At 51.1% G+C, this 67104-nt stretch overlaps 21 protein-coding genes across 21 annotated transcripts; 10 read left to right on the top strand and 11 right to left on the bottom strand.

Moving 5' to 3' along the window:
- Nucleotides 1–4750: 4750 nt before the first annotated feature.
- dtxS3-1 (Aldo-keto reductase dtxS3) lies at nt 4751–6010 on the top strand (the record flags this gene model as incomplete). Its single annotated transcript, XM_036632016.1, has 4 exons — nt 4751–4915; nt 4972–5149; nt 5206–5616; nt 5679–6010. The coding sequence occupies 4 exons, from the start codon at nt 4751–4753 to the stop codon at nt 6008–6010; spliced, it is 1086 nt and encodes a 361-aa protein (XP_036501228.1).
- A 1070-nt stretch (nt 6011–7080) lies between these two features.
- Nucleotides 7081–8945, top strand: CGCS363_v000168 (putative secreted lipase; the record flags this gene model as incomplete). Its single annotated transcript, XM_036632017.1, has 3 exons — nt 7081–7784; nt 7842–8103; nt 8160–8945. The coding sequence occupies 3 exons, from the start codon at nt 7081–7083 to the stop codon at nt 8943–8945; spliced, it is 1752 nt and encodes a 583-aa protein (XP_036501225.1).
- A 603-nt stretch (nt 8946–9548) lies between these two features.
- On the bottom strand, nt 9549–10784 carry JLP1-2 (Alpha-ketoglutarate-dependent sulfonate dioxygenase; the record flags this gene model as incomplete). The annotated part of the gene is made up of 4 exons (XM_036632018.1): nt 9549–10071; nt 10121–10195; nt 10253–10641; nt 10698–10784. 4 exons carry the CDS (start codon nt 10782–10784, stop codon nt 9549–9551), a joined length of 1074 nt encoding a protein of 357 aa, XP_036501224.1.
- A 567-nt stretch (nt 10785–11351) lies between these two features.
- liz1-9 (Pantothenate transporter liz1) lies at nt 11352–13299 on the top strand (the record flags this gene model as incomplete). Its single annotated transcript, XM_036632019.1, has 8 exons — nt 11352–11560; nt 11611–11881; nt 11932–12163; nt 12212–12300; nt 12354–12576; nt 12668–12970; nt 13029–13149; nt 13206–13299. The coding sequence occupies 8 exons, from the start codon at nt 11352–11354 to the stop codon at nt 13297–13299; spliced, it is 1542 nt and encodes a 513-aa protein (XP_036502272.1).
- Nucleotides 13300–13804: 505 nt separating this feature from the next.
- CGCS363_v000171 (uncharacterized protein) lies at nt 13805–14161 on the top strand (the record flags this gene model as incomplete). Its single annotated transcript, XM_036632020.1, has 2 exons — nt 13805–13843; nt 13958–14161. The coding sequence occupies 2 exons, from the start codon at nt 13805–13807 to the stop codon at nt 14159–14161; spliced, it is 243 nt and encodes an 80-aa protein (XP_036502273.1).
- A 1145-nt stretch (nt 14162–15306) lies between these two features.
- On the top strand, nt 15307–15549 carry CGCS363_v000172 (uncharacterized protein; the record flags this gene model as incomplete). Its single annotated transcript, XM_036632021.1, has 1 exon — nt 15307–15549. One exon carries the CDS (start codon nt 15307–15309, stop codon nt 15547–15549), a length of 243 nt encoding a protein of 80 aa, XP_036502270.1.
- Nucleotides 15550–16860: 1311 nt separating this feature from the next.
- On the bottom strand, nt 16861–17539 carry CGCS363_v000173 (uncharacterized protein; the record flags this gene model as incomplete). The annotated part of the gene is made up of 2 exons (XM_036632022.1): nt 16861–17043; nt 17192–17539. 2 exons carry the CDS (start codon nt 17537–17539, stop codon nt 16861–16863), a joined length of 531 nt encoding a protein of 176 aa, XP_036502271.1.
- A 1189-nt stretch (nt 17540–18728) lies between these two features.
- On the bottom strand, nt 18729–21273 carry CGCS363_v000174 (uncharacterized protein; the record flags this gene model as incomplete). The annotated part of the gene is made up of 2 exons (XM_036632023.1): nt 18729–20302; nt 20352–21273. 2 exons carry the CDS (start codon nt 21271–21273, stop codon nt 18729–18731), a joined length of 2496 nt encoding a protein of 831 aa, XP_036502276.1.
- A 449-nt stretch (nt 21274–21722) lies between these two features.
- CGCS363_v000175 (General alpha-glucoside permease) lies at nt 21723–23455 on the bottom strand (the record flags this gene model as incomplete). The annotated part of the gene is made up of 2 exons (XM_036632024.1): nt 21723–22811; nt 22871–23455. 2 exons carry the CDS (start codon nt 23453–23455, stop codon nt 21723–21725), a joined length of 1674 nt encoding a protein of 557 aa, XP_036502277.1.
- A 3397-nt stretch (nt 23456–26852) lies between these two features.
- On the top strand, nt 26853–28181 carry ERG6-0 (Sterol 24-C-methyltransferase; the record flags this gene model as incomplete). Its single annotated transcript, XM_036632025.1, has 4 exons — nt 26853–27062; nt 27120–27154; nt 27215–27536; nt 27597–28181. 4 exons carry the CDS (start codon nt 26853–26855, stop codon nt 28179–28181), a joined length of 1152 nt encoding a protein of 383 aa, XP_036502274.1.
- Nucleotides 28182–31180: 2999 nt separating this feature from the next.
- CGCS363_v000177 (uncharacterized protein) lies at nt 31181–32587 on the bottom strand (the record flags this gene model as incomplete). Its single annotated transcript, XM_036632026.1, has 1 exon — nt 31181–32587. The coding sequence occupies one exon, from the start codon at nt 32585–32587 to the stop codon at nt 31181–31183; it is 1407 nt and encodes a 468-aa protein (XP_036502275.1).
- A 1260-nt stretch (nt 32588–33847) lies between these two features.
- On the bottom strand, nt 33848–35365 carry CGCS363_v000178 (uncharacterized protein; the record flags this gene model as incomplete). The annotated part of the gene is made up of 1 exon (XM_036632027.1): nt 33848–35365. One exon carries the CDS (start codon nt 35363–35365, stop codon nt 33848–33850), a length of 1518 nt encoding a protein of 505 aa, XP_036502268.1.
- A 1669-nt stretch (nt 35366–37034) lies between these two features.
- On the top strand, nt 37035–38171 carry OCH1-1 (Initiation-specific alpha-1,6-mannosyltransferase; the record flags this gene model as incomplete). Its single annotated transcript, XM_036632028.1, has 1 exon — nt 37035–38171. The coding sequence occupies one exon, from the start codon at nt 37035–37037 to the stop codon at nt 38169–38171; it is 1137 nt and encodes a 378-aa protein (XP_036502269.1).
- A 776-nt stretch (nt 38172–38947) lies between these two features.
- Nucleotides 38948–40211, bottom strand: plyA (putative pectate lyase A; the record flags this gene model as incomplete). The annotated part of the gene is made up of 6 exons (XM_036632029.1): nt 38948–39215; nt 39270–39446; nt 39496–39614; nt 39673–39779; nt 39829–40004; nt 40057–40211. 6 exons carry the CDS (start codon nt 40209–40211, stop codon nt 38948–38950), a joined length of 1002 nt encoding a protein of 333 aa, XP_036501339.1.
- A 1664-nt stretch (nt 40212–41875) lies between these two features.
- On the bottom strand, nt 41876–42970 carry Ari1-0 (Aristolochene synthase; the record flags this gene model as incomplete). Its single annotated transcript, XM_036632030.1, has 3 exons — nt 41876–42293; nt 42352–42625; nt 42703–42970. The coding sequence occupies 3 exons, from the start codon at nt 42968–42970 to the stop codon at nt 41876–41878; spliced, it is 960 nt and encodes a 319-aa protein (XP_036501338.1).
- A 3839-nt stretch (nt 42971–46809) lies between these two features.
- CGCS363_v000182 (uncharacterized protein) lies at nt 46810–47640 on the top strand (the record flags this gene model as incomplete). Its single annotated transcript, XM_036632031.1, has 1 exon — nt 46810–47640. The coding sequence occupies one exon, from the start codon at nt 46810–46812 to the stop codon at nt 47638–47640; it is 831 nt and encodes a 276-aa protein (XP_036501337.1).
- Nucleotides 47641–51421: 3781 nt separating this feature from the next.
- Nucleotides 51422–54250, top strand: CGCS363_v000183 (uncharacterized protein; the record flags this gene model as incomplete). The annotated part of the gene is made up of 1 exon (XM_036632032.1): nt 51422–54250. The coding sequence occupies one exon, from the start codon at nt 51422–51424 to the stop codon at nt 54248–54250; it is 2829 nt and encodes a 942-aa protein (XP_036501336.1).
- A 170-nt stretch (nt 54251–54420) lies between these two features.
- Nucleotides 54421–55090, bottom strand: CGCS363_v000184 (uncharacterized protein; the record flags this gene model as incomplete). The annotated part of the gene is made up of 3 exons (XM_036632033.1): nt 54421–54580; nt 54642–54914; nt 54972–55090. 3 exons carry the CDS (start codon nt 55088–55090, stop codon nt 54421–54423), a joined length of 552 nt encoding a protein of 183 aa, XP_036501335.1.
- Nucleotides 55091–55864: 774 nt separating this feature from the next.
- On the top strand, nt 55865–56449 carry CGCS363_v000185 (uncharacterized protein; the record flags this gene model as incomplete). Its single annotated transcript, XM_036632034.1, has 2 exons — nt 55865–56247; nt 56311–56449. 2 exons carry the CDS (start codon nt 55865–55867, stop codon nt 56447–56449), a joined length of 522 nt encoding a protein of 173 aa, XP_036501334.1.
- A 480-nt stretch (nt 56450–56929) lies between these two features.
- Nucleotides 56930–60475, bottom strand: CGCS363_v000186 (Calcium-transporting ATPase 2; the record flags this gene model as incomplete). Its single annotated transcript, XM_036632035.1, has 2 exons — nt 56930–57799; nt 57848–60475. The coding sequence occupies 2 exons, from the start codon at nt 60473–60475 to the stop codon at nt 56930–56932; spliced, it is 3498 nt and encodes a 1165-aa protein (XP_036501333.1).
- A 5143-nt stretch (nt 60476–65618) lies between these two features.
- Nucleotides 65619–66848, bottom strand: CGCS363_v000187 (uncharacterized protein; the record flags this gene model as incomplete). The annotated part of the gene is made up of 2 exons (XM_036632036.1): nt 65619–65743; nt 65825–66848. 2 exons carry the CDS (start codon nt 66846–66848, stop codon nt 65619–65621), a joined length of 1149 nt encoding a protein of 382 aa, XP_036501332.1.
- Between the last annotated feature and the right edge of the window lie 256 nt (nt 66849–67104).

Raw genomic sequence — 67104 nt, forward strand, 5'->3', positions numbered from 1 at the left:
AATCTTTATAAGAGTTAATTTTAGCTATATCTTTAGGAATAAATTAGCTTCTTCTTATATCTTAATACTTCTTAAGATTACTTTTTAACTAATATACTTTAAACTACTAACTAGCTCCTTTATATTTACTAGAGACGTTTTAAGTATAATTCTATTATTTTTTACTTAATATTAATAGTATATACTACTATTAATAGTAATTATAGCTATTTTACTATCTTAGTATATAATATAAATTACTAATTTATATTACTTTCTAACCTATTATTTAAAGTAGAAAAGTGTTATAAAGACTTCTTTAAGTAAATAATATATTAAAAAGAAGCCTTATAGCTTATTTAAATATTTATCCTTAATAATTAGAATATAAAAAGCTTTTAGAATTACTTTAAAAGGGTAATAGAAGATATCTTAGAAGATATAATAATATAAGTAAATTACTTTATTTTCTAACTTTAAATATAATATAACTTTCTTTATATAAGTTCTAATATATATTTTATATTATATCTATATTAAACTATATATCTTCACTTTCTAAACGTTTTTAACTATATATTTAAGAGCTTTAAAGCTTAAGTAGCTAGAATAAAGATACTATAAATATATATTATCTAATTAATCTCTATAGTAGTTATATATATCTTATTTATAAGGGGCTTTTACTAGCTAGGTTATAGTAATAATATATATAAAACTTATTAATATATTTTTAAGAAAGTATAAAGAAAGAGGTTTATATTTAAGGAAAACTAAATTATATTTTTAGATTAATATAGTAATAACTATACTTTAAATAAGGTTTCCTATATATAAAGTATAGTTAAGTTTATAAAACTAAATCTTTTATATATTAAAATAGCTTTTAGATATAATATTAATATAAAAACCTTTAATATAAGTAATATTCTTAAATATAAGATTACTTAATACCTATCTATTTTAGCTTTTAAAGATCCCTTTAAGAATATAAGTTCTCTAGCTTAAAACTAAGATCTAAGTTATACTTATTTCTATAATATTTTCTAAACTAAACTCTATATAGGAGTTATCTAATAATAGTAATTTATTATTAACTAAATATATAATACTATAGTTATTATAGATTATACTATATAAGAAGATATATAGTAGAGTAGATATATTAAGTAAGTATATCTTAAATATAATTACTTTAAGAAGGTTTTATAGAATAATTAATATAGCTATAATATTAAATAGAACTTTAGTATTTAACTTTTAGCTAGATCTATTATTCTAACTATTTCTTCTATTATAGTTTTTATACTATTAGCCTCTTCTACTATATAAGTTACTTCTTTTATAATTAATATTAGTTATTTAAGTTAAGATCTATCCTTTATATATAATTATAGTCTTAATATTTATCTACTTACTTTAATTAAGTTTAGAAAAGATTTCTTTAGCTTTATTATTATTTATAGAGATTTATTAGAACCTATAAAACCTTTTATAAATATACTCTAAGCGTTTATATATCTTAGGGGTTTAGAAATACTCTTCTCTATATAAGTAGCTATTAAGATATATATTAGAGAGGTTATTAAACCTCCCTCTTAAAGTAATAAAAAATATATTTAATCTCTAAGATCCCTTAATAAGTAAATACTTATAAGCTAAAGCTAAGAAAATAATCTTATACTACTTTAGAGTATATATTAAAAACCTTAAACTAATATTTATAATAAACTATATAAACTTAATATAAACTTAGTTTAGAGTAAGTTAATATTTAACTACTTTAAGGAAGGTTTATAATATAAGTTCTCCTTAGATTTTTAAAATATTAAGTCTTTTTACTTCTATATAGTAATAATACTACTTTATATACTATATAGAAAAGTTAATATTAGAATTAGCTTTTTTAAGTAAATAGAGGTAGTTCTTTTAGATTATATTAGTAATTATAAATATAATAAGTATAAGCTATTTTTTAATCTTATATATAAAAGCTTATAAAGTTACTCCTAACTAAGTTTTATTATTTAAAATAGCTAATTTAGTATTAATTAGAATAAAGTTTAAAACTATTTTATTAACCTATATCTAAAAGTTAAAGTAATATATTAAGAAAGTTTATTAATTTAAAAAGTTTATTATATAATCCTTAATTACTATATTATACTCTAACTTAATATCTTTATAAATAGTAATTTAAAGTATTTATAGAGATTTTAAAAGAGAAAATAGTCTCTCTATTTTATTAAGAATAATATTTATATCCTCTTTACTTCTTAAGATCTCTATAGTTAAATAAATATTTTCTAATATATTTTTAGTAGCTTCTATTAAATATTTAGCCTCTTTTAGATATTATTTTACTTATTTATTATATTTTTTTTAATATTTTATATTTAAAAAGGTTTAATATTTAGTAATAAATTTAGAGATCTTTAAAACTATAGTTATTTATAAAGAGTTAGTATAATTATTTATATCTAAATTAATATAATCTTAAAAGCTTTTTAAATATATATAGAACTTAAAATAGGTATATTATATAAACTAGTTATTTCTTAATATAAAAACGTTTCTTATAAAGAGAATTTTATTATTAGTAGAGGATATAATAAATAAAGATAATAAAAAAATTAATAAAAAGTTAAGAATAAGTTTTCTATATATAATTTATAGTAGAGAGGTGATTTAAACTATTAATAGAACTAAGCTTATAACTTTTATAAGTTATAAGTATATAAGTTATTAGGAATAAAAGTATATTATAAAAGTAACTATTTAGAAAAGTAGTCTGTATTATAGGCTAATATCTATACACGCAGCTTACGTAATACCGCATATCACATAATAGGCAGTGAGGCTGTAGCTCAGATTAAGGGCATCGCAACAAGTCACGTAGAGATCTGGCTTTGGTGGTAATTCTCACGTTCTATGCGTTCAGACCCAGCCCAGTTGAAGCAGCGCCAGTGAATGTCCTAAACTTGATTATGTTGTGATTTGATTCTCACATGGTGCAACAAGGTGATCATCGCCGTTAAGCATCTCCACCGCGGAGCTATCCGCGTGTTGCAGTTCTGAAGCAGTCGCAGCCCCTGATCGCTGAAACGGCCAATCCTTGATAATAGACACGGCGCTAATTGAACCACGCGAGCTTTCATTCAAGTTTAAATCGAACCAACCAATGATCATTCAAACACTGCAGATTCCGTCGGATCATAGCATGGTATCTTAAAGCCTATGAGACTGAGGATTGACGTCGCGTTTCAAACCCCGGACTACGCCGTTCCCACTCACGCCTGAGGGTCTCAAATCAGCATGGTGAGACTTTTGACAGCGCAACAAATTTCAATGACAGTCCTGGATATCCCAGCAGACCTTAAACATGCCGTTGGATCAGCCATTACCTGGGCGTTATGTGTTTGGATGTGATCTTTTTCTGTGACTAGCGGTTACAGGGTAGCTTTTCATGTATTTTCAGCTTTCAAGTCCAATTAAATAAGTCATGGCCTCTCTCAAACACTCCATGAATGTGCCCCCGTAGTCTTCAGCAACCCATCTCTTTCATCGTCAAGCAGAAGCTGGTCTTCAGTCGAACGTAGCCTTTCCTCTTGTACCTCATCATACTTCCTAACTCCAATAATTCTACGTCGGTAATCGCCGTTCACTGAGCTCTCTCTCGGTCAAGATGAGATTCACCTCAGCAACCGCCTTGTTGGCTCTGTTGATAAGCCCCGTTTTTGCTCGTAAGATTTATTTTCGACAGGAGCGGTATTATTTTATGAGCTAATCATCAAGCAGAAAGTTGTAATGATGGGCGTGGCTTTTGCAAGGGCGGGCGATGCGAGCCAAATAACGACCCAAGCGGCGCTGGACCTTTCGTGGGGACTTTCAAGGAATGTCTGACCGGCGGCGGACGATCTCAAGTTGACGACTTCATCCTCGGCGGGGGTAACCAAAACGCGAAGGTCAATGCTGGCGCCGCGTGTAACAACGGAAGAGGCACTTGTAGTGCCCGCGGTGCTTGCGAACCCAACAACGACCCCAGTGGAGCAGGCCCTTTTGTTGGCACCTTTGACGAATGCTTCAGTTAAACAGTTGTTGAAAGCACATTTCAATCCCACTCAACAAGTAGAATATTCCCAGCCCATTATTCATCTGGTTGCTTTGCTAGGTATATTGGAAGCATGAGAAATTCCGTGCCGGATTCTTGATACACATCTGAAATGCGTGTTATCAGACGGGAAATCGAGCGCTTGTGAATTGGCCGCTTTGAAACATTGAGGAAAGTCACTTCAACTACCGGTGAATCCGAAAGACGCATGGTCGGACTTAAGAGCTCCAATCTCCATAACGAACCCAGTCTCCTTGAAGCCATTATTAATCATCTATCAAGGTAATTCTCAATTCGCATCATGACAGTGGCCGTTACAGGTCAATCGGCGCTAACTCCGATCAATAATGCGATTTGATGTCAGCGATACGCATCAACAGCTAGCAAATTCCCACATTTGAGGGGCAGAGAGACACTGATCAGCGCAATGCGGGGTAGCTGTTCGCCATTTCGGTGCCGTCCACTACCCGCGCTGTGACCCCTCTTGATGGCGCGATCGGGCCCTAATGACGTTGAGAATGGGATGGACAAGATATATGTTGGACGTCTCCCCGCTCGGCAGATCTGCTCCTGCGATAAGATTAAGTGCTGACTGGTATCAGTAACCAAACGCTACATTACGCAGATCTTGACCTTTGAGATACAAGAGATACATCAACCATGGCCAACAAGCAGCTTCCCGCGCGTTTGAAGGAGTCGCTCGAGAGCACCAAAGTCGAGTACCGCCAACTCGGAAAGTCCGGACTTCGTGTTTCAGTTCCCATCTTTGGCTGCATGAGCTTTGGCGACCCGCGTACGATTCCGTGGGCTCTGGGCGAGGACGATGTGCGTGCGATGCAAAACCAACTGCGTGGACAGGTTGTACTAACAGGAGCTTTCAGGCGCTCCCGCTGCTCAAGGCTGCCTACGATCGAGGTCTCAACACTTGGGATACAGCCAACGTATACTCCAACGGTGCTTCCGAGGTTACCATTGGCAAGGCGCTCAAGAAGTACAACATTCCCCGCGAGAAGGTCGTTATTCTGACTAAATGTTTCTTTGCGGTTGGCGAGGAACCTGGTACATCATTCGAGATCAAATCGAGATTTGAGACGGGTTCCTAACTGAGTGATTAGAGGCTCGGCAAATCAACTTCCGCGATGAGTTCAACAAGGTGAAAGATTACCAGAACCAGTTTGGTCTCTCCCGAGGGGCCATCTTCAACCAAGTCGAAGCCTCGCTCAAGCGGCTTGATACTCCGTACATCGATCTGTTGCAAATTCACCGATTCGACCCCCGGACACCCGTCGAGGAAACAATGAAGGCTTTGCATGACTTGGTTCAGTCTGGAAAAGTTCGATACATCGGCGCAAGCAGCATGTGGGGAACCCAATTCGCCCAGATGCAGTTCGTCGCGGAAAAGAACAACTGGACCAAATTTGTCTCTATGCAGAACCACTACAATCTTCTGTACCGCGAGGAAGAGCGGGAGATGAACCGATTCTGTGACGATACCGGCGTAGGACTTATTCCGTGGGCTCCGCTCTGTAAGTGAACCTCGGGCAGTAAACGAAGCATACGAGGCATGGCTAACCATACTTGACACCAGGCCGCGGTCATCTCGCGAGACCTCCTGCAGACTTCGGCTCCACCTCGCGAAGCAAGGGCGAGAAGGAGGGACAGCCCGGATCCCACGGGACGGTCGAACCGGATCTCACAATCATCAAGAGAGTTATTGAGATCTCGGAGAAACGCCAGTGGCCCATGGCGCACGTGGCTTTGGCATGGATCAACAAGCGGGTTACCAGCCCCATCATTGGCTTCAGCAGTGTCGAGAGAATCGACCAGGCCATTACGGCGGACGGCAAGGTTCTCACCGAAGAGGAAGAGAAATATCTAGAGGAACTGTACCAGCCCAAGGCCATTGCTGGTCACATGTAATGAAGTATAAGCGAAACAGGGTCTTGCTAGTAGTAAGAAGCAAATTCCTCCAATCGGATCTATTCAACGCGTTCTCACGAGCCGCACCGTTCGTGTAGCACAGGGAAGCAATCGGAGCCGACAAGAATCTTCCTGAATGTTGCGTGATTTGACTCGAACCCTGACCTGGCTGAAGCTTTAGAAATGCATCCAAGCTTCTGCGTCCTTCCCTCTGGGATCACCATGTTCACCAAGCCGATTACGAAATAGGAGGGTTGAGAATTGGTCCTCGGATTGGATGAGGCGTTTTTCGTCTGATCTCCCAGTCTGCCTCGCAACATTATCCGTCACAGAACAGGCTTCATTTCCGTATGTAATGGACAGCAACTTCACAGCCATCACGGCCTGACGTCGATGTTGGCCGATTCATGGACTGATTCCCTGATTCCATCCTCTCTCTTGGACCCCGCGTCCTTCCTTGAGCCACATTCCGTATTCGGCGAAAGCATTGACAAAGTTGCTCTTTTCGCTACCCTTTCCCGCCCTCCATCTGAATGCGCGGGCGCATGACACCTGCCGGCCCATCATATTGCGCACTGGTTGCCGAGGGACGGAAGGATTTCGGTCGGGCCAACACGACGGCACGGTCGGGACACATGGGATAGCTCTAGAACCCCTCCCCGTGGAACTTGTAGAAGGGCACTCATTAGCGCCCACGACCTTGACGGGTGTCAAAATTTGGGAACACTTCTCTTTTCGGCCATGCGATGCGAAGACTTCCCCAGCAGTTTCCGAAGTCACCGCCATCTCCCGTGGCACGCTACCTGGTTCATCCGACATTAAGCTACCTGGGCAAACTCAAGCGTAGGCGATTGAGATCTCTGGGTTTCTGTCATATGATATCATTGCGTTCTTTCCATGATTGCCGAAGACGACATGGCGGTGCATGGCTCTAACGTTGATATATGCAGGTGTCGTGGCCCGGACCCTTTTCAACCCCTAGGTCTGACCACAACTCCTGAAAGAGGTCGCGAGAACAGACTTCTCCGGTGTTCGCCAAATTCTTTCTTCTTCACCATCGCTTCTTAATGATGTTTCCCAGGACGCTGGCCTTCGTCTCTCTAATCTCCTTGGCTTGGGCAGTGCCGCAAGCAGCGCCGCAGGCAAAAGGAGGGACTCCACAAGTCACTATCAAAACGCCACAAGCCAACATCAAAGGCACATCAAAAGGATTTCTCGGAGCAAAGGCCGGCGAGGTCGAATCATTCAATGGAATTCCGGTCGCAAAGCCTCCCATTGGGGAGCTGCGATTCAAGCCCCCCGTCCGCATCACCGAAGCCTTGGGCAACGTCGACGCTACCACAGAACAGCCCGAATCTTGCCCGCAGTTCGCCCTGAACACCAATTTCGGCTCACCTCTTATCCCGCCAGATGTTCTCGATAAGGTGCTGAACTTGCCCATCATCAAGAACCTCGCCGTTGGACAAGAAGATTGTCTCACGATCAATGTGCAACGGCCAGCTGGAACAACAGAGAAGGATAAGCTCCCGGTGATGTTCTGGATCTTCGGAGGAGGCTTCGAGCTTGGGAGCACGTCGATGTACAACGGGGCTGGTCTCGTAGCAGAATCCATGTCTACAGGGAAGCCAATCGTCTTCGTAGCTGTCAACTACAGAGTGGGAGCATTCGGCTTCATGCCTGGAAAGGACCTCATGATGGAGGGAAGCTCCAATGCTGGGCTGCTTGATCAAAGAATGGGTCTTGAGTGGGTTCAAGACAACATCGCCAGCTTTGGGTAAGCAGCCTTAGCCTCCCATAAGCTGTTGAGAAATACTAACAACCAATTTCATAGCGGAGACCCAGACAAAGTCACCATCTGGGGAGAATCGGCCGGGGCTATCTCGGTTTTCAGTCAGCTTACTCTGAATAACGGCAATATCACCCGCAACGGAAAGGCGCTTTTCCGCGGCGCAATCATGAACTCCGGCTCAGCTGTACCTACAGACCCGATGGATTCGCCCAAGGCACAGAAGATCTACGACCAGGTTGTGTCTACGGCCGGCTGCGACACGGCAGCGGATCGCCTCAAGTGTCTACGAGATCTCCCTTATGATGTAAGATAGCTCTTCGGCCTTTTCTTACTTGCATTATCTGACAATGAACTCCACAGGATATGAGAAAAGCCGCAAACTCGGTTCCCGGTCTTCTGAGCTACAGCTCGATTGCCCTGTCATATCTCCCGAGACCCGACGGCAAAAGTATCGTTTCCAGCCCTGAGCTTTTTGCAACCTCAGGCAAACTCCCCAAAGTGCCGTTCATCATAGGAGACCAAGAAGACGAAGGGACTCTCTTCGCCCTCTTCACGCCGAACATCTCCACAACTTCGGAGGTGGAAGAGTACTTCCAAACTCTGTTCTTCAATAATGCATCACCTCAACAAGTAAAAGGTCTCGTCGCCACTTACAAAAATCGTCCTTCTGCAGGATCTCCCTTCCGTACTGCCGGCTTCAATAATATCTACCCACAATTCAAGCGCATGGCGGCTATTCTCGGAGACTCCGTCTTCACTCTCACGCGAAGAGCAGTGCTCAACATTTCCACAACTGTGCAACCCGATGTCCCGAACTGGAGCTACATCTCCAGTTATGACTATGGTACGCCAGTTCTGGGCACCTTCCACGGGTCGGACCTCCTTCAGACGTTCTACGGCATCAAGCCAAATTACGCCGCCTCAGCTACACGAGCATATTATTTCAACTTTGCCTATAATCAGGATCCGAATGACTCGAAAGGCGGCACTGGAGTGGCGAGTGTCAAGCTCATTGACTGGCCAAAGTGGAAGGATGGTGGAAAGCTGTTGCATGTGATGGCGAACAACGCTGACTTGATCGATGATGACTTCCGTCAAGACAGCTTCAATTTCCTGCTGAACAACGTACAAAGTCTGCGCTTCTAGAAGCATGTGATGGATGAAAAAGAGAGTGCCGGGCGCGCGGTGAACATTGAGCTGGGCTGCTGGATCCGTTGCGGGGGTTTGATACCTACCAGCCTAAGGTGTCCATAATCTAATTGAACGCCGTCTTCTACTAGTTATCCTTTGTGTTACAAAACTTTGCCGTGGTGAACGATCTACTATAACCCAGATGAGTCCCTTCATCTGATGATCCGTCCCGCAACTGAGCATGACGTCTATGATGGGACCATGTCTACTATCCATGCGTTTCCATCCTTCCGTGAAAGTTTCGACGAGTTCAAACACGTCCCATGTAATCCATCAAAAAGGCTAAACGTGCGGTCAAGCGGTACAGTTACCAGCTTCTTGGTTTCCATCAAATTCTAAGCAATGTCCTCCAATTAAGTTTCCTCTATCTGAGTCACTTTCACCCATGGTTGAAGAGGGGTAGGTTGAAAATTCTGCTTTCTTGTTGTTCGCTATTCCCTGTCATCTTGCTGGGAATTCTGCCTATCACATGTACTATCTGCATACCGGTTCAGGAAATGTGCCCAAAAATAGTGACTATCGCAGACTACAAACAACCACTGCGTGCTGTAGCAAGACCTAAGTCTCTGCAAAGTATGGTCGCTCAGCCTGAGGTGTGATCCGCAGCATATGCCGCTTCGTCGTGCCCTCCTCCACCCTGAAGTCTCTGAGTGCAGAGTGCTGGGTGTTTCTGTTGTCGTAAACCACGACCGTTCCGGGCTTCCAGTGCACCCTCAAGTGCCAGTCCTGTCCTCTCTCAATGTGATCAAACAAGAAGTTCAGCAAGGAAGTGCTCTCTTCTTGCTTCATCCCAACAATCCTCTTGGTGTACAGTCTGTTTACATACAGAGAGAGCTGTTTCGTGACAGGATGTGTTCGCACAACGGGGTGGACCGTCTCGATTGGCTCTCTGATGTAGCGATCCCGATGATCATGCACGGACGCTTGCGAGAAACCGGAGTGAACGGCTTTCAAGCCGTGCAGCAGTGTGCGATAGGTGTCTGACAAGGCATAGTAGGCTGCCGTGGTCGATAGATACAGGGTGTCACCTCCAGATCGCGGGGTGCTCAGCGGAAGGAACGTTGTTGTGCCCATGCCGTTGCTTGAAACAATCAGTACCAGACTTGTGTCTCTACATGGTCGTGACTTACATCTCATAGCTCATGTCACTGTGCCACTTCACACTTGTAACATTGTCTTTAATCTCGTTGTCTACTGCACCTGCACTATGTTCGGTGGTGTTCAGCGAGGGAGCTGGCATTGGGGAATCATGACTGACTCACGTAAAGTCCCGGTACACGGGGAGAAGCTCGGGGTAATCCTTGATTTGACCACCCATCTGATGGACATGAAGAGGGCCAAAGTGCTGTCCGTACTGTCTCTGCCTTTCGGGTCCAATGTCGGCGAAGTCCTGGTCCCGGAAGAGGACGACGCCCCGCTCGGCGGCCAGAAGTGCAAGTTCATCTAGTTGGGCGGGGTTCAATTGACTGAGCTGAATCCCATGAATCTCGGTCCCAATTGCCGGGGTAATCTCTTCATGTGTTACGCCATGGGCCGAGAGAAAGCTCTTCTTCTCGGGATCTGCTCTCAGCCCGACATCAACGTGTTCAAACTCCTCAAGAGGCGGTTGAGTGCCAGGTGTAAAATGTGGGAGGTAGCTTTCATATTTGTACTGTCGATAGTGTCAGTAAACAATTCGAAGACGATAGCATTCATCTTTCTGCATACCTTCTCTCTCTCGTAGTCGATCGAAGTTTCTGCACGTAATTGCAGTTTCTGAAGTTGTTCAGTCGCAGTCTGCACTTGCGTTGCCATGGTGAAAATCGATACCATGGAAATTGACTGGATAAATCACTACTCAATGCCGGCAAACCGTCTTAAAAGCACGAGCGGGTGAAGTTCTCCGAGGAAACGTTGCAAGCACGCCATCTCGTGTCGCTCGTCGCGACATCATCCTCGCAGATTCGTCATGCCCTCTGCAACTCTCACATTGGCCAAAGATTCCATCTCCCACACTGATCTTATCATTCTCCACAGGCCGGGCGCATGAAAAACCTCCGAGAAAGATATTCTACACGGTAGATCTAATGTTATCTCGTTTTCATCATTATTCCCGAGGGTTCTTACAAATAGAGCCTCCTTCGGTCGATTGCTGGCGTCCCCCCGGGCTGTCGGTTGCAGGTTCCGCCTGCAGCATGACCCCCACGGTAGCGTCGTGATCGTAGGGAATAATTGTGTACTCTTATCCCGCTGCCATTCAACTCACCATAGAAACCAAAAGTGGCGTGCTATCGAGATGCAGTCTTTCCCTTTTCTTTGTCGGCCATCGGCCTTGCCCCGTGAACGCATATATGAAATGCCGACTTTGAACATCCAGTCAGCATGGCGCCTCCATCGTACCAGTATCAAACCTTCTCAGGCGAAGTCATGTCTAGCGACGGCAAGCAAGACACAGTGGTATCGGCAGATGCACAGGAGGACGCTCAGAGTACCCAACCGTCCCGGGGAATCTTCTCAAACGTCGCGCGAAAGATTTGGGGCGATGACCCTCGGGAGAGGAAGTACATCCAAAAGCTTGATAGCTTCCTATTGTAAGCCATTCCTGCTGCCAGTTGGAAGAAATGCGATTGACTTGAACGAGTTCGTATGTTTTGTTGGGATATTTCATCAAGTACCTAGACCAGACGAACTACAGCAATGCCTTCGTCAGCGGTATGCAAGAAGAATTGGGTCTTTATGGAAATGAGAGAAATCTCCTCAACACGTATTTCAATATCGGCATCATCCTGGGTACTATACCCGCGCAGATGATTCAGTTGAAGTGGGTGCGCCCGTCGATATGGATTCCTGCCTGCGAGCTGGCGTGGTCGGCCTTGACGATGGTCATGGCTAGTGCTAAAAACGTTGAAACTGTAAGTCATCTGCCCCTCCGCTGTGGTTTGTATCCTGACCGTCCTCTTAGCTGTACGCATTGCGTTTCTGCATTGGGCTTCTCGAGTCGTGCAGCTTCCCTGGCTTTGCAAGTATCTTGGGGAGCTGGTACGGAAAGACCCAACTCGCGAAGCGCATGGCCCTGTTTGAGCAGACGGCTGCGATCGCTGGAATGTTCAGCGGGTACTTACAGGCTGGGTTGTACACTGGCATGAATGGGACTGCAGGCCTGTCGGGTTGGCGCTGGCTATTCGTCATGGATGGTGAGAGTATCGCTTGAATGGTTGGAACCTTTTACTAACCGACGGAAGGGGTCATCTCGATACCGATTGCCTTATACGGATTCTTCGCCCTCCCAGACTTGCCTCACAATACGCGAGCATTCTATCTCAAGAAAGAGGTGAGTCCTTCATCGCAAACAAGGAGCGTCCGGTCGGTTGACACTGATTGCAGGACCGCGAGTATGGGCTGGAAAGAACCAAGAAGATGGGTCGCAAGCCGCCTTCAAAACTCACACTCAAGGCTATCAAAGACATCTATACATCTTGGCAGCTTTGGGCTTTCATCCTGCCCTATCTCATGGTTGCTGAAGCTGGGTCTGGTACTGGGTACTTCAATCTCTATCTGAAGTCCGAGGGCTACTCGGTCGTCCAGACGAACGTTCTCCCGACAATTGGTAAGCAGTATAAAGGAGTAGCTCACAGCGGCCCCTGGATTGTTGACTCCTGGAATACATGATCAAGGAGCAATCTGACTGGGTACTACAGGAAACGCAATTCAAATCGTAGCGGCTTTTTCGGTAGGATGGCTCTCGGATGCGACAGGTAACCGCGTCCTGACCGTGGTCTTCGTGCAAGTACTCGTCTTGGTATCGAACATCATATTGTCGATATGGAAAGTGCCCAAAGCAGCACTTCTTGCGGCCTTTTACCTGAGTTACACGGGCGGAGCAGCACAACCGGTGGTGATCAGCTATGGGCATGAGATCACGCAGTGGAACGCTAACCTGCGACAACTTCTTGTTGCCACAGGAAACATCTTTACGTATACCTTCAGCGCCTGGATGCCCGGTAGGTTGTCCCTTTCGCATGCTTTCGTGTCAAAGCACATGCTAATTTCGGCGCCCAGTGGTGTTATTCCCAACATATGATGCGCCAAAGTACAAATACGGATATCAGATCCTCATTCTTTTCGGTGGTCTTGCGGTCATCGGAATGTACCTGCTAGACCATTTGTACAAAAGAGATCTGTAAGTTGATCGATCTAGGTATCGAGAACCCTGAATATTGACTGACTTTCGTCTAGAAAGCAAAATCCTCATCTATATGAGCTTGACGGTGAAACTGTCGGCGACAATGACTCGCAGAATGAGAACGTCGCAGACGGACTGCGACCTTAAGCGAATGGATCCAGTGGTTCATTTGTGCTGGCTATGGAAACCGGCTGAACCGGCCAAACCCGAAACATCTCCGGTCGGGGAGCCGTACCGAAAGCCTGCGATCATTTAGGCACGGTGTTGAACGACAAAGTCAATACGAAGTTTAAACAGGATACCAAATTGAATTTGCCAGCGTCATGAGATGTTCAGTGGCACAACGCGACAAACTTTACGATTGCATGAGACGGCGAACATGGACGGTGTGAGAAAACAAGACAATTGTCGGAAGGCGGGTCCGATCAATCGGCAGCTTTCGGAGCAGCGATGCTCCATCAACACGTGGCAGAGCCGATTGACAAGACCCGCTCCAGCTGCCGCTACCGGTGTCGAACCGGGCCATTGGGAGGCGGGGCAGAGGCGGCCATGGACCAAAAGTGCCGGACCAGCTCCTGGTCAGGTTTACTCCAGCACTTGGTCCCCGAATAATCATCAAGTATGCGCAATGGAGAGGGATGTTTAACTTGGGATGTTACAGCGGACCACTGAACTTTCCGCGGGCAACCGGGTAAGTAGAATAACACGCGGGGACAGCTGCTGGGAAAACCTCTGGGCACCGTCATCGTGTCCTCACGGCCCTGCACAATTCAGATACAGGCTCATTCGGCGTTATCAAACCCAGACACTACATCAATCATCTACACAGAATTTGCCAAATATTAGTAGTGAGATTGCTCACGGGGGTGGCCTATGCGGCAAAATTTTCCTTCGCCGCGAGTGGGAGTGTTTGTCTTCTGTCACATGCGTCATTCCTCCCCTGCATGTAGAGCACACGCTCTCTCCTCTGCCCCATTCTGTGGCCCCCTCAGGCGCAAACCCAATGTAACCTTGCCCAGAGACACGACGACGACCACAAGGCAGCGAGATGTAAGCCAAAGTAATCCGACAATGGAGAGAGGAATCATGAGGCCGTGCTATTTAACATGATCAAGTCGAGGAATAAGAAGACCGGCGTCGTCCGTTGCTTCACCCCATCCCCGGCCGTCCAGCTCCACCCCGGGACATTCTCTAGCTCTAATCCCTTAGTCGTGTGCTCTCCTCAGCTCCCGCGATGCCGTTGGCGCCAGGGGTGGTGGTCGAAGGGCCGTCCAAAGGGTTCCCCATAAAAGTCACGCCACTGTTCCCCATCGGCCTTGAATCATCCCTCCTTTCTCGGGGGCTCTCCCTCCAACGCCCGCTTCCTATTTGCTGCGCCAGCAACGCCCAAAGGACCTACTGCACCCTCTTGACTCTCGCTCTGTTTACGGCAGCGCGCAGGAAAACAACGTGGGTTGCCGAGCCTCTGCTGCAGACAGGTGACAGCTCGCTCTGGCCGGGTCACCTCACCCCGCGCGCTGCCCGAGGTAGAGTACAAGACGAAAATTGGCAGGAATTCGGGCACCTCTGCACCCCACGTAAGACGTCGTATCCGAACAGTTGTATGGCTGGGCCCTTCGTTGCCTTTGTACAACAGCAGACAGAGACACCTGTACCCAAGTCCGAGCGGCCTCGAAAGCCTTCGGGGTCCCACTTTGCCGCCGGGCCGCTGTCGGTGAGGTAATCGGCTGGGGGACTTCCTAAATAGGTCTTTCAGGTATCATCCCCGGGTTCCCTCTTCGTGAATAATTTCTACGCCTTTCCTTGTCGTAATCCTTCTTCCCTCTCTCCAACCCGTAATTTTCCCTTTCTTCCTCTTTCCCTCCTACACACCTCACCTTTCCCTCTCTACCGTTTTTTCTTTCTACATTTCCTTCTGTGACAGACCGACTGCGTATAGACCGGGTTCCAGAACACCAAATACATTCCACGTCAAAGGTGAGTTTCCGGCACGGCGCATTCTCGCATTCGGCCTTCCGTTCGGGCCAAGATGCCCCGCGGTCTTTTCCGGCGCTGACTCCTGTCTCTTCCTAGAACCCGACGATCGCGAAAAATTACACAATAAACAATACACATAAGAAATACACATAAAGAACACATAAGAAAACCGTCAAAATGGTCCTCATCACCCGCGCCATCTCCCTCACCAACTTCCTCGTCGCCTCCTCCGCGCTCGGCTTCCAGGTCTTCGTCCTGTACCCCTGGCACGAGCAGCTCTCCCACGACTTCGAGGAGCTCAAGAAGGAGCACCTGCGCGTGCTCGACTACGTCAAGGGTGTTGACGCCGGCTTGAGGAGAGGACAGGGCGGCGCGCCCGCGGGACAGTCTCTCCTGGAGCGTCTGGGCTACAAGTCGTAAGCACAAAGCGTGACTGTAGCCCACGTTCTAGAATCTCGTCCCCTTTTTTTCCCTCCTCCCCCCTTTCTTGGGGTACTTTTTTGGGTCGGTCGGTCTGTCTTATTACAACTTGGTCTTCGTTTGTACGATTGCATGCGATACTCCCGAAATGCGAATTTAGAAAGAGTTTATACCCCCAAATGCAGCCTGTCTCCGTGCTTGTACCATATTGTCCGTTGTTTGTCGTCGCAAGTTGTTATTATGATTGTAGGATTGCAATTTCCAATCTCTCCACCCGTAGTTTAGGTTCCAATTTCGTGTTTCTCCGACCTTCAATTCCGCGACTACCGGCACCGACTTCGCACGCCACCTGGCCGTCTCTAGTGGAGTTCCACGACAGCGCCGATCAAACATCGCATTACCGCACTGAAAACAATCTTTTTGCCAGAGCTGGGTGATTGAGGGGGTTCATGAGGAGCGCGTTGAATGCGGTTGGCGGCATTCTTAACTCCCGGATCATAATCTTCCGCTATTTGGCCTCTAGTTGGCGGTTTCCCCGGAGGCGACCGTCAACTCCTTTTAGAGAACCTGTGTCTAAAGCACCATGCCAGTTGAATAATGCATTATCTTAGTCGCCCAAACAAATCCTGCGTTACTTGTGACGCAGTCAGGGACATTCGGCACCTGCTCGGCAGCACCGGCAAAGAGAAAGGCTACTCCACCTCCTCCAGGTGTTCGCCGGAGCTCGCTCCGACTCGGACCCGCCCGGGTGCTGGCGAAATCGGGTCGACGCGGGTTTTCCCCGAACGAGCTAGTAGACTGCCGGCACCGACTTCCCGTCCCCAGACCCAGGTCTTCGGATGGGATTTGTTCTGTTTGGTGTGTAAATGTCGCCTACACCTCTTAAAGACGTAAAATCGGGCCGCCTACGAAACAGTGCTTCCTACCATCCATTTGAGGACGGTACCCAAAGACGAGTGTATGCCATGCTGAGCGAGATTTTCATAAATGCTTCATATCCACTCACTGCACGGGAAGTAAAAGGCGACGATGCGAACGTAGCAGGCAATTCCATATTCAGCAGATTGCTTCCATAGAATGCAACTATCTCTGAAGAATCCATCCATATCCACATCGAAAGGGGTATCTCAAACTTCAAATCCCAAGTCCATCGCCAGCGAAACATCACGCAAAGTACATGGTCGCTGCAACCCACTCACAAACTTCCGTCGCACTCCTCTCACGTATCCTAACTCGTAGCATCTCGAATGCAACCGATAGTTCATTTTCAAACGACTGACAAACTTCACGCAAACAGCTCGTTTCATACGCTTAAGCGTAGCTTTCAGGCTCCGCAGGCCAGGTGCAGATCCAGGCAACGCCGAAAATCAGCAGCCACATAATCAGCCAAGTCGCATACCCGCCCCCGCTGCCGAGTCCGAAGAAGCTGCCGACCAGAAGCGCGGCGTGGATGAATGCGGTGACGAGCAGGAAAATATCGAAATGCAAGCGCCCCTGTAAGACAAATCACAATCAGCATGCGCTTGGAAAATTCCCAAACATGGGCCAAGCCGGCACCACCCTGCCGGACCAAGCAAAGCCAACACCAATTAAAAATCGCCCAAACGCAGGCGGGAGATGGAGAGGGGGCCTGATAACTCACCAGCATGATCCCAAACACCTTCCGCCGCCCCTCCGCCTGCCCGATGACGGCCAGACACCACGCGATGAAGAAGAAGCCCAGCACGGCGAGGATGATGCCGATGATCCAGCTGACGACGCGGCCGGCGATGATGTCGCGCACGATGCTGAGGATGGACAGCGCGGTGCGGATGCCGAGGATGATGTACATGCAGATGCGGCGCAGCAGGGCCTGCTTGTCGGACGTCTTGAGCGAGTAGGCCTCCCAGGAGAAGGACCAGCAGCCGCGCATGTTGGGGCAATTGCGGTCTTTGAAGGAGCCGCCTGCGGCCGGGGCGGCGGCGCCGGGTTGGCCGGCGTATTGTGTCATGTTTGGGCGGTTGTTTTTCGAGGACGTCGGGAGGGTTTTTGCTGAGAGGGGGGAAAGGGAATCGCGAGCTGGCGGCGGTGGGATGGGGTTGGGAAATGGCTTTATATAAGAATGCGGCCAAGCGAGATGGGATTCTTGGTGGAAGAGGGGTGTTTGGTGTTGGACGTGGTGGGTAGGGGCGGAGCTTTGCGAGTTTGGGGTGGAGGAAGGGGATCGCTGTCTCACGACAGGGGAGGCTTGCTAGCCTTCAGGTAGGCACGCAGGATATGGGATCTTGGGGTATTTTGGCGAGTGCCGTTCTTGTTTGTTTCTGCCTGGATGGGCGGGCGGGTGTAAGGGGCGTGAAATGTTTGCTACGACCTGTGCGAGGCTGGGTATGCATGATGTCGTTGGTTGGTGAGACGATGAGCATCGCAGCAAGTATTACAGCTGTTGGTTCCGTGTTCAGGGTAGTGTTGGACCAGAGGAACCCTGCCTGCTGGACAAAGAGGTTGTGCTGTTGGCAATGAAGATGCGACTCTTGCCGCCGGTTCATACCCATGATCTTCAAAAACCAGGACTTTTCTGGCAGACAAAAATAGAAGAGTCGTACGGTTGGTTGGTTGGTTCGAGTTGAGTGAGTGACAAGCAAACCCCAATCGTCTGAGCCCCCGAACAAGCACCCACACCACCACCAGCTGTGGATGACACCCTCAACCTGTTTAAGCTTAATCTAGCTGAAGCTCCATCGGGCGCCGTCGAACGTTAGCTCGCGCTATTCGCAGGCAACGTCAGTGATATTGGTTCTTGGTTAGCTACATTTGAGTCGCAGGCAACGGGCTTCGAAAATTTGCTGTGAAGGCAGCAGCAGCTGTTCTTAGTGTATTGTCGGCAAATGTCATTTCATTTTCAGGGGAGTCTCCGACCCGCTCCCGTTAAGCAATTTCAGCCCTGCATCACTGCGGAGGCGCCCACCAGGCAGCGGCTATTGGCCCCCTCTGTGCACCCTTGGCAGATGATCCTTCGCTTGGGGGCTAAGAAGGCAGACGTCGGCTTCAGCCACATCCTCCGCTCCTTTGCAGTAAAATGCAAAACGTAGTGTCACAGCTTGGCCAGGGTTATCTTCCAATGGATAAGGTGTATGTTACAATGCTTTAGCTTTAGATACAGATGAGATACGGCGTGGCATCAGGACCGGCCCGCCTTTGCTTCAGCGTCTGCGGCCGGCCCCCGGGACCGGGCCGAAGGCGGCTCCCCAGCCGTCGTCCGCCGCTGGTTTCGGCTTCGGTGCCTGCGGCTTGAACGCCCGGGCTGCAGGCTTGGCCTTAGCCATCTTGGCCGCATCAGCCTGTCGAGTCTTCTTCTCAGCCAAGGCGACGTTGCGCTGCCCCCAATCCGCCTTGATCGGGACGGATGGCCTTTTGGCCTTTCCGGACGTTGTTGTCACCGCATTCATCTGCCCGCCGGCCGGTCCGTTGGCTGGCGTCGATTTCGTCTTCTTTGGGGCCGGCTTTCCGTTCTGTTGAGACTGCGGCACTTTCTTGGCCCCGACAATCCCCGACTTCTTGTCCGCATCCGCTTTTGCCGTGTCGGTGGAGGGTTTGGACTGGCGAGTTAGGGCAATAGCTGGTTTCCTGTGGTCTGCGGGAGCAGCCGATACTTCTTCCGGGCTAGAGACATACTTCCGAAACGTTTGATGGATCATCTTCAGCTTCTTCTGCAAAGCCAACGTTCGCTTATCGTTATTGAGCCCGGTAGATCTCTGTCGACGGCGAGCCCGCTGCTTCTCTTTCCAGGCCTCAGGGGTGGCTCGGGGGGGTTTCTTTCCACCGAAGAACTCCGAGATCAGCTCATCTGGCGCGGTCGGCTCCTGGTCCACCGTTTCGTAAAACAGTATGTTGTTGTTCATATTAAGGCCACGCCTCAGGAGGACGACACAATTTCGAACCCCCGTTTTCTTAACCCGTCTTCGCATCTCTTTCAGCAACGTCACCATTCTTCGGAGAGCCAGTTGATTGGCGTCCTCCCAATCTCGCCAATAACCCGCGGTTGGCACCACCTCTGCTTCATCGAATACACCGTAGATTTGGCGGGCGGTGATCATGTGTGTCACGCGGCCAAGCCAGGCCTGTCGGAAGTCCTCTGCCTGCCTATGCTTCAGCTCTTCTTCTGGTTTAAAACGCGATTGAGTCTTGATCTCGGCCATGCCGTCTCGCGGCGGTTCTGCGTATCCCGCACTCGCCGTTTCAATAACGATGTCGCCATTATCATAAGTCTTCTTGTAGGTCGTCTTGCCCAGATAACCCGCATCCTTGCCGCAATAAGCATCAACCTGAGTCTGAACCAGGCAGGTAACGTCGCCAATTTTGTACTTGATGTTACGCAAGTGGTCAGGGGAGTCTTGTAGGCTGGGCGGGAGTACCGTCACGGCCTTTTCGTAGTTCCTGCCAAAACCGGCAATGGGTACATCTCCGCTGTCTGTACCCTCTGTGGGAGGCCGCATCACATGCAGTGAACGGCCTACCATGTACAGATTGAGGCGGACGAGTCTCGATTCGACGTTGGTACAAAAGAAAATAAGGTGTTCCAGGACGCTCCTGGTCGCTATTATGTCCACGTCGTCCAACGATATGCGCCTTCCCTGGTAGCGGGCCGTGTAACGGGCAGCCAGAAGCATCTGCGTCAAGAGGCTGTTATTCTTTACCACTTTTGGTTGCCGAGTCTGCAGGCCATCAGGAGGCACTGTAGGCGGCGTAGGCGGCGGACTGAACAGAGGCGCACGACCTATGCTTGGTCAGCTATTGACATGATGGTCGGAGGTCAACATCACTACCTGGTACACGTAATAACAACGGCTCTCCGGGTCTTCGGCGGGTATTCCAGTCGCTGACGACCTCATAGTCGGTTTTTGTGACGAACCCGTCGAAAGGCTGAATATTTCTGACCTCGAGGCGAGTGAATGGCTTCGACGACCCACGTGGGTTCTCGGCTTCGATGTCTGCACCAACGATATCTTTCCAGGTCCTAATGCTATTCCTTCGACGAATATCTTCGGGGGCCGTCCTCAACTGCCCTGCTCTGATCCGACTGCTGACTGGTGGCCTCGCCCCTGTGGCTGCGATGAGTTTCCTGCGTGCCCTGAGTTCATTGCGATGTTCATTGCGAGCCCTGCGTTCCTTGCGGTCCTGACGGGCTTTGTATCCCGCTCGACTGGAGGCTTTCCTGGCCGCTTTCCTCGCCGCTTCCCTAGCGGCCTTCCGGACGTCTTGCTTGGAGATCTCCTGCCGTGCTTCCGCGGCTTCCTTCCATACATCCGGCGCGGCTATTGCCAGTGCCTCTTCTCTGGCCATCATTTTAGCACGGAAAACCTCGGCTCCCCATTGTCTGATCTCGAAGCGCCTCGTGGCCCAGGCAGGTGCGTTCCGTCGGACGGCCACCCAAGTCACCTTGGCCTTGGTTCTACGAGCCCTCTGCCTTCGCTTGGCCTCTTGCTCTCGGGCTTCTTGGTGTGCCACGAACTGCAGAAGTTGTTCCTTTGTGAGCTCCTTGTTCTCAGGCGCCTCGGGTGCCACCTTCTGCTCGACCTTGGGCAACGGCGTTGCGGCGCGCTGCGGCTCTCGCTTCGGCTCCGCCCATGCCTTAGGGCGGTGAGCAAACGCTGGATGGAGAATCCTGTTTCGACCCGGCGTAAAGGCGAAGCCTCTGGCCGGACGACGCCATCGGAAGACGTTGTGACCTACATTGACCCGTCGCATCTGGTGTTGTGAGGGGAGAGAGGCCGTCGACTGAGGAGAGAGCCGCACTGGCGGCGCGTGTGAGTGGGTGAGTGGGTGAGAGGGTGATAGTGAGAGTGAGAGTGAGAGATCGTGGGTGAACACCGGCAAACCGAAACTTTTCCGGGCCTCGGGGTCCAGATGTTCCGGAATACAGGGGTCGCTTTCCCCGGCCAATCACAGGTGTCAGGCTGGAGAATCCACTTTGGGAGTATCTTACTAAGCGCGGGCGATGCCCCTGAGAATACATCACGGCAGGAACAAAAACTTCGTCAACGATGTATCTCAACATTCTTTTGCAAGGTAAATGCGCCAATTGTTCCAATTGATCTAACAAAAACGCCAGTATCATTTCCAAGCCGAAAGTAAAAGCAACCCATGTGGTATATCTAAGCAAAACTCCAGCAAAAACCATTCCACATCCGCCTCACTCATGAAGAGGGCCTCTTCTCAAGCTCCGTGACACCCGCCTCCTTCTCAGAAATCCCATCGCTTTCGTGCCCTCGCAGCGTGCTGACCTGCGTCTTGCTGAACTTCCTCGCCGACACGCGCTGCTCAAACAGGATATCCAGCTCGGCGTACGTCCTGCCGCGCGGCTCGGGCAGACGGAAGTACGACCACACGAAGCACAGGAAGCAGCTGGCAGCCCAGAAGAAACCGCTCTTGGCGCCCCAGTTCCACGCCGAGGGGTTCAGCATGTTGGGCGTGAGGATGTTGGTGATGATGCCCGTGACGTTGTAGAGGTTACGCGCGAGGACGACGGTCTTGGTCTTGAGGCGCGTGGAGCTCAGCTCTGCGACGAGGGAGTAGCAGACGGGGCCGACGGTGCAGTCGTAGAAGAAGGTGTACACGAGCAGGAGGCTGCCGATGGCCCACTGCGCGCCGATGTTGGAGCGCCCTGCGAGCGAAGCGAAGCCGATGGTCGCGAGGATGACGGTCATGGCGAGCTGGCCGCCGAGGTAGAGCGTGCGACGGCCGAAGTGCTTCATCAGGACCCACGAGAGGATTGTACCGACGGCGCCGATGGCGTACTGGCCCAGGGACATGCTGAAGGAGTTCTCGACGGCCATGCCGGCTTGCTGGAAGAAGTAGGTGGAGAAGCCCATGAAGGTGGCGCCGCAGAGCGTCTGGACGGTCCAGGTGCCACAGACGATTTCGGTACGGCGCAGGTCGACGCCCTTGAAGCAGTCGGCATAGGTGGTGCCGGCCTGAACTGCCTTTTCCATCTCGTTGGTGTGCACCATCATGGAGATGGTCTCGTCGGGGTTGAAGTCTTGCTGCGAGTTGCGGGAGGTGAGGCGGAGAAGAGCGGCTTTGGCATCCTCAAGGCGCTCCTTGCGGACGAGCCACCATGGCGACTCGGGAGCGAAGAAGATGCCGGTGATGAGTGGAATGGGCCACATCCATTGCAGCGCAAAAGGGATGCGGTAGCCCCATTCGTCGGTTCGTTCGACCATGGCACGGAGAACACCACTAGCGATCAGTTGACCCATGACCCAGCAGAGGTTCACGTAGGTGGTCTGGTTAGAGAGATGTTAGCTGAGATCACCTTTGTTGCAAACTGAGAAAGTAGACATACCAAGTAAGCTCGCAGATGAGTGGGGCAAACTTCAGAAGCATAAGTGACGGTGATGGTCTGGAAAATACCCCACGGCACACCAATAAGAATCTCTCCCACCAGAAGCTGAGGCAGCGACTGCGCAAAGAAGATGATGAAGACGAACGCCGTCACGCCGAGCAGACCACCAATCATGGTCTTGCGGTAGCCGAACCGCTCAGCAATGATACCGTTAATGAACAGGCCCGAGATCTCGCCGACCAGCGCGCCGTTGCTGAGGCCGGACTGCCAGGCCGAGGTGAGCTGGTACGTGCCATCGGGCTGGAGCTCGCCGAACTTCTTCTGGAAGACGGGGTAGGCGTAGAGGTTGTTGAGCAGGGTCTTGTCGAAGCCCTCCATGACGACGCAGGTGCTGAAGAAGATGGACCACGCGACGGCCTTGGGGTACAGCTTGATGGACTGCAGAAGACCCATGTTGTGCTCGGCCTCGGTCGCCGCGGCGGCTTCGGAGGCGACTCCGGCCATGTTGGCGCCGCCGCCCATCGAGGCCGGAGGCTTGACCTCGGCATCGACGGCCTTGGGCGCGGAGGAGGTGAAGCCGACCATTGTGTCAAGTTTGGTGAACAGATGTTCGCGCTGGGCGAAGTAGAAGAGAAGGGAGTTCCGGGCTCGATCTACTGGAGAGTCGAGCTGGTTGGTATGAATGCGATGGCAAGCTGGATGTATTCGAGCTTGCTCTGCTTCGATCGCGATGAAGCTGTTGGAGCTGGCTGTATCAAGTCGTCGTTTGAGTTGGGACACCCGGTCGTCTTATATCCTCCTGGAATGTAAATCAACCTGCTGCCCGCTGCCAAGGGATGATGGTGATGCTCCCTTCAGGAGGCGACCGGGTTGGTGTTGGAGGTTTTGCGGCCTCTCACTGGCTCGCTCAAATTCATTCGAAGGTGGCGTGGAAGCTGGAGAGGATGTTGACCTCATGGGCCACTTGTGTCTTAAGTTGTTCAATGCAAAAGAAGAAGAAACCCGTCCGGCAGCCCTGCCTGGCACCCTAACCCACGCAAGAGTCCCCGGGCACTAGGACGAAGCAACTCCACTTTCTCCACGACCCATTGGCTCGCGCGGGGAAGAAGACGGATGGGCTGGTCTGGGGTTCCGTGTGCTGTAGTATGGGCTGAGCAGGACGGGAAAGACTCGCCGCTTCAGAAGGATGGAGAAAGGGATGTCGTCTGCCGATCCACTGGGTGTTAGAAGGAAAGGAAAAAATCCCAAGAAAATGGTTGCTCGCACAATGGGGCGCACCCACTGGAGAAAGGCGAGACATGCATCACAGTTCTGGACTCCACGACCGTATGGCCGGCGACACCGCGGGCATCCCTGCGCCATGTGGCGTGCCTGGCGCTGCTTTTGGCCTGGGAGCTTTCCCTCGCCGGGTAAGGCCTCTGAGGCTAGAAGACGCGAACCATGTCAACCGTGTCTCTCCCCAATCACGGCTGAGAGAATGTTCGGTGCTTCCACCCACCGGCTATTGGCGCGAGAGTTTCTGCGAGATTTCGGTTCCCGGATTGGCCAATTGGGGGTTTTCGCCTGACGTCGCTGAAACTAGGGCCCCCTGCATCTTCTGCTGGTTGGCTGGGTTGAGATGGGACGATGCTTGTGGGTTCTCTGGGGTCGAACTGTTGCAGCAGCTGTTGGTTGGTGCCGCCGGTTTTTTCCTGGCAGCCCCCCTCCCCTTTCCTGTAACCTGTTTATTCGTCCAAGGCGTTGAGATCTGACAGATCGACCGGCCTACTTTGTTTTTGGGGGCCGGCTTCTTTTCTTAGTTCGTGTGTTGATGCAGGTGCCTGTCATCACGATTTACCCAAGACATCTGTGCCCCTCGTGAGGTATCGAGTATTTCCGCAGCTACATCGAGGAATATGCAGAAACAAACAGATTTGGCCCGAACAATTCAAGCGATTGGTCGGTACGGATAAGCAGGCGCGACGTTGAGAGTTCAATAGCGGTTGGGGCTGGCGAGCTTGAGTGCCGTCCTCCGACGCAAGCCCCAGACTGTTGAAGTTCCATGTCGTTGAAAGTTTAAAGAAGCCTCCGGCAAGTCACGAGGGGTAGATCATTGTTTAGACACGACTCGGTCGCACCGATAAGATGTTATTGCGCTGGGCATCATCGTGGGATTGCCTTGGGCATTACTGCTTTTCTTTCCCCACGGGGCTTTCCCCCCTTAATCTAGGTCTGATCGGGGAGACTTGCTCGAGAATGAAGCGAGGCAGAAGTTTGTGATACCAGATAGAACTCCCCTTTCCCATCGGTTATGTGCATCCGTCTCGTCGTCATTCATGTTTGCTGCAGCCTGCAGCATCTCTCTTCCCCGCACTCGGCCTTGGTCCTCCGCGCCCAGGCTAGCCAACCCCGCGCCGGTGCCAAGCTTCGGTTCCGTTCATCGTCTCCTTGCTAGCCCCGGCCCTGTCTTTGGTGTTTGCCGCCGCCAAGTAAGCAGTCGTTCGTGTTGGTGCGAAGCAGCGCTTGAACTGTTGTTGGCTTCAAGTCATATGACACGATGTTTGTCGACGAATCGCGCCATGGGCGGTTGGTATCGTTGTTGATGATGTTCAGAGACAGGCATGCTTCAAGGGCACGAAGTCGACTGCCGGGCCTTCTCGAAGTGTTACACCTAACTGGCTGCAGAATCTCTCTGAAAACTTCCGAGACCCACGTGCCGTCCGCCGTGGATTCTGCGCCTCCGCTTCGGAGGAGACCACCTAGTGGAGGCGGTCTCGGGAACCGGCTTTAGACCGGCTGATCAACAAGCATGGAAGGCAAGTCACACCCTCGGATTTGGTCTGCGTCAAATTGAAATGCTTAGTCATTGATGGCGTTGAGTCTGGTCGCCAATATGTTATCGCAAGATGTTTCTTCCGCCGGGGACATCATGGTAGCCCTGTGCTCACCGACCATGCCACCTAGCCGAAGACCGGTTCTTAATCACACGTCGGATCTTGCGAGCTCAAATGTAATTCGTGGAGCAGTGATCTCCATGACACCCCAAATGCATCGGTGATCTTGATCAGATCGTTGCTTCGTACGACGTAAGCACTCAAATTGCTCAACGAATCACCTATCAACTTGCCAACTGCATAATGCACGACATATCAACCTGTGGATGATTCTTTCTTGAGCTGCTTATTATCCTGCATGTTCATCCAACACTTCTCAGGCTCAAACCCTCAGATTTCTTGGATGAACAGGGGACAGGTCTTTGGCACATTTGGTTGAGTCAGGTTGTGCACATGAGATGAATCTGTTTACTCGCTCTGCGAAAGTATTGCGGAAAACGCCATAAGACTGCCTCCAACTTTCCCATCGTGTTCATCGCGTGGAAATGGACAAATCCCAATTGGGAACTCTCGAATATTGTTCCCTTCGTATTCGGATTCACTCAGCCGGTCAAGGGCGCACTCCTAATTCCGAGGCCGTTCCCACTTCAGGTCGAGAAAACCGGGTCCATAGTCAATGACCGAAGGTCGACGAGCACAATTGAGCAATCTCGCGGGCTGTTCTGAGAGAAACCTAGGAAGGATTTTGTGAGATTGCCTCGCGTTTACGATGCCGGATCTAAGAGCAGTCGCGACGATGGGTTTCATCATTCCCAATATCCACCCTCCTTCCGTTTTCTAAAAACGGACCAATCAGATTATGTTAGAAGAGGGTCACAATGCTGCGCCGCTGGAGTTCTAAAACGCATTCGTATTCGGATACAGGCTCCGTGGCTAATTGTCTTATCGTTATCACGTATTCGTTCCGCGTGCTTGGCTACCAGCCATCGATGTAATATCGTTCATTGAGATAGGATTGATATGTATTCAAGCAGCTATAAAAGAAAAGGGACATCTCCAAGGTATTTTGACATGATTTGATACACCAACCGCTGACATCACCTCTCTCCGCGGACAAGTCCCCTAGAGAACCTACATTTGTCTCGGCACCAACTCCATTATCCTTCAACATGGTGGAACGTTCAGAACTGGGCGAAGTGCTCCTTGCTAGAGATGCTACTTTTGAGCAGATTCTTCACAAGGGAACGTCCAAAGACAACGTTGGTATGTCGGCCATGCTGAAGAAGGACCACGAAGCTCAGAAAGCTGCAACGGAAGACTACTTCAGGCATTGGGACAACAAGCTCAACGCTCAGAAGGAGACGAAAGAGGACAGGGAGGTAAGTTCAACAAGCTGACCGCCACGCGGAAGCAGCCTTCTGACCTGCTTGTTTCAGGCCCGAGCCGCAGAGTATGATTCGCTCACAAGGCAGTAAGTCGATGCTGTAACTCTTTTCAATATCCTGACATATTCTGAATATCAAACCATCAGATATTATAATTTGGTGACCGACTTCTATGAATTTGGCTTTGGCCAAAGCTTCCATTTCTGCAGACCTGCCATTGCCGAAAACTTCAAACAGGGCATCGCCAGGCATGAGCACTATCTCGCCCACATGATCAACATCAAGAAGGGAATGAAGGTCCTGGACGTTGGCTGCGGTGTGGGTGGCCCTGCACGCGAAATTGCCAAGTTCACGGGCGCATACATCACTGGGCTCAATATCAACGAGTACCAGGTGGAAAGGGCCATGCGGTATGCAAAGAAAGAGCGCATGGATAAGAACGTGCAGTTCGTCCAGGCTGACTTCATGGTAAAGTCAACCTTGTTCAAGAACATCTTCCACACGACGTCTCTAATGCCAATGATCTAGAACATCCCATTCGAGGACAACACTTTCGACGCCGTCTATGCCATCGAAGCCACGGTCCACGCCCCATCCCTCCAAGCGGTCTACTCAGAGATCCACCGCGTCCTCAAGCCCGGGGGCGTTTTCGGCGTCTACGAATGGGTCATGACCGAAGTCTACGATGATGATAATCTCTCCCATCGCAAGACACGCATCGAGATCGAGCAGGGCAACGGCATCGCCAACATGGTGAAGGCGTCCGAGGCCCTGCGCGCCTTCGAAGCCGCTGGCTTCGAGATTCTTGAGAACGAGGACATGGCGGATAGACCGGACCCAAGCCCGTGGTACTGGCCACTCGACGCCGGAAGCTGGCGGCACGCGCAGACAATGGGAGATCTGCTGTATACGTTCCGCATGACAGGATTAGGAAGGATGGCGACGCATGGGTTCTTGAGCGTCATGGAGACGCTGAGATTTGCGCCGCCTGGGATGACAAAGACTTCAGACAGTCTTATCCGTGCGGCCGACGCGTTGGTTTTTGGTGGGAGAGAGAAGATCTTTTCGCCGATGTATCTGATGGTTGGGCGGAAGTCGGATAAGATGGAGTGATACCATTCACCCCGTATCTTCTCGAAACACAATTAGGAAGTGCAAGGATAGACAATGCAAGCAGCACTAATAATAATTCTGTAGATAAGTTAGATAGGACTTGCCCCTCTGCCTCCTAGGCGTCAGCCAGAGGCCCGGAACTTCTACAATTTTCACCACGAATTCATCAACGAGCCAAAAAGACTTCAAACGAACCGCAGAAGCAAAAGATTGGACGAACAGGGAATCGAACCCTGGACCACTCACATGCTAAGCGAGTATTATACCACTAAACCATTCGCCCAAGGGCTGATTTCGCCCGGACTTGAACCGGAGACCTTCAGTGAAACACTGGGATCCGTCGAGGTGACGATCCAGATTGTTAGACTGACGTGATAACCAACTACACCACGAAACCATCTGAAGTTGTTGACAAAACGTCTCGCCAGCGGGTTCATGATGCAAGCCCTTGGTGCAGTCTGTGGATCTCGTGAATTAGAGGCCCCAGTTGGACGCCTTCGTTAGGGCTAACGGAACCACGCCCCGTTTGAAGGTCCACAATCCCTGCATAAGCAAGGGTTCAGGTCCACTGAAGCAACACTGAAAGGTTCAGCATGTGGAATGATGGATTCGAAGGTGATGAAAAAGTTGGGAGCTTGGTTGCTTTGGTGCCAAATGATTAAGTTTTTGCGTGCTAATACATTCAAGTGATGAGTGCATGTCTGAACTGGGTTGTCTACGAAAACTTCTTCAAAATATTCATTCAAGGGTGACAAAACCTTCGACTGGGTATTCATATGTGCCCACATTGATGTATAATTCTACCTTATCCAACTAAGACATGCTTGCTCTATATAGTCAGCCTTAATCACTCACTCTTGATTAGAAACGGTATTCGAACCACCCATGGCCGGTGATGTTTTTGGGTTCAAATGCTGAAAGCAAGCTCAAGAACCCCAAACTCAAGACTGTAAAAGCTGGCGTAACCCAATAGGCTGGCCGCGGATTTGCCCTAATTGAAGTATTCTCTAAGAACTCGGCGTCCTTCTGCTAAGTTGCTATTGTCCATGTCACTGGGAATGATGGTCACGGTTAGAGGGTCGTTAAATCGTCAATAGACGTATAACACCACACTCTAGCAATAATGCCGTTAAATCAGCAGATGTGAACAGCCGTTTACAGGCCAATGGACAAATTCGACTCGAAAGATTTGAGAAAGATGTGCTCTACAAATATTGCTTGTAAAATCTCACCAGACCGGGAGATCACCTTAAACAGCTTTTCATATGACGCCCCCATTCAAGATTCCCCTTTCAAATACATAATACACGAGTATGATATGTTACGTCATGGGTACGACCATCTGCGTGAATATTTCATCCGATTTCCTGTTGAAGGCGGGATCAGTCCAGTGTTCAAACCCACTCCGCTCAAGACCTTTGACGTACCTTTCATTTCTTTTCGTCGGCCCTTGGCGCCGCGGATTTGTCCACGATCGTGACATTCAAGTGCAGTTGATCCTTCAACGATACACTTGATACCGTGATGTGGTAATTCAGAGTACTGGGATATGTGTAGCCAACAGCGGGATCATCTGATGGGAACATCCAAGCCGAATTTGTGGTGCCGTCGTTGTACTTCGTCTTGTAGTGTGACTGAATTGGTTTGAAGAACCCCCTCTCAGGCGACTCGATGCCGACGCAAAATGACTGCAATGCCTCCATATCCTGCCAACAGAGTGCCACATCATCTTGCCCACTCTTGCCGAAATAGCACCCCTTGTTCCATGACATGAGTTGTTTGCCGTCTCTCATCTCGAGCGTATCGCTGGTGATATCTTGTCTCATCTTTACATCTGGCGCGGTCGGGTATGTGTGTTCGAGTAGTGTAAAGTTTACCGACGCGAGATTCGCGAAGGCGATTGAATGATCCGGTTTGATCATCCTGACTCCTGGCGGATAGTAATGCATGAGGTGACAGAGGGAAGGTTTTCTGACTGCAAAAGGGTTTTATGGGGCGTCGTCTCGGGCAGGCGTCTTCGCTCGGCTCGTCGGCGAAAGGACGAATTCGAACAATTGTCTGGGGAAATTCCTCGTGAACAAGGCAGAGACATGCGGCCGACTTTGTTGGCTTTCGAGGCGCCTCCACGGAGCTGGTTCTCTGCCCGTAATTGGAATTGCTTGGCGTAGAAGACCGCTTCCGGCGGGACCAGGCCCCTAGCGGCGGTCGGTGACGTTCGTGTGGCTTATCCTTGCGTTGTTCCCGATGGCCCGATCTATGTTGGATTCGAGAACCCGGATGCCCGATGCGGCCATATGGTCTTGGTTGTCCGGATGCAGTTCGGCAATTCTTCACGCTGAATGAGTAGACGGGGCAGGTATGGTCTAGGGAGTGGCTGGTCCACCGTGGCTCATTGGAATGTTGATGTCACTGATGTGGTAGATATCTCTGTAACCAGAGTTTCACGTCGTAAAAAAGTCTATGGAGCAAATATGGCGGGGAATAGGTCCATCAAGCATGTTCTATTGTCTCTAATCATTTGCGTATGGTCTGTCGCTGATGATGCCTGTCAGGTGTCCAGTACCACAAGGTCGGTATCACGACCAGCAAAATGCTTTCTTTCAGGGACTGAGACATCATAATGGGCTTTTCCGCCTTTGGCAATGTCTCAGAAGAACAACACCGCCACGAGAAGTCTCGAATCCGGACGAACGGTGACTTGTGTTGGTCACGAATGCACATTTAAGCTCAGTGATGCAACACTAGACTTTGTTTCCATCGAACTAGATCAACTTCCATCTAGTGTGCTCGGAATCGTCTCCATTAAGCTCTAGCCAGGAGACAAGACATGCATACGGCTTTGAAACTACAGACATCCGCTGAAGAGGCACGCAAAAACACGTTTACAAGCAAAAATAAATTCAAGGGGAATTATGATGCTTCATTACGACAAGTAGGAATTATTTGTCTACGCTGAACTTGATATCCGTACGCCCCCCACTACGCTTACCATGGAAATATCACGTCTCCAGACATGTTCCAAGCTCCGATAGTAAATCCTCGGCGGTAATGTCAATACCACCGGCCATCTTGTCTTCGATACCGAAGGCCAGGAAAAGAGTGTCGTCCATGTATCCATGATACCTTTGTCCCTTCGTCTTCCAGCTCATTGACGTTACATAAAACATGTCAGACGCCCCAGTGTCCTTCTTCTCACGGCCGTGAATCCATATAGGTTTCTTCGAGACAGCAAACACTTCGAAGGGTGCCTTTTGCCGGAAGACCATGACGTACGGTTCATACTCGCTGTGGAAGTGATAGAAAGTCTTGTGTTGGAAGATCGTAAAGATGAATGTGTTGTCGCTGGTAGGTTTGCAGTTCACGTCCATCCGTTTGCAGAACGTGATGCTCAGGGAGTTGGTCGCCTGATGGATGGACTCCAAGTCTGGCGGCAGCTTCGCCATGTATTTCTCCAAACATGCTTCATCTCCGGGAGCTAGAGGCGCCAGGTCCGGCCCCACAGAGCCGTCGAGGTTGAGCTTCGAGAACACTCTCTTTGGCGCCACATCGTGGTGGACGTAAACGGCACCATCCTCATCCCAGAATGGGAACCAATTCTTTTCCATGGTCCCCCAAGGCGGTGGGCGCTGTAGCTCAATGCCAGTGTTGAAGCCCTGGTCCAATGACATCTGGAAGCCCCAGTTGCCCAGCGTCCGGAAATCCTGCATGAATTGTCCGAAGCAACAGTAGAGCGAGTTGGAACCAAAGGTAATGAATGGTGCCTTCGGACCGTGGAAGACACGGGCATCGTGAGGCCCAATGTTCATGGCTATGTAGGCCAGTTTGGGGGGACATTTGTCATCACCACTTTTGGTGGCAGCAATTGGAAGCGTCGTTGGTGCCTCCACGCAGGAGAGGCCTTCCATGGTGAAGACAGCATTGCAAACAAGCTCAAAATGTTCTGCTGTCTTGTCATCGTGCGTCTTGCGCCTCTGCGCAACAATGATGTATGTGTTATCCAGAGTAGGATGGGGCAAGATGTTGGGATTCATGGCATCTTCGTCGCTGAAGTGTATGGGAAAGAACCTCTTGTCGAAGGTAGATATTGAAAAGACCTCATGATGTGTCCGCTCCGTGGCAATTGGGATAGAATCCGAAGGTGGCGTCGGTGGTAGGACCGTTGGAGGGACCGCGATAGGGGGCTCTGTGTCCTCCGGGGCAGGTGGAGGTGCGGCAGCCGATGGGGCCGGCCGGGAGTGAGGTTTGAGCTCATCGGCTTGCCTCCAGTTCGGCGCAAAGATGTGATCGAACCAGGTGTTAAAACCTGATGAAGAGTCTCTAAAGTCGAGACATCGAATGCCAATGTAGACAAGGAAGAGGAAAGGCCCAACAATGAGGACGACACGCTTGAAGTCGCGAGCTAGCATCGCGAGGGGCTGTCCGCTCATGCCGAGGGTCGGATGCTCATTTGGCTGTGACTTGCAGCATTCGGGGTGCTCGGGTTGCAGCGCGTCAATTGCAATCGAGTAGCTTCTCGATGCTGATTCTAGTTCTTCGACTCAGGCTTGACTGCGTGGTACGTACGGAGAAGAAGGTTCCCGGGTTCACGGCACAAGGGATGCTGTGTCTCTCCACAATGTTTGTTGGGTCCCAGTTTCTTCCCCGCGGTTCATGATTGCATCACAGAACAAGAGCTCCAAGGAATGTGGGGGACGGGGATACAAGGACTTTGTGGTTAAGCTAGTGGGAAAAAGACGGGGAAGGTCTCGGGGAGAGGTGTGCCGCGTGATGTAGATCGGTGGACAAGCAAAACTTGAATACGACCTTGGACGTTGGGGTTTCCCCTCACTTGAGAGCTTGTATCCCCGGTTGGTCCACCCCCAACCACCCACTTTGCTAGCACGGGAGGGTCAGGTAACATGGCGAACTGGACGAGCGGAAACTCTGTATGCTGATGGAGGTGTTCCTGAGATAAGCGTCTTGAATTGAAGCAATGATTCGCTCAAGTCCAGCAAGCAGCTCGCTGCTTCAAGCATGTGAGCATATGAGAGCCTCGGTGAACAGCAAAATGCCCCTGGTCAAGTCGCAATCAGTCCCCCCTCACGAACATCCCACACCATTACCCAAAATAGGAATCCATCCGTCCTTGCAGCGTCATTGGGTGTGATACGGCTGCACGTCGATGGAAAGCTGCACATGCGGGAAATTAAGGTGTGCAGCGCAAGCAAAAGAGCTGTCTGCCTGTCAAACAACTTTGGGCTGGCGGAATGTTCAGCCCATCATCTCAGCCCATCATCAGCAAAAAGATTATCGAGGCGAGACTTTGACCGCGGAGCGGTCTCGGGGGCGTCAGCACTTGTTCAGCCCATCGGCCCGCGTGGCGAGCACGCTGTGCCTGCACATGGGACGTCTTAGAGTTCGACTAGAAGGCGGGATTCACTCGATGATTTGGAGTGCGACCAATCCAATCATGCAATGACGTTATGCTGTACCAAGCTAGGAGCGGCTGCGCCCTTGGGACTTTTAGTTTCGAGACGATGAAGTCCAATAATAGCGGGCAAGTGAATCAATTGGTGTACACTGATCATTAACTATTTCCTAACTGCCGGTGTCCGTTGTTGTCTCGGCCTCTCCGATCAACTAGCTAGTAAAACATGTGCCATAACGCCGGAATCCTAACCATTCGATCAAGCCTTGGTTGATGGTGTTGGTACTGGAAGAGTTTTCTTGTACAGCCATTGCGCAAACTTGACGCTTGGCTCATCAATCAGCCTCGTCACCATCTCTGCTAACCACAAGGTGAGTGGGAGAAGGATCAGATGTGGTAGCACGAAGGCCGGCTCCAACCCGAGTGGCCCCGCCATGGGCAGCGGGAATTTGTCGACCAGGTGCGCGAGGTGTTGCCTCTCGGAGTCCTTGTGCCAACCCACGGCAGTGTAGATTCGGTCGCCCAGTGTTCCAAGGACAGGTCCGTGAACGAGGTAAAGGGCGAAAGAGATGCGGCCGAGATATTGGCAAAATCGTGTCTCGAAGAAGCGCCGCAGCCACCAGATACGAGGGACGCAGGCGACTAGCAAGGTTGCCGCCCAGAACAGGTAGAACCACTTGTAGTCGAAGACAGCCTGTGGCTTCAACAGAGACAGGTAGTACCATCCGCGATTTTCGCGCATCCTGTTGACATCGCCGGTGTACGACGGTACTCCCCCAAGGTACATCGAAATGACGAACAGGTGATAGTAGATGAACGTCTTTGCACCCTTCAGCTTGTCGAAGATTGCGGGTAGCTCGTCCTTCTTTGCAAGCAAGTCGAGGTCGCAAAGCATCATGCCCGCGACAAACATGGCTCCGTACCAGCCATCAGCGATGTACATGAAGTAGAAAGCCAGGCCAGCTTCGCACCACAGTCTTGCGTTTCTGGTGCAACGCGAAAACGCGAGCAGTGCGGTGTAAATGATGACGGACCCCTTCATCTCGACTGGAATAGACCACAGGTGAGGGTTCCAACTGAAGAAAGGACCACCGCCAGCCGTGAACACGAAACTGAAGTTCTTTGCCTCGCAGTACCATGCCCAGACGTCCTCTCTCCAGGTTGACATCCGGTCAATGTTGTCGACCCAGATGTCGAACATGTGGAGAAAGCTCATAAAGATGAACGTCGTGGCTAATAGAGGGAGATAGAGCCGAAGCCATCTTCTGAAGAGAGCTGAGCCAACATTTTCAGCAAGCTTTGCGTGGTCTCCAGCTTGTATGAGACTGAGAGGTTTTGCGGACAGGACGTAGCCCGAAATGACGAAGAAAACGGACACCGAAAAGTGGCCGCCGGTAAAGAAGTGCCTGATTCCGGGGAAGGCGATGAAGTGGAACTTGTTCTCATAACCGAAGGCATTCTCGAAGATGCGATTCTGAACGTGTGGCTCGTGAGCCCACAGTTGGTTGTGATGGATGTAAACCAGGAAGGCAGCGAAGCCCCGGAGACCGTCAAGATATGCGGTCGGCCGCAATGTTTCTGACTGTTTGGTATCTTTGATGGGCCAGAAAAAGGTGCCAAGACTTGAGAGGTTGAGCCGCGATGGTCGTCTCGTCCGAATAAGTGTGGCCGGCTTCCAATCTGACTCTTCCGAGAGCCATTTAGACTTGTCGCACCACGATGGTTTGACTTCGTCCCAGTACGTGCTGTCAAGAATGCCCTCGTTTCTGGGAGACATCTTCACGGAAGACTGATGTGGTAGATGCTGACAACGAAGTGATGCGAGGAGGATGGTTTCGGCCTCAAGTTGTCAACGATGCGTGCCTACAGTCGTGTGCTGCCGCCCGAGGGGGTGATGGTGCAGGAAGAGTGCTTCAACCCTTGCCTGTCCGGCGGAAGACTTGATTTGGGAAAAGAAGGCACAGCTCTTTTCAGTATCCACGGGTCTTGCACGGGCACATCGGCAGTTGTGGAAGCAGAACTGCACTTACACGGCGATCGTCCGGCTTGGCGTAGATCCTGGTGGTCAATTGGCCTGATAAAATCCACATGAATCAGTTCGTTGTCAACGGGTTGTTCGTCCAGAGTTTCACGAGCCAAACAAAAACTCAAAGACCAGCTGAACAATGAAGAAGATTCCGAGGTCAATAACGTGAAGGATGCGGGGTGGCGGGTTGAGTCTAAGACGGCTGGGCAATCAGGCGTCTGGGGGGCCCTGGTCCAATATGCGGGGGATAGACCGGGGTAAAAGTGCGGAGAGCCAAACTTTGACCAACAACGAATTTGATTATTTTAGCTGGCGTGAGATGAAAATCACGAGATTTTCCTCACTCTGACGTAGATGCCATTCGTCGGTTGCGACTGGACCGGGCGTCCCTGGCAGGGCCATCGTGGGCAACGTAGCATTACTCGGCTCAGCTGGGTAGTGTGATCCGGACATGTGAATGACCTCGCCCGGCTCAAGGACTCGGCCGGTTTGAATCCTCTGAGTTGTGAGAAATTTGCTGCCCTCCCTCCTGATTGGGAAGCTTCACCGCGCCTTGCTCCCCTGACTATCGTAGCCGTTGGTGCCGGCATGCGGCGGTGGTCAAGGATCGACCCAATAGACGCTCGAACAAGCTCAACGTCCCGGCGCTATTATGGCGCCAAATGCGGGTGGCCACAAACGAGTGGTCCTCATTTCCTCCCCGCAATCTAGATGGCTTCGATCCACCGTTCTTTTTACTCTCCGCTGCCAGAGGTGGTGGCTGTTCGGGGTTCTTTTGCCAAGGCGAATGAGAGCGAGCACCGTTGAGCACACCTCTCTAGTGTTTCTCGTATTGTGAAGACAGACAAAAAGAAGCAACGGCGAACTTAATTAGACAAATGCAGCGGCGGTGGTGGCGTCACACAGGATGGCGAATCGTCACTCGTTGGATAGTAGGGATGAACACGATGCGACTTCAGCCAGGCGACCTCGGCCCTTCCTCCCACTTCTTGGCCCTTGTATCCCGGCCTGTGATAATGATGCGCCATTGATAGGCGGGTGGGGGATTGGGGGTGGTCGGAAGCGAGTAGGGCAATCCCCGCCTCGGCCACTAGGAATACCTATGGTCGTGTGCCTGCATGTTGGGAGCTCCTCAAATTTCGACATGCATCCTGCTGTTCCTTGTTCTTCTCTTATGCTCGTCGCATCTTCGCCAAAAGCTTGGTCTTAAAGCTTCTTTGGTTGAACACCTCCACGAGACTTCGAGCTTTGGACGACTGCAGTCAACATGTCGTCGCCCATCATGAGTCCATTGAGTCCATTGAGCCCAACAGGCTCCAAGGCAAACATCTTCCGGAATAGGGTTCCAACTCAGTTGCGGCGATGCATTCCCTTGTACATCGCTTGCGTTTGCCTTATACTCCTGATTCTCAACGTCGACATGATCGGTTCAGTGCCCAAGCCGGTCCACCTGTCGAAGCGCAGCGGCACAAGGTCAACACGAGGCTTCCCCAAGAAGATTTGGCAAAGTTGGAAAGTTGCGCCGTTCTCCTTCGAGGGCGAGCAGATTCTTACAGCCAGAACATGGACGGACAAGAACCCCGGCTTCCGTTATGAAGTCCTCACCGACACTAACGACATGGAGTATGTTGAGGAGCACTACGGCCCTGAAGGCCTCGATCGCCCAGACATTGTCGACATATACCGCCATGTCAACGCGACTATCATCAAGGCGGACTTACTGCGATATATGATCATGTACGCGGAAGGCGGTGTCTACGCCGACATTGACGTCGAGGATCTCCGCCCTGTTAGCAGATGGATTCCGGAGAGATACAAGGAGGAGGACCTTGACCTGGTCATCGGTGTCGAGATTGATCAGCCCCATTTCAAGGACCACCCAATTCTCGGCAAGAAGTCAATGTCGTTCTGCCAATGGACTTTCATGTCTCGCCCTCGTCATCCAGTCATGCTGAAGCTGGTTGAGAACATCATGGCATGGCTCACCGACGTCGCCAAGACTCAAGGAGTCTCTATCTCCGAGATCAAACTCGACTTTGACGAGGTCATCAGTGGTACCGGCCCGTCTGCTTTCACCAAGGCAGTTCTGGAAGTCATGTCTTTGAGATCTCGCCAAGGACCCATTACATGGGACACCTTTCACGACATCGACGAGTCTAAGGTGGTCAGCGGCATCTTGGTCCGCGACGTTGAGTCCTTTGCTGCCGGCCAGGGCCACTCCGACTCTGGCAACCACAACTCCAGAGGTGCGCTTGTCAAGCATCATTACCACGCATCGAACTGGCCCAGCCGCCACCCACGCTTCAGGCATCCCATCTTCGGCGAGGTCGAACGCTGCAACTGGAACATCGAGTGCGTCATGAAGTGGGATCAAGACATCGCCGCCTTCAACGCTCTCTCTCCTGATGAACAGAAGCAGAAGGTCGAGGAGCACGAGAACCTACAGAAGTTCCAGCAGAAGCAGAGCGAGCAAAAGCCGATCGAGCAGCCGCTACAGTTTCCTCCGCAACAAGCTCTCCAGCCACCCGCGAACCAAGAGGAACTGAAGTTGAAGTGAAGTAGCGGTCGCGATTTTCTCGACTCAAAAGTTTCGATTGATACGTCCAACATAGACGACGCCACAAAACATTTGCCGCGCCGAGATGCGTAATTCAGCATCACAACTTGGTTGCGGCAGACACGAAGCGCGATGATTGCAAAGCAGTTTTTAAGCAGTTTTTATTTACGCGATTGATGGCGCTCGCCACCCGGCAGATGCCTTGAGCGACACTGGCATAGTCCGATTGCAGTTGCTTTGCAGCCCCTGGGGGCTCTTCGGAGTGAGCAAATGGTCTCCTTCTGCTTGATGGGAAACATGAATACTGGCATGGATAGACAGATATACAGCTGAGGATGATACACATGGAAGCACGCGCGAAGATACCCTTCGAACACCTGTACATACCTTTAGCAGAGAATCTTGGCACTTGTCGCGATGCCGTGAAGCATCGCTGGAATAATGATGATATCATAAGATCAAATAAATAACAATGAATGCTGCAATTGATTCTCATAAGTGTCTTGCCAGAATTACTTGATTATGAAGTGATGGACGCCTATGTGGCTCAGAACTGAAACGGAGTGTCAATTGACCGGCCCGTGAAGCGTCGGAAAGGCGGATTGTGTACAGGGTTTAAATAATAAGTTGATAAAATATGTACATGTAAGCTATATACGAAGTTGATGCGCAGCGTTCACGTAGCCATGAATATTTCATAGCAAATCCCCTATGCACAGCCTCCCTCTCGCCATCTCTGACACAGCCTCGGGTAAGTATGGAGTTGTCATCTCCCATTAGAAAGTCAACTTCTGGCCGGCCTGTCCCGGCACAGTGGCAACGACATTGGCAGAGCCGAGAAGGCTGTAAGAGTATCCGGGCGAGTTGGCGTTCATCGTACCGACGGGAGCAGTGTTGGCAGCACCGCCGAGATCGTTGTCAATGGCCACAGCGTAGCCGACAATATCAGAGTCTTGGGTGGTGATGGGAACCGAGACGTTCTTGAAAACGTTGCTCTGAATGAGGACCTGCGCGCCTTGACGGGTGTTGATGCCAGAGTTTCCGCTGCTTGCTGTCAGTACTGATTCTAAGATGCACTGAGGAGGAGTGGAGGCATACTTGAGATAGTAGGAGTTGTAGATGTGACCAGTGCCGAAGCGCAGAGACGGGCCACGGGAGCCGAAGTTGGCCCAGTAGTTGTGGGCGTAGGTGATGCGGAGATGACCCTTATCCTCGTCTCCGTTGTTCTCGCTGTGGCCAACCAGAGAAGTCTTCCAGTGGTCGTGGAAGTAGGTGCTTGAGAACGTTAGTCTACTTCCTCTTTTTTGGATGAATGTCAATTTACTAGGAGATGGTCATGTAGTCAGCGGCGTGGGAAGCATCCACGAGGCCGTCATAGTAGTCCTTGTCAGAGACCAGAGCACTGGAGAACTCGCAGTGATCAACCCAGACGTTTGTGCTTTGCTATGTGTTGACCAGGAATTAGTCCGTGCGTTACCACTTACAGGCTCAATTGGCTTACCTCAATCTTGAGACCGTCGCCAGTCGAGGCAAGGACGTTGGTTGACTTGATGTTGCGCACAATGATGTTGCTCTGACGACGAGCGTGCAGCCCGATGCCATCAAAACCTGAACTTGTCAGCAACTATGTTTGAAAATAGCTTTTGATATGGCTTACCAGCTCCAGGGAGGCCAATGACAGACTTGTTGCTACCGATGCGGACGTTGGCGGTACCCTTGATGACGCCCTTGACAACGACAATCTTGGCAGCCGTGTCTTTCTCGTTCACAGCGGCGGTGAACTCGGCGAGAGATGATACAGTGGTGACCGTTCCTCCAGCACCACCGGAAGTCCTTCGTAGCTGTAAGCAGTGCCAAGTTAATTTGCATTCCTGGTAATACTCACCCTCCATTAAGAGTGGCATAGCCTAGAGTCGCCTTGTCGGAGATTGATGCTCGCTTGACAAGGTGGGGCTTGTCGGCGACATTGTCGACGGTGGGAGTAGGCGTTGCGACTGCGACGCTGGCGAATAGCGTCGCCAAAGCAGAAGTGAACTTCATGGTTGCTTTAGTGTCAAGGGTGGATTGAAGACGAGGTCAAGGATGCCAAGGGGGTCTAGAACCACTTTGAAGAGCTTAATATTATGAAAGACGTGAAATATGTTTCATGCTACCAGCCGTCCCTTTATATACACGATCTTCGCAGTTCACGATCGGGCCCTTTTCCGTCTACATAACAGGGGTCTTCTTATCACGGCATCGCATTACACACCCTGGTGATTGCGACATGACTTCGTTGACTGGCTGGAAGTATTTCCACTCTCTGAGGAATGGTGAGGCTCATGGAATTAGAGGGTAACATTGCAAGACGGAAGCGACGAACCTTCTCGTTCCGCGAATGGTAGCGCGCGGGCTCATCAAATCTCGAATACCCCCTCAAAATGTTTCCTCCACTTGCCTGACAGCATCGGTCGAAGGAACCCCTGCTCCGTGGATGATAAGCTGCTAGAACGGGAGGGTTTACTCAGCCTAACGCCGTCATGCCGAGCGGGTCGACCAAATACCTAAAAAGGAGCTTGTCAACAAGCTTTTGTTTTGTTACCACCTTGTTTATTTGGTGGGGAGATGACTGTGTCATGTTAAGAGATCTCAATGGAGAGATGGGGTGGTCCGGGGTTGACGTTGGAGAAATTTCCTCAAATCAGCATTTCGCCTCGATTGGGGGGTGCAGGTACCGGCACTATCCGGGGCACAGGGTGTCTATACCACAATGAGAAACACATAGTCCAACAAAAACCTTTCATTGGGTAGAATTGGTATTCCACTGTCGAGCTGACGACGGAAAATGACCTATTCTGTTGGGCTACGGTCTCTGTGGACGGGATACCGACGGACAAGTTTTTCCCGCCGTGGGGAAAAGTGACAAGATGACCAAGGCAAGAACCTCGTTGTATCTTCTGAGGTTCATGTGGCACACGGCATTAAGAGTATATCGAAGCATCTGTCACAAATGCCAGTCTCAACGACTGTCAATACCACGTCGTCGTGGGCTCGGATAGCTCAGTCCGTAGAACTTGGCTAGCAATAACTGTAAGATAAGCGGGCGATCTTTATGTCGTTCTTGAGGAGTGTAGCCGATTGGGCGATAGACTTTATGTACAGGCACTTCCAATTACTCATTCATGAAGAAAGCAAGATCAGGGACTAAGCGGACGCAACCAGGCCTGTGACAAATGGATTTGTTGTAGAAGCCCCCAACTGTTGATTCTTTTCACCGATTCGGTACATTTCTTCCCAACAGCCATTCGCGTTTTTCCTTTCTGCTTCATATCCATCGCACTCAATGGCCTCGCGACGTTGAGAATAAGCTCATGTCGACCTAGTTATCTCGGCTCTCACTGCCGATGGGCCTGCGGTACAACCTTGGCGCTTGCTTGGCAAGACTCAATGCTTGTAGACTATCCAGCTAAAGAACTAGACGTTCTCGGATAAGCTTTAGGAAAGAGGGAAAAATGACAGGCACAGTAGACCTAACCAAGGGGGGCTTTCGAGTGAGTGGCATAAATTGAGTGTACCTGACTAGACTTGCATCTGCGTCCCTGGTTCGTGGATTCGTGTTTTCCGATGGTCCTCTTGATCCCACAACAGCTCTATGAAGCCATTTTAAATGCATGCATAACCGATGTAATCTCCCACTTCGGATGAGAATTGTGCTTTCTTCGAGCCTACTTCAAGCCGGGAGCATTGTACCGGAAAGTAGTCCGACTCCACAGCTCGTTACCACACATCTGCAACTCGATTCCCTCCAAGTACTCCTTCAAAGAACCAGAACATCCTTCTTCCAGCCTCTTGTTAACAAGGTCCGCATGGCTTCGTTCCCATTCACGACACATGGTCCACAAAACTCGTTTCGACCCATCATAGTCCAAGCCGGTTTCGTTGGCTAAAACCTGCACAATGTTGGACACGATGGATCCTTCGGCGTTGATGTCTTTGGACGCACGGTATTCCTTGTCCCAACTCAAAATGTCGTTGATGACAGAGATGTGATGCGTGTAGTTTAGCTCGATTTCAGACACGGAGGCTAGTTCTTCCTTCGTGACGGTGATGCCCTGTGAGAAGCGTTGCAAAGCCAGAAGGAGCCTTTAGGGATCATTAGCCATGTGTTAATCATCGCAAGCTACCATGCAATAAGACTCACTGCGAAGCAACGTCAAGCTCTCGATACTCCAGGTACTCTGCAATGCTCTTCTTCGCTAGCCGAGCTTCGGCATTCTGGGAGCGCCAAAATTCAAAGGTGGGCACTTCAACATCATCTGAGAGGGGCTTGTCAATGGCCCTCATCTGTTGCCAAATTTCGAGAACCATCTTCTCGATGGGAGAGTCCTCTGCAGGCAAGGTTTCTCCTTTGACGATGGAAATGAGTCGCTCGTTATATGATGAGCCGTCTTGCAGCGACATATGCTCGAGCAGGTCTAGAGGTTGTCATCAGAATGATGGTTCAATGCTTCAGTGCTGGGATAGTTCCCTCTCGAGCGTTACGCAGGCTTACCGTCAACCAGAAATAGCATCACCGTAAATCGAGACGCGACGACCACTCGGTCATTCAGAGAGGTAGGATACTGGCAGCAGTGCCATGTCGGCAAGCCTTCAGCTACAAACTTGAGTCGGGAACGCTCGTCGGGAAAGGGCCAATTTTGCAGGAAGTAGTTGTTGACAAGCATCGTCACGCTGAGTTCATGAGGGTGAGGACGTCCGACCATATGCGACCGAGGCGGCCGGTTGGTCTGGTCATTTGCACATGCCTCAAGAATGAGCATTTTGTGAACAGATTTCTTTTACAAGACCGTTTGAGAAGGAAGGGAGAGAAAGTTGTTTTGTTCAGACCTAACCTGGGCAAGAGCGATCTCTGAATTCGGGAACGTAGCCTTTATACCTTGGACTAGCCGTGTTCGTCAAGGTTTGTATGCATGAACACGAATTCTGCAAGGCTCGTTGATTCTCTCAAAAGTCTCGGTGGCCACAAGCAGGCGAATAGCGCGTTATTTCAAAGCTCGGGCGCCATTATTCGCCCGGCTACCCGGAATTCTATGGCAACGTTACTGGTAAATGCCCTGAGTTGCCATCCTTCATGTCGACACCCGCTGATGGAGCCAATTACCGTGTCCGAAAGCCAATGACTAGCCTCAATCAGTTACGCAACGGGCCTCTTAACATGGGCGGCGTCGCCATTGGTGCTCGATCCCAATGTTTGAAAGGCTTTAGAAACAATAAAGAAACTAGTGCGCATGATGTTTGCTTCTCAACTGTTGGGTATGACGGGGGTTGGTGGCTTGCGCAAACAAGTTGGCTACTATCGGCAATGTTGGCTGTTGAATCAGTAGCGGTATACCAAGACTTCTGGCGTTGTGTGCCTGATTTAATAGTCGATCGCGCCAAGATTGCCGTATTTGACGTGCAACGACCCGTTGAACGGGTAAAAGACCAGCTCGCATCGCATGGATGCGAAGCGTTGGAACAAACACGACCCACTCCAGCTTTCATCAGTTTGCGGTGAAGCCACCAGCCCTGCAATGAACTGGGATCATCATGCATTCATTACTGACTGTCACCGAAAAGTCCGCTTCAATCAACGGAACAAGACTCTTTCCTATGCCACTACCTTGACTGCCTGGATGTCCCTGTCACGCCGATCCTCCTGATCGTCGCCGTGATCTCTGCCGGGCATGATGACATAACTGTCAAGTCCGTCTTCCGTTCCATGTCAACAGACAACCGGTATCTTGGGTGCGTATATGTCCCATCCCAGTTTCTCCTCCATTTGAGCCGATGCGACGGAGCCTGGCCATAGCCTGCGTCCAGCATCGCTTGCTCGCTGAAGATACCATAGACTTTGACCGATGTTGCCAAGCCTCAGTTCAATATCGGCCAAATCCTCCATGGCCTGAATAGCGCGCTCATCGTCCATGGCTGAACCCGCCGGAGACTGCAAAGAGTCCACTATTGACTTGCAGATTTCTCTGGCTTCGTCATATTGATACGAGCTAATAAGAACGTGCGAGAGGCTTCGGGCGCACGATCGCGATAGATACGAATCCATCCGCGATGTACATGCATGATTGTAGAGTGCCCTAGCCCGCCGCTCTGCCTCCGTCAGGTTACCAAGTCGTCTAGCTGTGCTGACCAGCATTCTTTGAAGACGACATGCTGTCTGGTGTTCGTATCCCAAGCGTGAACCGAATATGTTCCACGCCTCGAGTAGGGCGATCTCGGATAGCTCGATATCATGGCTATTGTGTAATAGTAAGCCGCATATCTTTGTGACTGGGTGGGTAGGATGTAATTTCGTAGCTGTTAGAGCCCTCAGATATCTCAATGACGCTTGGCGAAGTTCCGGGCATGCTGTTGTGTTGGCAGGAGACAGCACAGCGAACAGTTCCCAGACAAAGTCGAATGACTCGTATGAGATCCCGTGGAGCACCATCTCATCTGCGCTCTCCCATAGCCTGATACCACAAAGGCTTGTGGATTGCGACTTGAGGATGTAGATGGCGTGCTTGACAGTTTCCCAATAGCGTCTGGGATGCCCGGATATACTAGTTGCCAAAGGCTCAAATACGTCAAGTTCTGAGCTGTTCTTCAACTGCTCACTGCAACACTGCCGAACGCTCTGGGTAATTGAAATCGAGGCTTGGCTCTGAAGGTTGACGCCTGCTAGAACATGAAGCTGCAATCTGGTCTCCAGCGGCTTGTTCTCCGAAAAAGCAGTCATGGCTTGAGTGGTTCCTTGGGGTTGCTCCGTTGAATTAAATGACGCCATATTCTCTCGAAGTATGGCTTCGCACTCTTTCATTTCAGTTTTGTGGCATCTCACGATTTTCGACCAATCCCCAGCACTGATATCGGCAACGCTTGCAGAGCTCTTCTGAATCGATTTGATGACTTTCACTTTGTCGGCCTTTTTCATATTCTTCACGACACCCCACTTCCACAAACGAGTTTCGTACATGCGTTTCCTGTAAAGAGTCGCTACCGTCAGCAAGAGCCGTTACATGAATGGCTTCATTTTTGTGTGCAAGATGCAGACACGTACGTTGCTTTGAAGTTATGCCTGTCTTTCATCTCTGTAATCAGAAATTTCATCTTGCTGCTCTTGTAAAGATTGATTATTGTCTGTTTGTAATGCTCCCAATCATTCGACGTCGGCCAAGAATTGTGCTCAATAACACCATCTTGTTTGTTGTTAGCAACAGGTCGCATGGCGATCAGGGCAGGAAACGGCTTCGCGGCACCCCTAGCTGGATGTTGCGTAGGTATCGAGTGACGGTGGCTTTCGGCTAGCCAACAAGCAACATACTTCTATGGAGAGTTGTATAGTGGCTGAAAGGCGAAGACAGATTCGCTGGGAAGCAGATATCTTTACAAGGCAGGGTGGTGGATTGGGCCAGCCACCTTGGCGCCACACGTCTCTGTGAATAAGTCTGCCTGGAGGTTTGATGCCAAGATACGTCATCACTTGGGAACCAGTATAGCAACCACTCAGCCTGTGATTTGAACCCCCTAGCTGCTTCGCTGTGAATGCCCTGCCACCAGAGCATTCATGTCTGCGGCGTAGCAAACGCCACAGCGACTCAACTGTCGACAGGGTAGAAGGTGGCGCAGGAGCAGATCCTTCTACTCTTACAGCTTTCCGAGACAGCTTTTGATCCACGGATCTGAATCTCTCGTGGGTCTAGAACCACGTCCATTCCATTGTCGCGAAGCTCTCGGTCCCGAGTCGAGGCGAAGGATCCCGAGCGTTGGGGTCGATGCCAACGAATCATATGCTTTACACTCCGTTGCGTTGACAGCGTCCGCCCCCCTTTTTTTTCCCCGCTTATGCAAAAACATGAAAAAAAGCCAATTTTACGCTGTGACGCGCATTTCTCTGCATCGCACGCAAAACGCGTCAAAGTCATCACCAACACCTCAATTGCCGTCAATCACTATAGTCCCAGTAGTATTCAAACGTATAACTACACGATAGAGACATAAGGTGTGTATTTCATGCTTCCGTAGCAGTCAATCTACCCATCGAGGCATTGCCAACCCAGCTAGTCACCTCATCCCCATACCATTCGACCAACAAAAGGTCTATTTTCGTCATGAGAGATCAAGATGACATTTGCTGAGGAACAGAAGAAGAGACCTGCTGTATGACTTTATATATCTACTCAGCATACGGTTTGTATGGCTCTGAGTAATATATAAGCATACCAAGGGGCTTGATACGGTTCTTCAGAGCAAATGCTTTGGCAGTCAACAGGATTAATGACTCTCCTGATAGCTCAGCTTGTTCACGATATTGAGCAAGAGTCTACTGCTGTATAGATTGTGCCCTGTTACTTACAGTTTGCCGCTGGTCAGTACATGTCCGTGGTTTATTATATCAGATACATCGAGAAAGACGCCGGGCGACGACGACGATACAATGGCGCCCAGAATATCGAATCTACAGCTATCGACGATCGCGATGATACTGCCATTCGAAGACCAAAAGACCCACGAGCTGGCAAGTATCGTTGGCTGTACCGAACGAACGATTCGACGACATAGATCACGACGTAATATCACTGGCGAAGTGCAGAGATATAAGAGGTGCCGCCAGAGTCGACAAAAGATGGAAATATGGCATCGTACAGAGCTTCTTGAACTACTGCAGTACCGCAGCGATCTATCTCTTGAAGAGATGCAAGATTTCCTATTTGAAGCCTTCGAGATCCAGATCAGTCGTTCTGCAATCAGTCGACAGTTAAACTCAGCTGGCTGGACGAACAAGAAGTCCAAGATTATTGCTGCTCAGCGAAGTGACGAACTACGATACGAGTACTTGTACCGTATACGACGATATCGCCCCGACCAGCTGGTATTCGTCGACGAATCCGGCGTCAATAAGGATACTGGGATACGGAGGACTGGATGGGCGCCGAAAGGGCTTGCTGCGTTTCGAACTGCAGAGATTGATCGGTTTCAGAACTCTCGCGTACAGATCCTGCCAGCCCTCACGTTGAGCGGTATCCTACACTTGACTACGTATTATGGTACGACTGACGGCGATGGGTTCTTTCGTTGGCTACAGGAGTGCCTTATCCCGAAATGTGGGCGTTTTCCAGAGCCAAACTCTGTCATCGTTATGGATAACCTCTCCTGCCATCGTATACCTGAAATCGAGGGTTTATGCCGGGTATCAGGTGTCCATCTCGAGTTTCTGCCTCCGTATTCACCAGACTTCAACCCCATCGAAGAGTACTTCGGCGATCTAAAGCGATACATCAGGAAGACGTATTCGAAGTGGAACAACGATGAGAATGACACTCGGGATTTCATGGAATATCTACGTGACTGCGCTATGGAGATTGGGTATCGTCTACCCCAGATCGAGGGCCATTTCCGCCATTCGTTCGTCAACTTTGATGGGACAGAGCATATATTTGACGATATCGAACTATAAAAGGGAGGATTTGCTGCCAATATTGAACATCAGCAAGCAATCCAAATTTTCATCGTGCGTTCGCGCGCAATAGATCTTAATCGTGTCGTCATATGATGGTCAATCATCAAATCCATGATTGTAGCCAACAAGATTGCCAAAAGGTTAGCCACAAGCGCACCAGAACACAAAAAATATACCGTCGTCCATTGTTTTCGTCGGTAGCTACGTATACATATCAATTTTGCCTGTATAACGGCTGAAACGCGTTGTTGATGCTTGTGACGATGATTTGTGATGATGACACGTCATCACGATCAGAGACTTCAACCATAGTCAGAGACTTCAACTGCCCCTAACCAGTATCGGGATGGACCGAAGTGTATTGTTTGCAGATCCAAAATAACAGTAATTCTATTGCTTTTATACGTATAGAGCGGCAGTGTTGAATCTACGGCTATGGGTAGACTTTTCCGTGGTTGAACACGTCATGCAAAAAAATCGCGCATACAGTCAAACTTCACACCACTCTTGCTGTATCACTCTTCTTCGTTATCCTCCTCCGAGTAATACGTCTCTGTTGACGACGTATCACTCGAGATTTCAATCTGATTGTCCTCATCGCCTTGCTCGATTTCGTCTTGTTCGATCTGTAACTGCGTGGGCAGCATCTGCGACGCTGACAGCAGTGGTGACGAAACGAAACCAAAGAGTTCCGAAACGCCTACAAAGTTAGCCATATTCGACAGTAAACAGCTCTATATACACTCACCACGTCGACCAACTTCAACTGGCGTACCACGGATCTCTTGCTCGATGGATTGACGTGGCACTAGGGCGTCGATATGTCGGGATGACCCCAACTCGCCTGAAACTAGCGCCGCAGAGTTTTCAACTGGCGCCGCCGCCGTCCCTCCTGGCAATCCAGCGTATATTCTTGTATAAACATCTCCTTCTGACTCTCGATGGTTTGAATGAAGTTCAGAGTGAGATACCACGTCGGAGAGGGCGTCAGACTGCCCTCCGTAGTAGGCGCTGTTGTCTATGAAGGATTTGATCGAGTTCCTGACATCTTCGGTAAGATCTTGAGTAAAACCCTGTTCAGTAAACCAAATATCTGGTAACTTGCGAATTGCCCGCAAGCTACTGTCTACTGATCGCAGTTTCTGTAGCTTCTTTCTGAACCCTTCGTCGACGTTATATCGCTTGCCGCGGACGGATATAAACCACTTGATGAAGCTGGCCACTTGATCTAGAGCTTTTCGAGGCGAATCCGGTACCACTGGCGAGGACGAACGAATCGGGAGTGCGATACTTGGTTGACGAGTGCTTGGAAGGTTCAATGGCGGAAGAGTTGGCAACGAATACTGTGAGATGTTCGCATATGGCCAATATGCCGGCGGCGGCGGCGCCGGCGGCGGCAGCTGTACGTATGGGTTAGGATATTGAAGATGACGATCTGGCGCCCCCGCGTTGCCGTATATATTGACGATGGCGTTGCTGTTGGCGTTGGTTAGGCCAGATCTTGACCCTGATGATGGAAGTGCGGCATTTTCAGCCTTCTCTTCCGTCATCACTGTCGTCTCCTGGTTATCATCAACCTCCACGATATTCTTACTTCTCTTGCCCTGGCGTTTCTGATCCTCTATAAACTGGTCGTGAAGAATCTCACCAAGCAGTTCTTTAGGTGGTTCCATATTGTCAACGCCAGCCTGTCCAGTCATAATAGCCTTCGCCCACTTCTCTATATGGTGAGATTTGATCTTGTAGTGCTTCTGGCCTAGTATATAGCACCAGTTGAACTTCTCGTCGCCCGAACTATTCTTACATCTCTGGTACTCTGGGCAGATGTGCGTACGGAGAAGTTGTCTGTGCATACCCTCCTTCCGACGCTCGACGTTTGCAGGATCGTTAGCCTCACGATCGATCGCCTCTTGCATGCCGGCTGAAACGCCTGCTCGGCCACCTTTTCGAGGCGTTCGTACGCCAGTCACTATACCACCAGAGATTGGTACGGCGCTGTATTGCCACTTGACGGTGAGGTGGACTTCACCCCTCTCTTCAGCTTGTTCAAGAGAGGGGACAATATCAACCCATGGAATACTTGGCCAAGTGACCCCTCCAGTAGACGGATAGACCCGAGTGAAGATTGGTGTTGGTTTAGATGCGTTGGTGGGCTTCCTCCAAGCAACGACAACAGCGATATTGGCCTTCTTCACAATATACGAGTGAGCCACTTCTGCCTCAAGTTGGGCGCCGCTGTCTGCCTCCCAGTCTCTACTATTCGCATCTAATACAGGAGCAATACTGAATCTGTTATACGCGATGCTCTCGATGGTTAGATCGAGAACAGGTAAACCGTTACCCTTGAGCGCTGGGCCACGGGTAACCTGGATTTGTAGCAGAGTTGGTTCCTCGTTACCCATATCGTCCTCCTCTTCAAATACATCGTGGAACGACATAAACGTATCATCAGCGCTATGGCGAGGGGCCGTAGGCGTATCGTCCGCAAATCGAGTGGTTTGACGAGGGGTTGGGTTAACTGGGGTCGAGTCTGGTCGAAACGGTGGCATCGACGAAGGCAGAGTACTTCGGAGCCGGATCGTATGCGGCGGATCCTTCTTTCGCTTCCTCTGCGTTGTCGTTGCTTTTTGGCGAGAGGACGCTTTTGGAGCTCTTCGTGATGACGGAGGGGCTATAAGTACACGCTTTCTTCGCGATGTAGACTCAGCCGCCACCAAATCATTAGTCTCGGGTCCAGCCTCGGCGACGATAACCTCCTCGGCGGCCTCCTCGGCGGCCTCTTCGGCGGCGGCAGCCCGGCGAGCCCTCTCGGCGGGCGTAACGATCCTGATCGACGGCGAGGCAGAGCGTTGAGGAGGATCTCTGGCGGCGTCCTGTGCCAGTTGTTGTATACGTCGTTGTTTCCGCGTACCGTTGGCGATGGGTGACGGACGATGCCCAGAAGGGTCATCATCCGCCTGCCGAGCCGCGCGGCGGCGTTTAGGAGGCATCACGATGCCCTCAGATAATGAGATTCAATAGAAATAGATCAATTGAAGCCATCAGAATAGGTCAATTGCCGTACTACGAATATCTACGTGGCGTTGGGCAAATTTTCATGTATATACAGGGATTATGCGTGCGTAATTTCGGCAAAAAGGGGGGGCGGACGCTGTCAACGCAACGGAGTGTAGCGTTACGGTGCGATCCTCCCTGCATAGATTGGCCCCCACGCATCCCTTGGCGTAGTAGGGCTACCAATCGCCCTGGACTCTAAGACATTGTATGCATTGTGCTTTTGCTCACGGCGGGTGGGGTTACGATACTATTGGTGAGGTTTGGGTGCTGACCTGGAGATTTCCAGGCAGAAATTGTGTGCTGCAATTATCCGCCCTACATCCCTCCGTCATATTGCATTCCTTTGTAAATCAGAAACAACTTGAGGAGCGAATACTGCTTCAAGACACCTCATGCTGGAAATAGTTACATAGATGAAGTGTACCTGTGATGGGCTGGATATCTCTGGGCGTGCAAATGTCTATTTCCATTTCGAACACCATAGCCTCGTTTTCCCACGAGAGTAATTCGATGATTTTAACCTGGAGGCAAGAAGCAACTTTGACGATATAAGAAGTCTGCATCACATACATATTGTGCAAGACGCATCTGGCTCACCTGCCAACTGACTTATTTCACCATACAATTAGATATCGGAATCTTTCGGCTGATCTAGCGTGTTTGTTTGTTTTTATTCGCATCGCTACCTTCACCCCAGGACACTCCTCTTTGACAAGTCTCAATGGCGAGCAATGAGACGCTGGTTCAAGAGCCAGATAGGAATGAGCACAACGCTCAGTCTCAGCCCGCCGAGAACGGGGAGAAGACCACGAATCCACAACCATCCCGCGTCGCCAGCGAGAGCAGTCCTAGCATTACCACCATCGTCAATGACGAAAACTCGAATCCACAAAGGAGTGTCCAGAATGACCCAGCCGGGAGAGGCACTCCTCTCGTCACCCGATCACGCGCGAGAATGTCAGTTCAGGTGACGGATCGATACGCAGAGAATGCCGCAGCAGCCCCTGACTGGATGAGGAAGACGCTTGTGCGCCATGACATGACGACGCGCTCCGTCGTACAATGGGCCATGGCACCACTGGATAATCCCCGAAGAACTATCTTGGCTCCAATCTTAGCCGCCCTGAGGAGCATGATGACTGCGATCCCTCTGCTCTTTTTCAACTTCGTCCCTAACGCGCTATGTTGGGCAGCGTGGGACCCAAAAGACATTTACGACCCCTACCTCGAGTTCAATGGAAAGTACAACGTCAATGACCCCGACGCTGGGAGAGGGCATTCCGCGCCTTTGGGAGACGATGGCTTATCACATCTCGATGTGCTAGCCCGTCGGACGTATCCATCAAAGCTCCTGCTCAAAGGGGAAGACGGGAAATGGACACCAACGGACACGAATACTGTTAACAAAAGACCAAAATACCTGTTCGTCAGCCATGTTGGGTCGAAAACAAAAGAAGACGAGCTTCAGTACCTCGACACCGCCCAACGACTCGCAGAGAAAGAAGGACTTACGGCAATCTACCTGGACGATTGGTGTTTCACCCGCCACATCAAGCAAAAGGTGAAGAGTGGTGCTCTCTCTGAGAATGAGGGAATCGCAATTACCGATCACCAAATTTGGACTCTATGCGACGTCGTTCGTGGCTCAGCTCAAGTGGCCGTCATCTACCCAGGCGATTCTTCCTCGGAGTCCAAGACGGAGTGGGGCAAGCGGATGTGGACGTTTGTTGAGGGACTCTTGGCTCCCGGCAACTCGATTCTTTTCTCTCCGCGAGACTATGACAGAGAGAAGTTTCCAGACGGTCCACCGGTGGAATCTCTATACAAGGTAGAGATGACAGCGAGTTACTGGAGCGAAAACGATGCTCGAGCATCTCATGAGGGCGGCAGCTCGGCACGGTTGTTGGCTGAATACTTTTCTGGCCAAGTCGTGCTCAGCACCCTTGAGGTTCTCCCACTCATCTTCGACGCCCTCAACTCCCGCAACACCGGAAACCAAAACTCACTTTCGGACATGGGCTATGCCGCAATGGGTCTTCTCCGTTTCCGCGTCGGGAGGAAGCCGGGCAGCACGGACAGTCCCACGCTGTTCCAGACTCTATCCCACCTCTCTCTCAAGAACGACAGCGATAAGATCATCGACCGCATGATAAGCTTGCTTCCACAACCGAGGCTTCCAGGATCCGTTCCATCGGGTGCGTCCAGCCACGTCGTTTGGGCCAGTCTTTGCGAACAGGATGCCTTTGGCGCACGCGTCCATCAAATCACGCCCCTGTGCGACGTCGTGGGCGTGGCGGACGAGGACCACACGGTCTTCATTGACAACTGCCGAGCCATCAAAATACAATGGGGCTCTCTCCCCGCCTTGCGCGTCGAAAACCACCCATCGGCCGTGACCGGGCTCGTCACTCTTCTGCGAAAAGCTGCCATGAGCTCCATGTTGATCGTCATTAGTATGAGCATTACCATGGCCGCTGTTGCCGGCGTAAACTCTAGCAGTTCCAGCAGCTCTCGCAGCTCCAGCAGCACAGGCTCTCTATCAGACGACTTTCGTCCTTCAGATTTTGCAATCCGCATGTTGAGCAAAATCGTGGCAGTCGCTGCTTGCATTGGATGCGCTTGCACATTGTTGATACCCGCGGCTGCACGAAGCATGTTCAGCACTTTCAAGGTCCAAAAGTGCAGCCCTGGCCTGGTTGGGATCGAGGGTGTCATGCGCCTCAAAGAGTTGGAAGAGAAAATCCTTGGATACAAATCGTCTGCCGATATATTCAAGTACGACCCGCTCGCGTCGCATATTCTCGCAGATGAGGACGGCGTGGACAGTGAGACCAGAACCATGGAGAAGGGCAGACCCGCGTGGGTCGAGCACGCAGAGGATCTGGATGGAGTCAAAGCCCGGCTCAAAAGAGGGCAGAGGCTATTCACACTCGTCGATCTGGGTCATCTATCTGTCATGTTGGTGGCTGCAGAGCGGCCGCCTTTCGTTGCGCTTCTATCTGGTCGAGGGGGCGGGTTGCTTAGAGCTGTTCTCTGCAGTTCCAGCCCTGCCAAGGACTGCCTCTACAAGGAGACGGTGGTCCAGATGCCGTCCGCCGTGTGGGATTCTGCGAAGCCTACAAAATGGCTGAAAGTCTGCCTGCAGACCCGGAACGAAGCCATGCGGGCTCGGTACCTGGCGTCCGAAGCCACAATCGCTGCAGATTCGGCCCAAGAAGCGGCTGATCGCTCCAGCGCATGCGCTTACAGAGCAGCAGCGGATGCCAAGCGGGCTTCTCATAATGCCAATGGCTCCTCAGAGACGAAGTCAGTGAGTAGTTCACGAGAGGCGGCTGACCTGGCAAAGAGCGCCGCAGAAGATGCAGCATCGGCTGCCAAAAAGGCGCGGAAAGCTGCCGACGACGCTGGCCCTGAGAAAGAGGTTGGACTGGCCAAGCAAGGGCTTGATGCTGCAAGACAGGAGCTCAGCGATGCCAACGACGCATGGCTACGGGCTAGTTACCAGGCGGATAAAGCTAGATTTGCCGCTGACAGTGTGATATACAGATGAGGGATGGGCAGGCGTAGCTCGTATTCTAGATTTGGCAGGGTTGGACAGGCAAGCTGAGCATACGTATAGGACCGCAGTTGGCTGATGAACATGGACACAATGCGTACATCAATGATCATTCAACATGATCTACATAGCAATATACCTTCTCAATCTCATCCTCTCTATCTCTACGCCTTCTGGCTATCGCAAGGAATATCCGACGGCACACCCGTCGGGTTGACAAAGTAGTCATGGTACCAGTACACCTGTTGCTCAGGCTTCGTCGACAAATTCGGCGCCGCGTCAACAGACTGGACCGTCTTAAGCACAGTATATTGCGTCTTGTAGCTGCACCGATATCGTCAGCCAACTTCTTCTCCCTCACATTTCTCCCCCCAAGTGGACTTACTAGATCTGCGAGCAGTTCCCCGCCTTGAAATTATTCTCAATGCGCCCGTGCGCCTCGTACACCGTCGCGGTGGCGTTGTTGTCCGCGATAAAGGTCGTGTTGGGGAAGTGCGTCAGCGACATGCTGCCGTCGGTGGGCAGGAAGCCCTGCTTGCACTTGGTGATGGCGTCGGCGCCGACGCAGTGGATGCTCAGCGTGGTCTGCATGCCGTCCGCCGTGAAGAAGTCCGTGTAGGCTGTGGTGGCGGTGGGGTCCTCTGCCGGGGTGACGAGACTATCTCATTTCGTTAGGAGTCAATTCAGCATGTTTGAGAGATTGAGTTGTGCTCACGCGTTGAGGAAGTCCTTGAACTCGGGCTGGACGCCGGGCTGCGGGTCGTAGTCGGTGAAGTCGATCGCCGCGACGAAGCGTGCGGCGAGGAGGGCGGGAAGAGCAATGTTGAGATACATCTTTAGAGATTCTGTGATCGGAAATGAGCGTGGCTGGTATTGCGATATTCAACGAATGTGTCGGGGCTGAACGACTGCGGAAGGTAGTTGAGCTGAAGCCGGTGGGATCTTTATATCCAAAAGAAACCTCAAAAGCAACGACTAACCAACCCGCAATCGCCGTGCTTGTAAAGTTTCAGACTGACTACTAGACCACCGAGCCTCACATACCCAGCATCTATAAAAGGACACGCACAACTCATCCTCGCCGACTACCGAGAGCGAACATCCCCCACAAACTCATCCACTCGCCGACCGCCCCTTTTCTCGGCTGAAAGCGACACCACAACCCCATAACCTAAAAAAGTAAAATAAACAACAGCCCAGGCCATGTTCTGACTATCCTCTGCGTTCGCCGGGCCGCACGAACGCGCCCCAGATATATCCTCGCAAAAACCGCTGTCACGCGCGGCCGGGGTGGCCCTTGTCGGACATGGGACGAAGGTTTACAGGGCCCCATCTTCCCGAGGTCAACCGCCGAGCTCGCCGCGACCCCTATTTCGTCCTTGCTGCCCCGGGCCGTCCGGATGGACGGGGGCGCCGATGGACGGTTCTGAGCAAGATTGATCGATCGCGACGGGTGTGCCCTGCGAAAGGGTTTGTGCGTGGCCTCGTAAGGCGGACGATGGGATTTCATAAATCGCGTTTTGAGCCCCAGCTCAAGATGTCGTCATCTTCACGAGAACCATCATCCTTTCACGACCCAAGACCTGATCTCCAGTCTCTAACGCCGCAATGAAGCCCTCAACCCTCCTCCCCCTCCTCCCACTCGTCGCGGCCGTCGACATGGCGCCCTACAAGCCCGCCGCCAACGTCGACGCCGCCTTCGCACCCTTCGTCGAGGCGTACTACCTCGCCTCCGAGGATAAAGCCGCCACCACGACCTTCACGGACTTCTGGCCCGCCACGGGGCAGCTGATCATCGCGGGGCGCACCTTCTCCGGGTACGCGGCCATGCTGGGGGTCAAGCAGAGCCTGCTGCCACCGGCGGGGGATAAGTCGTGGTGGCACCTGATCCGCGGGGCGAGCGTGGCCGGCGAGACGGCGGAGAGCAAGACGTTCGTGGCGGAGATTGTGATACAGACGACGTATGTTGGGGGCAACTGTTCGCAGGCGTAGTAAGTGAAAGTCTTTATGCTGTGATTATGGGGAGGAGGGCTGACGAGGGGAAACAAAAACAGTGGCAGCGCGAGCTTTACGGTTTTGAAGGATGCGCAGGGGGCGCCGAGGTTGGAGCCGCATTCTGAGAGTCTGAGTGTGTATAACCTCACTGTGTCGACTACAGACTCGCCTACCGATATCCCGTGCAGCTCTTCATGAGGTGCGGCGTACGATCACGATTCATGAAAGGAATATTCATAGAAATAGATTCATAAGTATTGTATTCCGCTCATAATGAAGTCGTATCGCACATGACACACATATCGTGTCCTATCTAGGAAAGCCGTATCCTGAAAATGCAAGCAGATGATGTATGTTGTCGCTCTCTAATGCCGTAATGACAGTTTTTCGTCCAGGTGCCGTAACCCAAAAAAATCCACACTGGAGTCGTATCCGAACCGCACTTGTGAAAACGCCGCTGCCAAAAACGATGATAGTTGGTTTTTGGTTTAGAAACCGCCCGCCGCCCATATGTATAAAAGTGCCGGTCGTTCAATCGTCGCACCAAGGGAAAAAAGTATACACACGTAAGAAAATAGGTATCGTAACTAAAGAGATGTAACATGAAGGGGGAATCGTGCCGAAAGCAAAAACGGGCGCATGCAGGAGTAGTGGTAGAGAAAGAAGAGCGAGGCGGGATTAGCGGCCCTTCTCGACGTCGCGGTTGTTGGGGGTGTCTTCGGGCTGCGTGGAGATGATGATCTCCGGTGCCGCGATGGCCTTGGACTCGTCGCCGGAGACGACACCGTTGTCCTCGGTGGACGAAGACTCGGCATCAACAGTCTTCTTGCGACGGAAGACGGATCCCATGCGGGAGAAGACTCTGGCCAGGGCGCGGTAGACAATGACCACGGGGCGTCCGACGGTCTTGGCGATCTTCTCGAACCAGGGATCCGGGAAGAGACGGATGAGGACGGCCATGGGGAGCGAGAGGAACGCGATGACGACGGACACGCCCCAGTGCTCGGCGCTGATGCCGCCGGGGGTGATGCGGAAGGCCTTGCCGCCGACGTAGATAATCGCGACCTGGGCGCCGACCATGATGCAGTTGATAACGATGAAAAAGTAGTTGCGATGGACGCCCTCGAAGATGTTAAAGCGGTTGTCGAGGCGTCTGTTGTTGAACTCGTTGAAGATCTGCATCCACACGAAGGTGTTGAAGATCATGGAGTCGAGCTCGAGCTGCTGGTCCTCGTTGGCGGAGTCGTAGCCGAAGATGGCGTTACCGGCGAAGTGCAGGATCAGGGTGGCGGTGAGCTGGAAGATAGCCTGGCCGATGATCATCTTCCACATGTTGATGGTGATGAGGGGCGCCTTCTTGCCTTGCGGGAGGCGGTCGAGGATCTTTTCGGTGGGAGGGTCCGTGGCAAGGGCGAGGGCGGCGAAGGTATCCATGATGAGGTTGACCCAGAGGAGTTGGACCGCGGTGAGGACGGATTCCATATTAGGGGAGGAGACGGCTGTGATGAAAGCGAGGAGGACGGCGGTGATGTTGACCGTGATTTGGAACTAAAGAGGGCATGTTAGTCAGGGTGGTGAGGGTAGAAAGTTACATACCTGAAGAAACTTCTGGACGGCGTCGTTCACCGCGCGACCCCACTTGAGGGCCGTGACGATGGAAGTAAAGTTATCGTCCATTAGCACAATAGCCGAGGCCTCCTTGGCAACCTCAGTACCAGAGATACCCATCGAGAAGCCCACGTCCGCAGCCTTCAGCGCCGGCGCATCGTTAGTGCCGTCGCCAGTCACAGCGACGGTTTCGCCCAGAGCCTTCAGGCGGGTGACTAGGATGCGCTTGTCTTCGGGTGAGGAGCGAGCCAGAACCTGCAGACGAGGCAGAGCCTCATCCATAGCCTCGGGGGACAGAGTCCTGAAGACAGGGCCTTCCATGATGAGACCACTCTCAGTAAAGATGCCACATTCGGTAGCAATAGCCCTGGCAGTAACGGCATTGTCACCAGTAACCATGCGGACAACGACACCGGCGTGCTTCGCCTTAGTCACGGCCTCGGGAACACCAGGGCGGACAGGATCCTGAATACCAACAACACCGACGAAAACGAGGTCGTGGAGGACATCGCCGAGATCAACGTGGCCCTCAGAGGTGGCGTTGACACCGTGAGGGGGCCATTGGGGGAAGTCCTGGTAGATCAGAGCAATGGTGCGGAGAGACTGCTTGGCGTAAGACTCGATCGTATCCTCGAGAGACTGGCGGTCGGATTGCTCCAAAGTCGAGATGGAAAGGTCGGAAACGTTCAGCTTCTGGCTGCAGTATCCCAAGAGAATCTCAGAAGCACCCTTGACAACCAGTCTGTAGCCCTCGTTGCCGGGCAGCTTGATGACTGCGCCCATGCACTTCTTGCTAGAGTCGAATGGCATCATCTGGGCGACCTCCTCGTTGGCGCGGGTCTCAGCCAGAGCCTGCATACCAAGATGGTCTTTCGCAAACTGAAGCAGGGCGGTCTCGGTCTTTGAGCCGATGAAGGTGACTTGGCCGTCCTCCTCGCCCTCAAAGGCGGTAGAGTTGATCGCGACAGACTGGACAATGAGCTTCTTCGTGGCGGTAGGAAGGGACTGCGCGAATGCGACTGCCGAGCTAGCCTTCTCTCCATCAGAGGACTTGGAGAAGCTGGCAGAACCAAAGGTGCCGGCAACGACCGTCATCTTGTTTGTCGTCAAGGTACCGGTCTTGTCGGAGCAGATCGTCGTCGCATTACCCATGGTCTCGCAAGCTCGCAGAACACGCACAAGGTTGTTCTCCTTCAGAAGCCGGGTAGTAGCAAATGCCAAGGCAAGCGTGACAGCCAAGGGAAGGCCCTCCGGAACAGCCACGACAATAATCGTGATAGCAACAATCAGGATATCCATAAATGACGAAGCCTTCTCAGCACCGGGGCGGCTGTCGTTGGGCAGGCCGGCCAAGAAGCGAATCAGAAGGACGACAAAGAGGAAGAGAGCAGCTGTGCTTCCGAGCTTAGCGATGGCCAAGGCAAGACCCTCGAGCTTCTTCTGTAAAGGCGTGGACTCGGTTTCGGTGCGAACCGACATCATGATCTTTCCGAAGCTCGAGTTGGTACCGACGGAGGTGCAGACGAAAGTGCCGACGCCCTCGAGAACCTTGGCGCCGGAGATGATGAAGGGGTCCAGGTCCTTGGGCGCGTTGCCGGACTGCATCGCGTTGAACACCGCATCGCCGCCAGTCTTCTTGAGCGCGTCAGACTCGCCGGTGGCCGAGGACTCGTCACACTTCAGGTCGTGTCCGCTGATGAAAATGCCGTCCACTGGGACGAGATCGCCGGGTTCGAGGTGGATAACATCGCCGACGAGGACCTCTGCAACGTTAATCATGTAGGACTTGCCAGATCGAATGACCTTGATCTCGCGATCCTCCTTTTTAGCATTAAGCTTGACAAAAGCGCGCTCCTTTTGCCAATCATTAAGAGACCCGACTAGGGTAACGATCAAAATCGCGACGATGATGGCCACGCCCTCAATCCAGTCGACCGGTTGGCCTTCGTCGGGATCGTGTTCCGCGCCAAACGTTTCGTAAAGACCGAGCGCCAATGAAATCGCGGCGGCGACGGTCAGCAAAATAATTACTTTGTCATTATAAGCGTTCCACATCAGCTTCCACAGCGGCGTAGCCTTCTTCGGGGGAAGGACGTTCCTGCCGTAGACGCGGATACGGTCGGTGAAACCATTGCCGTCAGCTTGGTGCGTGGTGGTGGGCTGAGCACTGGCAGTGGCGAAGGATGGCTCCTTGTGGCCGGTTGCCTCCTGGAAGCTGACCCTACTACGGGCGGCAGCCTCATCCTGCGATAGACCGGCCTTGACGTCTGTCTGGAGGCCCTTTTCGATGCCACGAAGTCCGCCGAGGGCCAAAAATGCAGATAAAGATTTTGGGTTCAAAAGTTTGTTGAGGTGCCCAGGGCTAAATGCAAACGGGTTGTTGTCGACAACAAAGTCGCCTTCAGTGCCGGGGTCGGGGCGGAGGGCGGTATCCGGGTCCTCCTGGACGACGGTTGTTGTGCTTGAGTGCATACTTGTCGCGGAGCTGACTGCCGGCGTGAGAAACGGATTTGAGTGTGTCGAGATGGGAGACGGTGTTATCGCGTCGTCGTGATCATTGTCCCCACGGGGATGGCGGGTGTCGACGCGCAACTGAGGAGGTGCGAGGGAAGCCATTAGCACCGGTGCAGAGTGTTCTGAAACTGATGCGAGATGTTCTCATGAGTGATCGGGTGTGAAAGGTTTCCAAGATGAGGTTTGAGATAAGGTAGTTGTGAGAAGGTGTAGTTGAGAGCTAAGATTGGGCAAGACAGATGATGGGCTCCCTCTCAGAGGCCTCTTGGTGACACAAAGATTGGTATTTAGATGTGTTGTGCAACAAGGCTGTGTAGGAGGCGATGGTGTTGCGTGCACTCAAGGTAACGAGAAGTGGCAGAGTCTGAGGCGTACCAGGTGAGCACTGCGAATTTGCAACGACAGAGTGCCCGTGGGCCTTGGCGAGCCAAGCTGCGCCCTCGCCCCGTTCAAGAGAGTTTGGAAATCTCAAGATGACACCGACGTGTCGAAGACGACGAAGTAAGCCTGCTCCGAGTCCGACGGCGTAGTTGAGAAGGCTGTGCTAGGCAGCGGAGGGGTTGGGCGGCGGCAAAAAATCCACTTCCAAACTAACAGAGTCTGGAGTTGCAGAGGACGGTATTCGGCTCTCAAGTCTGTGCGGCCATCATGGTTTTGTTCTAATCGTCACAGAGTTGATGATGAGAGACGAAGGGGTAAGAGATTTCAGAAGTGTCTGAGATATGCTGGCGATGGCGCCTAGAATCTCAAGACCAACAATCGAGGGTGGCAGTGCTCTCAGCGACTGCCTTTCTTGGCAAGATCAAGAGGAGATGAAGTCAACCGAGACTCCACAGGGAAGCAATGGATTGGTCAAAGTGAGGGACTGATAGGTTGCAGGAGAGAAAAAGTCGCGCTTCACGATTATCACAGCAGCATCTGGCGGTCTTGGCGGAGCAGCAGTGGGTTGGAAAAAGTCTTCCCACGGGATCGAGAGGGGAAGGAGGGAAAGCCATTTGAGGAGATCCGGAGAGATAGAATGACGTGCCGGTCAATTATTCTCACATCCTGGGCTTGGCCGAAATCATTGGCAAGAGATTGGCTGGGCATGGCGAGAAGGGAGGTAACCGCCAGCGGTCTGGGCATTGAGGCTGTGCAAAGGAAAAGTGCAAAAGGTCCCGATGAGGGAATTTAATATGGAGCAGCGAGAAGCGAGCTCTGTTCAGTGGAAAAGTAGAGGTCGAGTCGGGGCCATCCTAGGACCGCAATGAGCAATGGCGAGTCGGAAACAAACAAGGGGTAAATCTGGATGGGGAATGGAGATTTAACAGCACATTGGCAACTCTGCCCGAGTGCAAATGTCAAATGTTTGGACCCCTTGGCGGGTTTGTTGATGCAAGTGCCGGGTCCTTATCACGTTCTTTGGTTCGGAGAAGATAGGTGACCATACGCGGGAGATAGTCAGGCCAGACACTTGTAGACGAGACCGAGGACCGCAGCCGGAGATGGCGTCCGACACTTGGGGGTGGCGGCCCCATTCTTTCGCATTCCCCAAGACTTTGGCGGCGTTCCATTCGGCGGGTGTGAATGAAGCCGTTGGATAAGGTCTGTTCTCCATCCCGATCGGTGGCCCGGCGTTGGTTCAGATATGATGGGCCAACGCCAGTCGTCTGGCGCTTGCCAAGGTGACCAAGGAGTCGAGATGGCTCGCCGATGGAGTAGGCTCGTTCCTTTGGTATTTCGCGCGTTTCCCGTGGCTTCCGTGCTGACAAGAGCGAGCAGGCTGCGAAAGGAGACCACATCGGCTTCGATGAGGCAAGCGGCCGACCGGTGCCACAACCGACAGCAAGGTACGGAGATGCACGGAGACGTATCGGTCGGCGACGACGGCGACAAAGTTGTGGGTAGCATGGAGACGGAAAGTGGTGGCACAAGAAGAGACAGGAAGGGTGGCAGATTCAAAAGCTCCTCGGAATGACGCCCGTCCACTGTTTAGACCTTGGGGGCCGTCATGTATCCGTATCCGAGAATTTGTTCGAGAACGTGGAGGTTGGTGTTTGTTTCCACCACAGTGGTTCGTGCCATGGATGGATGGATGGATGGCCTGTGTTTCCGAGGTGTTCGTTTGCGTCGAAACAGACTCGCTTTGAGCCGATTAATCGGCTCCTGTAGCATTCCCGGGCGTATCTGGCGTGCATTGGTGATGATGGCGGTAAGTGAAAGGGAAAGAATTGGCGATGGTGGAGCAGAGGAAAAGAAGGTGAAAGTGAGCAAGTCAACGCGCCAAGAAAAAATTCGAAAGGGAGCAGTCGCGATGCCAAATGTCACAGTCGAATCAAGCTCGGGGAGGTGCGCTAGTGAGCGCCAAGAGTGGCTGTACACTGCACCTGCACAGCTTCCCATTGGCTCGCTTAACGCAGCCAAGGGAGGCCGCCTCCACAAATCACTTGTTTAGGTAAGCAGTACCTGCAAGGGTGGCACGTCCGTCCTTCCGTTGCGGGATCCCGCCCGTCGGGTCGGCCAATGACACTTTCACAGTCTGACGAGAGAGCTTCCTTCCTTCCCTTCATCAAGTCCGAGGATGCAACGTTCATCTCCTCTTGCCGCTCCTTCCCTGTTGGCAGTTGGCCGAGGGTGAAACGGAACGGTACCGCTTGCCTGCCGGAAAGCGTGAAACAGGCACTTGCTCTTGAAGCTTGTGAAGATGTGAGCCAACACTGATTGTTTAGGTGAAGGTGGAGAGATCTCTGTCATGGATCGTGGCCGACATACCATTGATCTCTTCTGGTTTGTAAGCCTGCCATCTGTACCTGATTTTCGAGGTTGCAATCGCTGAGAGGACCGCCATCAGTTGCTATGGAAGGCTCTCACTAACGGGTCCAAGAATTTTCAATGCAGTCATCGCCCACTTGGCGTGCATCACGTTGACCCAAGTTGAAGTCGATTACAGTCTTGCGCTGAGACACTTCGGACCGTCTAATATGCCCTACCAAGTGCCTTGCCATATCCGCGGCAATTATAATATGTCGCCTTGAACTTTCTTTTGTTGTCTAGTCTTTTGTACCTTCGACTGCATTATCGGCATTTCCGTGATCCTTTTGAATCAAGTTTGATTCTCAATACCGTCCTTAATTGTTTGAAACAGTTCTCATAACACAGTGAGGAGGCTCAGCTCAAAGTTAATTTACGCCGATCAGTAAAACCCCGAAGCAAACATTCAACTGCCTTGATGTGAGAACCGTTACGACCACGCGTCAAAGCGCGTGGCTGCTGTTCTCGGTCACGTTACCGAAAGATCGTAAATATCAAGCCATGTTCCATTAGAGTCTCGTATTTAAACACCCTTGGAAGACTTCGTAGCGCTTGCCCCGGACAACATGGCTGTTCCGGGAGCACGAGAGGTGTCAGGTTTGAGCCCATGTTCAGTCTTGGTCAAATCTCACATCGGCGTGCCTCGAAAGACAAGCAGTAGTTTTACACCCTGATCGTCAACCGTTGTCGTTTTCGCTGCGAAAACGAGACGACCTGTTTCACATGCGTCCCCACGCAACTACATTAACACCGGCTCACCGAAGCTAGACAACACTGCCCCAGCAACGAAATGTCAACGTAACCAGACCGCAGCATCGGGCTCTCTTCAACGATATTTAACCTCTCATGAAGGCTTGTAACATAGTTCAGGCTTGCACATGATGGTCCGCTCTCCAATCTGCCTCCCAAGTCGTCGTCCTCTTGCGCAACGACAAGGTGGCTTAACGTGAAAAGTCCTCACCAGCCACACCTTGTCGTCGTCACAATGAGGCTGGAGTTGTCACTTGGAGCTTTGGTTCTTTTGTCTTAACACGTCAGAGAAGTCGCAAAGCCTTTTCATGACCCGCGATGTCTTGGCACCCAAGTCTTGCGTCGGCAGCACAGCAATATCCGCCCAAGGAGGCTTATTGTCGCCCCAAACAAGCGCCAAGCTAACCGACTTGTTGAGCGGCGGCCTCTCTGACAGTTGCGAATACTTGGGCTGTGGTGTTGCAAAGTCCATCCTCTCACCACTCACGGCGGTACACGTGAGATGTACCGGGAATGCCAAGACCCACTGATTGCAGCACTGCCCGCCTCCAAAATGTGCACTGCCTCTTAATTCACTGCATAATGACGTTAAGTGTCTGAAATGAAGTACTTGCGTCTTTTTTTGCGCGGTGCTTTTGTTGCGTGCTTGGCGCGTTTGTGCGAAATATCAGTTGCCCGAGAGAGAGCCTTACATCTTGGTTGCGCTAAGAATGAGGCGCAGTTGGGGTAACTGCAGAAGACTGATTGAGATGTCTGGACTTTGAGCATTCTGGAAATCTCTGCAGTTATCCGGTGGATGAATGGTGAACCTTATGCTTCCGTAATGTTTTACAACGAGTCTGTAATCGCACGGTCGCTTTCTGAGAGCGGGCTGAATAGGAAGTCGTTCAGACTCATAACCATGTGCGGGGATGGCTGAGGGACATAGGCCGTGACAACTGCGAAGGCATGGAGTTGGTGTCTTTGCTGACTGCGTCGAACAGTGGGTATTGGGGATTGGAGACCGCGCGGTTGCTATTGTGACGGACCATGCCATAATTCCCTTGGAAGACCGTCACTGCTTTCATTTTGATTGGCAATCATGGGGCTTCAATGAAGTGCTAGAAGTCTCATCAATTAAGTTTTACGATGCTTACTTGGCTAGGTACTTGATCTATTTCTCAACTTATTTCTGGGGAAAACATAAACATGCCAGAGGCGCGCCGATGCTGCAGTGCCGTGTTAGTGTAGTCATCCTTCCTGTCCGACTTTAGGCCTGTATCTTCCAGCTTGGCGACTCCGGGTGACTACTTCCAGAAATCTCGAACGCATATGCTTCAAAGAGAAGCAAATCTTAGGAGAAAACGAGACAACTCCTTTACCGCCCCCCCTTCCCAAAGAGCCGTAGGCAAATGACGCGCCGCTGTGTCCTTATCAACGCAAACCAAATTCCTTCGGTTCGCGAAGAAACCGAGAAAGCTCATCGTCCATACACCCATCTACGTATATATCGCCGATAAACTCATACTTTTCCTGATCGTTTGTAGGTCGAATAACAATTGGAGTTGAGCATCCATCGGCGATGATAACGAAATCGTCAGCACTCATGTACGCTGTTCCCATGCCCATGTATCCCTTGAGGTCCTCGCTCTCGATGAGGCAGAAACATCGGCCCATCATACGGTCTCCGAAGTATTCCTGCAGAAACTGACGTCCCCTTTTGAATTCACGCCCCTTCTTCTGGTGCAACAGCAGTTCTTCGTCCAGAGGTAGTCTTCCCAAGCGTTCTCCCAGGAATTGAGCAAAAAAGATCAAACGTAGCACGTCGCCATGGATCCATTTGCCGCAACCCAGTATCTGAAGACACTCCCTCAACATAAACTTCTGGAGGTCCTACCAAGTCGTACTGTCCATTCAATGTGGCATAGACATTTTCCGGGACATCGCCCAGGCACAGAGTCCTGCAGAATGCTTCTGTGTGGCTTTCTCTATCATGCTCATAGTCATGTAGAAGGTGTCTCCACTCCAAGAAAGCCATGAGGTAGTCGGAAAGTCGGCCGAGCGTGCCAACAGCCATACCTCTTGCCGTTATAGTACCAATTTGGATCCCGCTTACTCGCAGCTCACCTCCGCTAAATACTGGCGGCTTTACCGAAAGCTCTAATTTAATTTCAGCTGGGCATGCCCGAAACGGGCGGCGATGTGAAAGATGAGTTGCGGCAAGTGACAAAGTGTCAGGGGAATGAGACCAGTCCGGCACCCAGCTTGGCAAGCCAAAAGAATTCTGGTGGAAGGGGTAACGGATAGATTCGCAAATGACGTCCAAAGTTCTTGAGCATTTGATGATGCAGACGACAATTTCCGTGAAGACCTCCTGTGTTGTGAGATGGAAGTTGGGTTGAAACATCGACCTGACATCTTGTGGTAGAAGGCTCAAGACGCCGAGAATCTTATCTTGAGGTCGAGCTGCGAGTTTACTCCTGCATATGCGCAGGACTTCCAGAGCCTCGTGTCGTAGGAGTGTGAAAGGGGAAAGCAAAGTGGTCGGGCCCTGCGTTGTCAGCGTTTGCGCGTAGGAGTAGTGATTCTCCGAAGTCCGGATGACTTTCCCGGCAGGAAAATATCTCTCAATATCGTCCGATAAGCTCTTGAAAGCTTCGCACGCAGAGAAGATAGTATCCAGAGGCATATAATCTGAACCACAGTAGACATCGGCTCGCTTGGCGTGAAAGACCTCCTGCATGACCCAGAGTCGTTTCCAATAGCTTCTCTCGAACAAGCGAACAACAGATGACATTCGTTTTTGATCTCTTATAAATTTCGAGTCCAAGGTATTTGTGCGGCTCCAATCAGAAACGCTTTTCATAAATTCGAAAGCTACTTTGCTGCTGTCGATTTCTGATTGGGGTCCCAGGAAAATCGCCACGGTATCAGCTTGACTGTAGATGTAATCCATGATTTGGACCTGGGCATTGACCTCGTCGACATCGCGTTGATTGATTGATAATGCATCCGCCCAGATCCAGACCGGTTTATTGCGTTTCCTCAAGGCCATCAGGGCATGCCATAAGCTAGTCGTAATGCGAGCGGTCTTTCCGTCTATTTGCATGGTTGAAACATCCTTTCGATCCCCCCACGCATAAGATATTGCAGTGTACTTCGGCGAAGATGCCAAGTTATACGATAACAGAGATCCCTCAAGTGATCCTACA

This window comes from Colletotrichum siamense (assembly GCF_013390195.1).
Source record: "Colletotrichum siamense strain Cg363 chromosome Unknown KSG_Cg363_contig01, whole genome shotgun sequence".
Classification (NCBI taxonomy): Eukaryota; Fungi; Ascomycota; class Sordariomycetes; order Glomerellales; family Glomerellaceae; genus Colletotrichum; species Colletotrichum siamense.